The sequence below is a fragment of the Gambusia affinis genome, linkage group LG21 (assembly GCF_019740435.1).
Source record: "Gambusia affinis linkage group LG21, SWU_Gaff_1.0, whole genome shotgun sequence".
Classification (NCBI taxonomy): domain Eukaryota; kingdom Metazoa; phylum Chordata; class Actinopteri; order Cyprinodontiformes; family Poeciliidae; genus Gambusia; species Gambusia affinis.
The window spans coordinates 20,047,305-20,119,393 of NC_057888.1; the positions used below are offsets into that span (position 1 = coordinate 20,047,305).

Here is a 72,089-nt window from a genome sequence, read left to right on the forward strand (position 1 = left end):
CGTAATCTGTTATTACTTATTATGTTGAACATATTTCTTTACGATGTTATTTTTTCAAAATAAAGTACATTTTGGGAAAACAAAAACTGAACGCTTCACGGTAGCAAACCAGTTCATCTCCAAAAGATGTGAATATTGAGCTGAAGTGTAAGATTTCTAGTCAGTCATCTCAGAAAGCGAATGTTAGACCAATCAAAAACAGATGTCACAAATGTCAGGCTTCTGAAATGTCTGCACACTCAATATTTAGTTGGGCTCCTTTTACATGGATTACAGCATCAATCCTCCATGCTGTCGCAGCATGTGACCTTCAGGCATTTAGAATTAATTAGCTGATTAAGATGTGGCACAATGAGTTTCCAATAATCACCTTTATCACATTATTAAAATTTTCTGACACTCCATTTTGGGTTTTCATGATAATCATCAAAATTAAAAGAAGCAAAGACTTATATATATATAATATGAGCTTCATATTTTGAGAAGACTGGCAAGAACTATTGCACTTTTACACAATCGGCTAAGTGACACATTACCTGGTATATAGGACGAGACTGATGACGTCACTGACATCCTGTGTTGTCGTGGCCGAGTGGTTAAGGCGATGGACTAGAAATCCATTGGGGTCTCCCCGCGCAGGTTCAAATCCTGCCGACAACGGAATGAATTTTTTTTTCTTTTACCAATTGTGTTCAACTTACACACCCGTATGACATCATCTTATCCGTTTTCTAATTTTAATCAATCAACAAATGTATTTTTCATGATATCATTGACAAACAATGTTAATATTTCAAAAGCTAAAAAAACATTTATGTCTAATTTAAATAAACCACCCTCTCTTCAGTCAACACGAGGGAAAATATGGAAACCCTAATAACATCTCCTAATACCTATGGTTATGGGTATCTTAGAGCTTAACTTTATTTATTTATAAAAATTCCAAATGAATAGTTTTGTCTCCACCTTACCACTTGTTGCATGGCAGCACTTTTCTCTTTTGGCAAAACAAAGAAGCTGTGTTTTTTCCAGCTTTCCTTAAGAAAAAAAAAGAAAATCAGATATTAGAATGAGATCACGTTTATACATTATTTTACCCACCAGCCGTCATTAAGAGACGTTTACAGCCAGGCTCCACTAGATGGAGCTGTAAGCAGCAGTAATTATTGCCAACTTTTCCAAGTATTTTGGGAGCAATGTGTCATGTGGCAAAGTGAAGCAAACCAAAAACACATAAATTAAACAACACATGGCTTTTTGTTAGAAATGTAAAACTTCATAAACCTTTTTAGCTTTGTGTTGTTTTTATTCATTTCTTTTTCTTTCTTTTTTTATGGGGCACCAGAGGTGTTCTAGTGGTCTAAACATGCCTTAAAGTGAACAGGAGCCAGCCCATACACAGGTTTGTGAACAATCAAAAAAATCCTACAACTCTAAAGGCCAATTCTTAGCAAGTGTGTTTAAGAAACTCGTGTTCATGTTTTCACACTCGGCTATGATTAGTGTTTCATACCAAATTCAATAGCAAAGACCCAAAATGAATCTGTGTCGTTTTTCAGTCAACTTGACGAAAATTCTTTTAAGCTAAATTACAAGGTCCATCTTAATCCATAATGGCTGTAATGAAGTACTTTAACAAAAGTATCATATTTTTAATGAAAAATACTTTTGATATCATCTAAATAGCAATGAAAAATACATCTTGGATAGAACATGCAAAGAATTCCAAAAAGAAATGATAAAAAAATGTTTTTTTGTAGTGTCACAAACTGGGCTGCTGTTGATAATGCCGTGCCGTGACCTTAAACTAGCAGTTTGTGTTTGGAAACCTTCCAATTCATCCAAAACAAAACGATTCAGAAGAGGCGGTACTACTTCTTAGTGTGCTTTGTGTTCTGGATTATGAGTACAAAGCAGGAATCCAGCTCCAGTGTTTAGTAAAAATGTGTTGCATGTGGCTTTGAAACTATCACACTATTTATGTCTCTTGTCAACTCCCAAAATTTCCATCTTTCTACTTTAGTCTACAAAACACAATATTAGTACCTTGGCTTCCATTTGTGAGAAACACAAACATTGACTTTCCAGAAAGCCACCATGTGGGATTATCCTAAAAACCACAATCTGATGGATTAGGAATTAGTAGAAGTATTTCATACTGAGATTACACATTTAGCATATGTAATCTGCCATTACTGATAACCTTCATTCCCTCTGTGCATAATGTCACTATGCCATATGTCTAAATATTACTCTACCACAGAAATTTGATTGCGCTTAAATTTATAAAAATATTTATTGCGCACCATTTAGGTGTGGACGATACTGCCAAAAAAATTATATCACTATGTATATTTTTAAATACCACGATAACATATCACAGAAGATACTCCGCATTTTCTGCCTTTATCAAAAAAAAAACAAAAAAACAATTACATTTGGTCAAAAAATATGTAACATCGAAACCGTTTTTGTTTGTTTGTTTGCTTGTTTTTGTTTGTTTTGTTTTTTTACTTTCTTTTGCAAACAGTCCCCAGAATAAAAAAATATTTATATTAAACAGCAGGGACCAAAACAAAGCGCAGCAGCAACTTAAAATAAAAAAGGGGGTCTATTTTCTTCTGCAAAACAAAAACTAATACATTTCAAGACCAAAGCTACAGTCTTTTGTTGCGTAAATAGTCTATAAGACACTAATTTAAAGCTCCTAACCAACAACAGATTCAACAAAATGGAGCATTAACAGCATTGCTACAATACAGCTTCACGGAAAACTGAAATAAGACCGTGTAAAAACGGCTGTGGCACCTCGACAAAACAGTGACATTACATTAGCAACGTTATTACTTTAGCTTTTAAATGGAAAGTAAAACATCAATTATCGAAAATCCTTAATCTTACCTTCAGTGGGCGTAAACGCCGTCTTTCCCAAGCAGTCTCGGTACAAAACCGTCATTCTCTTCCGTTTCCCCAGGCCAGAGTGCGCTAAACAAGACATTTGTTTCGACTTTCCGTATTTTCAGACCTCTCTCTGTTACAACAGCATCACACGGTGGCAAAAACAAGGACTACAAAGAGCAAGTGAAATAAAAGCAAAAGAAGATTTACAAAATATATTTTACAAGTACAATTTTTCACCTGGTTACATATAGATATCGACAAAATGGCACAATACGCTTAATGCGTTAAAGAAATTAACGCACTAAGCGATAAATATACATAAATATAAACCAATTTTGGCCAAAAAAAATAAATAAATAAAAGAAAATCTGTCTGAAATCAGCTACGAAATGTAAATATAAATACTTAAATACACAAATGAAACAAACTGCTGTGGTTCAAAAGAACATTAGTGTTGCATGATAATAAGTGTTTCTCCCTCATCTTTTTTTAAGAACTCAAACCTTTTGTGCAAAATTAAGAATGTTTTAACATAAAAGGACATCTTACTTCTAAAAATTCTCAACACCAAAATATATGTCGTAAAAGCAACTTGAAAAAGGTAAAAGCCTGATCGGGAACTTTATTCATTTACATTTCTTCCATCTTTCTAAGTTTTGATTTGTAGGTTTCTCGTTCCCGCAACAGCACGACCCGCAGTTTGAAAGAAAACCGCTGCAAATGGCTTCCCATCGTCGAAAACGTTGAGTTCTCCTTGTCAGTCAAACCCACCGGTCCCCTTAAACAAGATTCAGCTTTCATGAAAACACCGCTGTGCTGACAGGAGCGGCTCTGCACAGCGGGAGAAACATTGTCAGGAAATCTGACGTTTTCTGGAGCCGCGAACGTATCATGATGAGATCAAGCGCCGCTGCGGCTTTATGCGTGGTGAGAAGTTGGAACCACGGCAGGGATTGGCTACTACAGGAAACGTCTGAACAGCTTTACAGAACTGCTCGGTAATTTGGAAACAGAAACATTTTACTATAAATGTCTAGGAGTCTAATTTTGCTACAAATCGAAACTTTCTTGTTACAAATAAACTATCGGAGTTCACGACTTCCTCCAGACGCACATTCCGTCTCATCCTGCATCCTCCCTCTGTCTTTCCCTCTACCGAAAAAAAAAGGGCTATTCCATCTTATTGACGCGGATTACTGGTTTTTGCATGCGATGGTGGTATAGTGGTGAGCATAGCTGCCTTCCAAGCAGTTGACCCGGGTTCGATTCCCGGCCATCGCAACTTGCTTTTTGCATCATTTTGTCCTTCTCCCCCTCTTCTTCTTTTTAATGTAATTACTATTGCGTCATATCCGTTTTTACAGTAGCCAGACTTCGATGCGGCTTTTGTCCTGATATTAGAAAATGTAACTTTTCAATCGATGAGCTCTTCTAAACAAGGTTGAAATACTCGTTGTCTCCAGCAGATGGCGCAAAGCAACAGAAAATATCAGAAGTAAACTTCCAATAACCTGCAATGACTTAGCAGAGTACTTGACGTTATCTAGCCTGATGCAATCTAGTGTGTGAGCAATAAAACACACGTTTGATTTGAGACAATACTATATTTCTTAAAATACTTTTTGAAAACATACCTATTTTAAAGCTTACAGAGTTGAGCACAGTGATTAGTATTGATTAGTCACAGCGCCAGAATGTGATTAATCTGAGAATTAAAAAAGAAAATCAAATTAATCAAACTAGACAGCACTAATTTAAGAAAATAAGTATACAGCAAAGTGAGTGCACATATTGCACTTATTCTGTAAGGGAAACACCTTTTTTAAAATTACAAGAGTCACGTGATCGACAACTGGCTTTTACTTCTGGCGGAAAAGACGGAGAAGACGATAGGAAGTGGTAGAAGGCGGTTTATTTTAATTACTTGTTGCTTGAACAAACTTATTCACGTGTGATTTTAACTCATATTCAATAAAAACATGGCAATTGCGAAATTGTGTATTTTCAATATTAGCGGAATATAGACGACGTTTTGCGCACAGTTGTTATGGAAATGAAGCGGCCAAGTTTGAAATGGAGAGAAAGGAGACTTTTAATAAATACATTTGGAACGACTCCTATAATATTTAATAGTGAATATTGGATCACCCTCCTGCTTGATCTACCGTGTAAGATTTAATCCCTCAGGTATGATGGAGAATGCCGCTTATAGGGGCAGCGGAGTCACGTTGAAACATTTCTCTGTTGCTTCAATCATGTGAAATAAAAGGCAATAAAGTTTTAACCTCCAAATAAAAGAATAAAACTAGACTACACTGCAATATTTTGATATACTGGGGATGAAAAACCCCCACAAAAAGCTGAAAAGCCAAATGTCATTTTTAAAAGCTCCTGTATTCAGTTTACTTGCCTCATGCATAAAAGTGCACAAAAGACGTAGCATTTAAAGACTGCTCCTTCCACATCAACAGCTTCATCAGAAATAATCTATCATGTGGCATATAGGCTGCAACGCTTTGATGTAAACGGAGAGGAATCAAAGCTCCACCTACATGTTTTCTGAAAGTGTTCAAAGCAATGATTCAGCTTTTTGATGCTCTTTTAAATGGGGCTGCAGCCAGTGGGGGAGGAGCGGCGCTGTCAGCCGTATTCTTAATTGGAATTTTATCATGTTTATGCTTCTTTTATCCCGTTTTTTGATTGAAACCAAACACACTCCAGGCTTCTGTGACGTGCACCATTCAAAGCTCGCTCTTTTTGTAATGCTCATATTTAGACGGTGTTGCTGTCAGCCTAGGTTTGTCTTATCTAACAGGCTTTTAGACTGTATTTATTAAGAAGACGTCTCACACCGTTGCAGTTTTCGCTTCTCTGCGCGGACGCAAGTGCATTTATTGGACATCAAAAAATGTTATGTTTTGTTACTTTTCAGACTTCATCTCTGCAAAATTTCACTAAGCTAACGCAGAAATCCAGTTCCATTGGAAGTCAGAACTCCGATCTTGATTTGACGTCCGAAATGTAGTCGGTGACGTCAAGTTTCTAACATGACGACCCCCATAGACATTGTTCTCAATACTACTTACGACCATTATTTTAAGCTTTACTTCTGAGAAACAAACACCACTTTGAATCCCTCTGATCTGCAGTACCGTCAAGAATATGCATAACAGTTTAAAATGGTTATTTTAAATGACCTTATTAGTATTTTGTGTTTCCTCGTGTAAATAAGGAGTATTTGTTGATACGACAGTCGATGCTTGTTAGTTTAATAAATACATGTTTTGTGAAACATAATTATAGCACATAAGGTAAAAGATTGATATGTTAAAGTAAAAAGTTAGAACAACACTGTTTGAGTTGCTAATGGTATTTTATTTGTATATTTTGTGGCTCTTACTGTGTGTTCACATACAAAGGCTGTTGAGCCATGTTGTGAACCATGATGTTGAGAGACCATCCTTTCAACCGGGACGATGTAATTATCTCTTATAACCTTTGGGCAGTTCAAGTCAATTTGAAAAGACACACATCAGCTCATTTGGCTCCTGTAGCTGCCCTAATGTTTAACATTATGTCCCTCGTTTGCGTGATCATGTGCGGTTGGTCGTATGCTGCCGTTTGGCCATGTCACCTTTGGAAGACGTCTTGATCTCCATTATGTTTTTTTAAAGGATACAAAAATACATTTGTGAGCAGAGTCAAAGTTGAGTCATGACGACCCCCCATGACTCAACTTTGATGTTCCATGATACCAAGGAACATGTTCTGCCATTGACTCTTGTCTGGTGACGGTCATTGGATCGGAAGATGAATTAGTGAGGTCACCAGAGTCCCATTCTTCAAACAGCACATTTCTTGCAAGTGAGACTGGCAGAACAGGTGCGCCCAAGGTGATGCTATGAGTCTTCAAAGAGGTTGAAGTCAGGAGTGCAGACAGCCAATTCCAGCATCTGCCCCCAAATACAGAACTAATCGCTGATAAACTTTGGTCTGTGCGGGAAGAGAACAGACAGCGCAGAGTAGAGAGTTTTCTCCCCAAGAGTGGAGATGCCCCTGACTTTAGAATCTCATCTGGACGTCTTTGATGCTGCATTGATGTTGCTTTTAAGTGCAGACAGCCAATTCCAGCATCTGCCCCCAAATACAGAACTAATCGCTGGTAAACTTTGGTCTGTGCAGGAAGAGAACAGACAGCGCAGAGTAGAGAGTTTTCTCCCCAAGAGTGGAGATAGTTCCCCTGACTTTAGAATCTCATCTGGACGTCTCTGATGCTGCATTGATGTTGCTTTTAATGACAGCAAAACCTGCCCTTCCAATTAGAGGTTGAGACCTTCACACTGCTTCCACCTAAGTTGTTTAAGGATTTGGCAACTCACATCCAACTCTGCTGCTCAACTAATAGATACATTTCCCTTACAAATATAAATGATCATACACAGACTTTGGTCAAAGAAATGACCAACTGAACCCATCTGTCCTTACCTTGTTTACTATTTATAAATATACTTTTGGTAGGGTTGCAACATTCTTTCAGAAGTCATTACACTAAGTTCTTCAAAAAAAGTGTGTCATTGTTAAAAAGTGTTTTTGAGAGTTCAAACTCTTAGTAAAAGACATGAAACATTAACACACTGACAAAACATTTCATGCAAAGACTTTTATTTATGAACAGTCTGTAGCACGGGTACAACAGCCCAGATTTGTCTCGATTTCTGATCAGCCTCAATAATCATACCAAGTACGGACAAATACTGTGCCTCCGAAAACACCTCTGTTTTCACAATAATCTAAAAATACCTTGTTCTGTTTTAAATATGTAGCTTAACATTTTGTAAAATAAAATATACATTGTATGAAATATAACAGTTGTTTATTGGATAGACTATATTGTACCAAATGCAATTATTATATTCAAATACACCTCCTCTGTGACTTGTTGCGTTGTTACATGCACCGAAACAAAAAGAAGGAGGGAGGGAGAGGGAGAGATGCGGCACTTACAAAAAAAAAAAGCTATACATACTTCTGTATGAAAATAGAAAATATCAAAGCAGGATGTGCACCAGTTGTCTAGATTATGTTACAAAGACGTCGCGGTACAAAAAGACCTACGGGGATGAACCGGATAACGCCTCACCTGGAGCACGGAGGTGCAGGAATACTGAGCTGGAGACCAGACCGGATCGGACCGGCACGGAACGGAACCCGGTGGTGAACCGTCGACAGAGCTGCTTACACGCAAGCCTCACGCCGGTCCAACCAGGTTTTACCACACAGTTTAATACAGCTGGATCACAGGGTGATATGGTTGCACAAGCAAAGTGGATAATAGCATTTTAGCCTTGAACTTTACTAGTTAAAAAATAAAATAAAATAAAATAAAAAATAATCCAATGCATAGCATAAAGTTCGGTTTGGCATGTTTGTCAATTTTTTTTTCTATTGCTAACCAACTGCCAGTTCTACCTGCAACTTTTACAATACTGATATGTCAGCATCAAGTTATGAAACACGCTCAGATACCGTCACTAGTATTCCAACAGCAAGATTCTGTACAGCATCGTTACTAAGCGTCTTTAGCTTAATACTATTATTGCCTAAACAACTTCACATGTCTTATCTGTTGAAATGAAATGGAGTTGCTGCTGTCCAAACTGGACAGGGGACACACAGACGAACATCTCTACTGAGACAGTGTGTACCAGGCACACTGCGATCTGTAGCGCCACATCTATGTCTTTCCGCAAAAAACAAACACAAACGCAACAAACCGGTGAGGAAATCTCAACAGTTCCAGTCGGACGTTTGCATAAACCCATCGCGGGCTTTGAATATCAGAGCACTTCTTGGGCATTTAATGATTTATTGTAGCCACTCTATGGAATATTTATGCAACATGCAGGTTCAAAATTTTTTAAAAATAAGAAAATAAGGTGCATAAGTTCCATGCCGTCTTTGTTTGGCAGCACTCAATGGAAAACCAATACTAAGAACAATGGAAACATCCAAGGGAACAACCAAGTATTGGAACGTTTTTAAGAGTCATTTCTACACAACTAAGGGTGCTGTGGTGGTGCAGTGGTTAAGCACAACCCACATATGGACCCCTTCCTCTTTGATGTGGCCGTTGCAGGTTCGATTCCTGGCCTGATGACCCTTGCCGCATTGTCTTCCCCTGTCTCTTGTTACCCACTTTCCTGTCAATTCACTATCAAATAAAGGCCACCAGAGCCAATGTAACCTCTAAAAAAATTGATTCCCAACTACACAACTGGTCATTCTAAGACCATTTGTTCAAACAAATATATTTAATTTGTGTGGAAGTTATTTGGATCTGACTCCAAATCAGTTTCCCGGGTCACTGTACCCCTTGGACCAAAGAAGACTGGTCAGGAACAACCCAGACACCAACAAAACTCAAATCTACTATAAACTGGATTTTGCTGTATTACCGGTGTAAATGTTCATAGTTGAAAGATTTTTACATTACCAGTGATTAAGAGGTTACCAACCAAGAAATATAACAGTCTGCATATTCAACACCTTCAAAACATTGCTGTTTTCCCCCCTGCTAGTTTCTCACATGAACAAATCAAATAAATTCTGGAGAATTTTAGGGTCAGACGAAACAAAAACTGAGCTGCGTTTCTATTGCAAATGTGGGCGAAACTTTGTCAATATCTCTAAATATTGCAAAATTGTGTTGCAAAGACACAATTTTTGAAATTGAAATGTTTTCCTTGACTATGTTTACTCACACAATATTCATAAAACATGTCACCCCATCATCCTCCTACCACTTCCTGTCGTTTTCTTCTTCATGGTTTGTGCCAGTGGCAACATCTGGTTGTTGATCATGTGACGCGAGAAAAGTCTTTCCATTGCAGTTTTGCTACTGCCAAATCAACACGATGCGGTCGCTCTGCTACCAGTGGTTCTGGTGTGTGAAGAAAGAGAGGTAGTTCCAAATTCTACAAATGTATCTCAAATAACAACTAGCCGATTGAAACTTGCTGACAGTTGCTTGATGCATCAACACTGATTTTGAAACGGAAGAAAGATGGCTACCAATAAACGCCTTTAATGTCCTAACCTCAATTAGAAAACAGCCATTGCTGATAAGAGGCCAAAGTTATGCCAAAAACGTGGTGTTGGGCATGACAAGTTTCTGCTTGAGGTAAATTTAACCAAAGATTAGTCAAAGTATGTGGAGATACATGAGCCTGCAATCGTATAATTTGACGCTTTTATTCAAACCCAGGCACCTAAATCCCTTTCTAAAGTTATTTGCTCTGGTGGAAAACCTGGTTGAAATAAATCATTAAAAGCCCAAAGTTAAGATGACCTGGATGTAAACTTCTCAGCGGAACTGCATGTACAGATCGCTTAATGCCACACATTACGCATGGAATGACTTTTTTTTTTAAATTGGGGAACAGTATGCGGTTTAACTAAAGACATTTCTAACACAGTGAGGCTGCTGATACTGAGAGCGAACAAAGGGGGATCGCTCTGAGCGTAATCTCCGAGTACGTGAGGAGATTACCAGGTGTTTGGGAATAACACGGAGCCAATAATCTCCGCAGTGCAAATCTAACACTTGTACCTAAAGGTAGAGCTTCAAAGCAAATGAGATTAGCTCCTTGAAATAGACTTTACTACTGGTATTATGCCCTGTATATGACAACTATATTGCTCTTGAGTGAAACTATTCAAGGACCACAGTGTTTCTCTTTGCAACCCAAACTCTTTTAGTACATTCTCGATCACACACGTTTAGGAGGGGGGAACAAAAACGGTTAGGAATTTCATTACTGCTCATACACGTAAGGATTACACTTTGAAAAACAAATCTAATCTCTCAACATACATAAGAAAATATACATTTCAATTTATTGTCTTAGATTGATTTTTTTCCTTTATAATCTTAATAAAATCTTATAACTCTTTTATTTACATTTGGTGTAGGTTAATACTGATTGTAATGCAATACTGTCACCTTGTGTGTGTGTGTGTGTTCTTTTTTCTGTTACATTTCTTTTGCTCACTCGATAAACAGACGCACTCTTACATTCAGGTTTCGACACGGAAGCTCCCAAGAAGTGCGGACGGGAATCAACGACACACATTCTTCTGAAACGGAAAGACGACTTCTGAGAGGAGGAAGTCCGCTTGCTTGAGTCCTTGCCTTGTGTTTTAGAGGCAAAGACGACGGGGTGACACGTCTGATACGACCTAAAGAAGCAGCACCCAGCTGTAGCTTTTCTTGGCTGTAAAAATGCTCTTTCAGCACCAGGACGGTCGGTTCTTGGAGATGTTGGAAGGAGGCGGGAGGGAGAGCCGACTGAGCTCCGAGGCGAGATGAAAGTCTTTGTTGGTGGTAAAAAAGCTGTTAATGGGAGAAAGACAGATTTCCACAGTGGTGAAGGCAGTGGTTGGAGGTCACACCCGTTCTACTCGACTGGGGTCGTATGAGTCTGATGAGAAAAGGAGAGGAAAGAAGACATGAGAGGGCATCCCTGAAAACGAGGGCAGACTTTCAGCAAAAGGGACCTGAAAGGATGAGTTCGACAGTGTTTGCTTTGTTACAGAGAGAAACAGAGAGAGAGAAAGAGAGAGAGAGAGAGAGACAGAGAGAGCTGGAGTCACAGGCTGGTCAGATTGGCTCCAAGAGTCATCTAAAAAGATCAGATTTGTTTTTATTTCATTTCATCTACAGAAAAGTGTTTCTGTTTCATGCCGAGGCTAACTCTGTAAAACGTCGGAGAAAAAATGAAACAGACACTGCCAACTATGATTCTCTCTTCATGGTAGCAAATATTAGCAGGATTCAGGGCCTGTCCACACTGACCGGGATATTATTACGCCACTTGCTTCTGGGTTTAGGTGTACACAGAAACAGAGGCTTTCCAAAGTAAACGTTTGCTATGATGACCTCAATGATGGAATGTCAAAGGGGCCAACATAGAACACGCCCACCAATTTTTCTGTTTACCCTCCCACATTTCCCTACTTTAGCCAAACAGTGGTTTAGCTAGGCTCAGCATCTTTGTTTGAATTTTAACATATGGTGAACCTCTGGTATTCACAATGACTAAGGACAACACCCACCTATGGACTCCCAAAATACTCGAGATTACCTCTAGAAACACTCTGAACTGCCTATTTTAGTCTTCCTCGTCTTTGCTCTTGGGGATACAACCAATCAGCATCAAGGAGAGTGAATGACGCTTTCAGATTGGCTGCTTTGCAAATGCCAGCCAGCAGACTGCCAATCTTTTAGTTACAGGTTCCCATAACTAAAAGATTAGTTTAATGCAAAATTAACCCACTTTTCAGACAAAAAAACATCACGCAAACAGTCAAATATGGTGGTGTTGTGTGATGCCCCAGGTGTTTTGCTGCTTTGAGACTTGGACGACTTGCTGTAATGAATGGAAGAATGAATTCTGCTCCCTTGCAAAAAACCCTGATAGGAGACAAATATGTATTTTTGGGTGTGGTCACTAGATGGGGCTGTGGTCTCCAGGATATGAGCCCAGGGGTGACAGGTAGTAGACAGGCGTTGAACCCGGAAGGGCATACAAGTTTTTGACCGCTCTGAATTGGCTCTTCCAAAAAACCCCTCTGGGATTGATTTTACATACTACACCAAGAACAACGTACGGTACGCACACTCAGTGTGTCATAACAAATCAGCAACGGATCAACACTTAACTAGTACAGCATTAAACTGGCTAGTACACCCGTAATTATCAAGCCACCATGCAGTAGGACAATATTCTGAAGCACACAAGCAAAAACACCTCTAAATAGCTTACCACAATGCAATGGGAAGGCTTTGGACTGGCCTAGTCAAAGGTTGGACTTGAATATGACTTAGAAGCTATGGGACAACTTCAATCAAATAAGTACATGCTTTACATTTTATTGAATAAAAACAATTCTGCAAAAATGAGTGGGCCACAGTGATATAAAAGGCTCCCTGTCAACCGTTTACTTTTTCACAAAGGGCCAAGTTGGGTTGGGATAGCACTTTTCTCTTAACATTTTTGCAGCACTGTATAACAGTGACTGCGTGCAAAAAACAAGCACATTTCCACAGCCACTAATAATACAAGACTGCATGTCAGACAAAGGAGTAGGACAGATGGCAGTCATTACCTCTGCAGGAAAGGCATTGAACCTTTGGACACTTTACTAACTCAATTAATCTAAAGTAGGTCTGGTGATGATGAAGCTATTTTTCAGGATGACAATGCATCCACCCAAGCTACTGAGCAAAGAGCATCAACATTATTCTTCACATATAATTTAAAGAGAATGGGTAATATCATATATATATATAAAGTAACAAACATGACATATTTACGTTTTATATAATGGATGATTCACTATGATGGGGACATGTATGTATAAAACATCATAATCCTTTAATGATTTTCACACCCACCTGAGACAGAGAGCATTTCCTCATCCTCCACATCGGAGGTGCCGCAAGTTCCGGTACTGAAGCTCAGTGGCAGAGTGATTTCTCTCTTGGGAACGCTGCGAGGTTTAGGAAGCAGAGGAGGCTTCTGGAGCTTGGTGCGCTGCTTTGGTATTGGTAACTTTCCTTCCTCTGCATGTTTGGTGGTCTCAGCTGTACAGACCAATGCTTCTGGTATGTTCTCAGAGGTGTTTTCAACATCTTCTACAATTCTCAATTCCATCATTCTTTCCTCTGCATCTGGTTTAAAATGCTCTTCATTTATCTTGCTGCTTGCCTTTTCTCCAGTTTCATCGGTCATGTCATGTACCTCCACTAAATGTCTTTGCTCTTTCCTACAGATTTCATCAGCCAATTCTTTTGGTTCTTCAAACTTCTTTAAGTTGACACATTCATTCTGGTTTTCCTCTTCTTGAGTTATTTTTCCATTCTCTTCCAGCTCCTCCTTGTCAACGCCGTGCTGCACAACATTCTCCCTTGTCTCGTTACAAACTTTCATTGTTAGATCTTCTACTACTTTAGATTCAGGCTCTGGGGTTTTCAGGCTAAGGCGTCTTATTCTAGACACAGAGTCCAGTTCTTTAAGACGGGCCATTCTGTCTGTAGTCAACCCAGTAGAAGCAGCAGCAGATGAAGCTGCGGAACAGTTCAGCTTATCTTGCAGAGATTCAATAAGTTTGCATGTTCCGCCTCTCCCTTTCTTCTCCCCACTACATATGCTCAGTGATAAGGTCTCGTCTGGTGTGACAGGTAGGGACAGAGGAAGCTTACTTGGTGGGAACTCGGGGATGTCTAGGACTGATGGAGTTTCTGTATCCTGGTTCTGCTGGCCATCACTGTGGTCATTTGTGTGCTTTAGTCTGTCTTCTTCCTCTTGCACCACTCTAGACCCTGTCTCCTTGATCTCCTCCATATCTGGTCCCTGGACTATCAGGGATTCCTCTTGGACTTGCACAATCGCTCTTGTTACTTGCTGTGTTTCTTCATTGGAACTTAGCTGTTTGTCAACCAAAGCAGAGTCCATTTCAGGCTCGTCGTCATCAGACTGTTTGTCTTCGACACATAAAGCCTCAACTGGAACAGCAATACCTAAGATCCTTGCAGCCCTCTCCTCTATAGACTCATTTTCAGGGATTCCTTTTGCAAATTTCACCTCATACAGGTTGCTGAGGTCTTCCGTAGGCAAAGTGTTAGCTTTTTCCTGAATAAGTAGGCTCTCTAAGTGCTTATCTGCTATTGTTGAGTCATTTTTATATGTTAGAGGTTCAGAGAGCGCATATCTTTCATCACTATCATCATCTCTAAATGCATAAGACACTTCCATTGTCCGTCTTGTAGTATGTAGCGAGTTGCCTTTTTCAGGCGATATGCAACTTTCCCTTTCTATTCCGCAGACCTTTGACTCACCACCGACTGGTGAGAGGTCTGATTTAGAGTGTCCTTTCAAGTTACGATCAAATTCTTCTCTTGAATTGTGCTCAAAGCTGCCGCTAGTTCTCACAAGAGCTGTCACGGACTGACTATGATCTTTATGATTGAGTGGAGATGGGACTGAAAGTGAGCGCTGCATTGGCTCTCCAGGACCACCAGGAGTTTCTGTGTAGACAGTAAGCCCCACATCCCTCAACAAGGACTCTTGAGGAACTGGGATGTCCTGCCTGTAGAGATGGTTTGAATCACTGCAAGGGGGGACAAAAGACAGGAGAAAATTGTTGCTTCGGCTTGGTTTGGGAAGAGGGGATTGCTTACTTGTTAGTGGGATGTTATTGGCCTGTGGCTTGGAGAAAGTTCCACTCATTTCCAATGATTCCAGATCAGCACTAGAGGCAAAAGACTTTGATCGCTTTTTTATATGATTGGGCCTTTCGATGTGCATTGGTGGGAGACTAATTGCTTCCCGGCCTGGTTCTGGACCACCAGTGAAATGTGCTCCTGATTTAAAACAAGCCAGTCTTTCATCCGCACTGTCATTTTTAAATCGACTCACATTTGGTCTTTTGCTAATTGTATCTTCCATCTCTTTGTTAATAGTCTCCAATTCACCAATTGCGTCACAGGGTCGTCGGTTCACTGGCTTCAAGAGAAATTGCCCAAAGACCAGTTGTTCTTCACTTTCAGGTGGACTGCTCTTCTTAAGAGAAGATAACTGATGTTCTCCCTGATTATGTGTCTTGGTAGGAGATGAGGAGTCCTGTTGTGTGTGCTGAAGTGATTCTGTTTGTGTTGGGCTTAAGCTAAGACGGGAGAAGGCGCTGTTACTGGAAAGATGAAGGTTCTTTTGACCTGTCATTGGGTATCCATAAGAGGAGGCACCATCAGTCCCAACATCAAGATCCATAGTTGTATCTGAGGCTGAATGAAGAGCCTCCTGTCTCTTGGTAGGGCTTTGGGTTTCTGGACTTTTAAAACCTGTCACAGGTGAGCCTGTTTGGGTTTCCTGGTTACGGTATTGGTTTCCAGGCCAAGATCCACCATAGCCTAACTCTTTGTCCTCATTTGCTTGAAGTACCCAGGCGTCTATGACCTCCTTTCTTAAAGGAGCTCTTTTGTAATTCCTCATTGAGGACGTGCTGGTAGTGTGGTAGTGAGAGTAGTGTGACTTGATAGGGATCTCGTTCACAGACTTGCTACGGATGTTGGGGCTTTCTTTGAGACCTACAGCAAAAGTGTCAGTGTTCGTAATGGTCAGGTTTGGCATTGCCTCATTATTGTTCTGATCAGCTGCTAAGCCTTTATTAATGTTTGTCGGCGTGTGAACGGGGACAGACACGAGGCAGAAAATAGTTTCACTCACTCTTCTTTTGGTGTTCCTTTGGATTTCTTGCCCTGACTCTGGAACAATTGTTTTTACTTGTGTGATGGTTTCTGCAAAGACCTGGTCTGAACTGGACCCCTGACGAGAAAAGGTCCTTGTTAATGGGAGCTGAAAAGCTGAAGAGGGGGAGGATGGCGATGGTAGAGTGTTGAGATGTCTGTTGTTGCAGTTTTGGTCAGGTGCTCGGAAGTTACTTATAGAGTCTTTGTGCAAATCACTTCGCCACCTTTTATTTTCATTGTCCACATTGCTAGAAGACGTCTGGTTATTTTCACCTGCCAGTTTGGCAGAGACAAAAGGCCCCAGTGGCGGGGGCAAAAAGGCACTGTCATCGGGTGCAGGCTCCGATACGGTGACGCTGGGAAGCTCATTACGGATGTGGCGGATTTTGTCAGCGTCCGTCAGAGAGTTACCACCCAGAGCTGAGGAAATGTGACGAATGCGAGGATCATCAAAGGAGATATACTGAACTCCTCCTCCTGAATGCTCCTGGGTTGAATACACAGGGTAAAGCTGCTTCTGGCTGGATGCACTTCTGTCTCTGTGGGGACCAGGCCAGGAACAAGCTGGATGCCTGATGAACCAATGAGATCCATCAGGAGCCACTTGTATCTGTGGATACATATCCCCTCTGTACCTAAAAGTTAAAGGAACAAAGAAAACATGAAAATCAATACAATGGTTTTATGAACAGATGCACTTGAATAAATGTGTAGCACTATTCTGCTGTATATTTAGACATATAAAGCACAAATAATGAAAGATTATTAATTAAAAAAAATGTCTGCCTCAAATACCTGATTGGACTACTGTATTTTTTTATCTTTATGCAATAAACCCACACCTTGTTACAGCTGACAATGTTTTCATCTGAATTAGTTGATTGGAATGACTGACAATTTGGCTCTTAAGATAGTTTAATGCAGTTTTCGTCAGTTGGACAAATAGAACAAGTTGCTTGCCTGCTTTTTAATCTTAGCATTTTGAAATTTTATTTGCTTATGTTTCAATTGTCTGATAATTCACTTACATCACCTTGATACATGCATGTATTATGAGGAATGCACTAGGAACTGGTCCAAAATGTTTCAAATCGGATGTGGATTTTCAAAACCAATTTGATGCTGCTGTAGCTGAAACCACAGTGTTAGCTAGCAGCACCTTTTGTTAACCAACACTATGGGTGCAGCAGATTACAAAATTACTTATAGCAGACTAACAACAGTCGATAGGATTTGCATTTCATGGGGACTCTCGTATCAATCTATAAAAGTATCCTGAATTGGACCATCTTAGGTTTACTTCAAGTTTTATATTGAGATCTTTTCCTTTTGTTCTTCTCTGGGAAGGCAATGAAGAACCCGCTGCACTGGTTAGGCTGTAGAGAAAACATCCTGTCTGTAAGTGAAAGACAGTGGCTAACACACATGAATGATGTTCATGTGTGTTAGACACAGACTGAGGCTTTAGGGGCAAGAACAACTGTTTGAAATGATTACTTAGCTAATTCAAATACCTTGACTGAGAAAAGAACTATGCTGAGATGTTATATGATAAAACTAAACTATAATCCTAGTTTCTGCTTAATAAATGAATTTTCATGAGAATGAGACCAAATTTAAATAAAACAGATGACAGACAATTAAGACAGCTCCTAAAGTTTTAACCAAATGCCTGACAAAAATATCATTTTAAACTGTCTGCTGTTATTTTTGTGATCATTTTCAGACATTTAAATCCAACAGTGGCTCTTTTAAACTTAGCTCTCCATGTTTAAGTTTCATAAGAGAATGCAAATGTCTTATGAAAAAAGGCAATAATAACCTGTACTCAAAAGGAACATCTCCATATCCTCGGAACGCCCCTCCCATTATTGGAGCTCTTTTATAAGACGGAGGAGGAATATACCCCGGAGGCCCAGAATCCTGTGCAAAATAGTCCAACTGAGGGTCGTTACTTCTCGATGTGGGGATGGGAGTTCTGTCCCTTGCCATGGGGGTCACTGACTCTCTGCCGGACAGAACCTCGCAGCTTCCCCTGATCTGCTGGTGCATCTCGTAAGAAGGGGGTCTGGGGGGTCGGGTGAAGCGGGCCTTTGGTGTGATTGAGAGTTGGTTGGCACTGGCCGGCCTCCCGTTTTCTGGCCAGCGAGGTGCTCGATAAAAGTCTTGGTGGGTCAGCGGGTGGCCGTTGACCCGCCTGAACATTTCCTTACCAGACAATGCTATGTCCACGTATTGCAGGCTCTCGGGTTGCAACACCCTGGGCAGAGACTGGGATTTAGCTTTGGTCCTGGGGTGGACTACCATGCCCTCCGGCGTTCTGGCATGGAGTCGCTGCTGCTCCTGTCCCCAACGCTCCGCCTCGCTCTGAGACATCTGGCGGCCGAAGCTCACAGCTGGGTGCCACTCCTCCGTCCCCAGGCTCTGGCATTTCCTCTCAGTTGCCATCCTCCATTGCTGGAGAGCGGCCTCCCTTTCTCTAGAGCGACCCTGTGTCTGGGCTAGGGCTTGAGCTTGGGCATGGGCTGCCCAGCGCTGCCTTTCCTGAGCTGCTCTCTGACGGTCCTCCACAGAGAGCTCTTGACCTCTGGCCTGCTGAGGCCCTTCTGGCCTGCTGTACCCTCCCTGTCCCTTTCCATGGGGTTCCCTGATGTCAGCGTAGTCCAGCAGCACGCTGAAATCCTGTCCTCTCCTCCTCCAGTATGAAACATCCTTGGATTGTGGCTGTGGGCCTCTGTTGCCATCGCAAAACCTTGAAGGAAAGCCAAATAAATGAAAATGTCAGAGTACCATCTGTGAACTGAACAAAAAGTGGACAAGATTCGAGAGTTTTTATACGCCAGTTATAGACACTCTATAAGATTTTTCAGTGAAAATCTTAAGTCAGTGCTAGTGTCTTTTTCTTCAAATGCTGTATACAGTGAACCCTCATTATAAAATAAATACCTAAAAATCAACAATAATGCAAAAGAAAAAATAAAGAACAACGCTATACCAAGGCTGGACAATAAATCAATAACAATTTGTATTGCAATAGATCAGTATCAATATTCTGATAGAATATTAATTCATTTTTACTGAACTCCGATCCAGAACCGCACAGCATTCTGGTAGATGTAGGAAAGGCTTAAACCACTCAACCTTCAATTTAATTCAAAAATAAAGTATTTTTCATTTAAACTTAACTTTATCTTCTCACAGCCAGCTAAGTAAGCTAACTCATTCACTCTTTGGTTACTTAGCAACAACCTGTTGAGTTACTTGCACAGCAGCAGAGTCGGGTTTCATCACCGTGCCTCATAACTGCTAAAACCCCCCCCCTAAAAAAAACAACAGTGTGGGACGAGAACTGCGACTAAAACAGGAAAGGTCAAATCAGTTTGGCATTTCAGATATTCAAAACAAAAGATGTATAAATAATTACTGATATTGATATGAAATGCTAGTATCGTGGTTAGTTTTTTCAGCCATATTTTCCAGCCCTAAGTCATACTGAACAAAATGTTATTCTACTTACTATATAGTACAAAATAATGGTTACTATCATGCAATCAAAGTCATACAGTGACCTAAAAAAAGAAGTAATAAATAATTTTTATCATCATGTTTGTCATTATCACAATAGAACCACAAAATATCTTGATCGAACTGTAAATCCAAATCGCCCACTCCTATTTGGACAGCTAATTTCCTTTAAAGGGGCAGCATTATGTACTTTCCTGGCATAAGGTGCCATTTTATAGCACAATTGCTTTCAGTTGTTAAACAAATGCTGTACACAGTGAACCCTCGTTGTTCGCGGGGGTTGCTTTCCGAAAAGAACCCATGATAGGCAAAATCCATGAAGTAGTTAACATTATTTTTTTACAATTATTATACAGAACATTTTTTTTTTTTTTACAAAAAGAACGCTTTCTTACAAATAACTACAGTAAAATAATCATTTTAATCATCAATACAAAGAACAGTAGGACAAACTGTGACTCGCGTATTTCACTGTTCCTCTGACTGTGACTCGGTGGCCTCACTCCGCTCTCTCCAGTGTCTTTTTCTTCTGAAGCCTGTGGTGCAGGTGAGTTTTTTCGGGAGAAGAACATAGTTATCGGTAGTTGTTCTCGCTCTGTTTTCTTCTGGGCAAAAATATTTGCCAAGCTGTATTATGTATATTTAAATACCGTAACGTTATATTCACACAGGTAGAGAAGAAGCGCGGAGACTGTTCAGCCAATCAGGACGCAGAACACAAAGCACTGTGGAAAAAAAAAAAAAACTGCACAAAAAAACACCACAAAGCAGGGAGGGCATGAAAGGTGATCTGCGTTATAGCGAGGGTTCACTGTATACCAAATAAGATTTTTCTATTCACTCAAGTTGACTGATATCAGATTTGTCTGATGACCTGAAACATTTAAATGTGACAAAAAAAAAAAGAAAGTCCATAAGAGAACAACACATTTTCACAGCTATCCAGGTACCATTATAATGACAAAATACTCAGAAACATAAACAGATGGGGGAAAAAACAAAAAGAAAAAAAACAAAAAACAGAAATCCCATCCCACTAGATGGAGACAGATGCCTATAAATAGTCATGTAATGTTAGGTAATTGAGCTTTCCTACAGGGGACAGTGAACACATTACACAATGACACACTGTGTCTGTTACTCCTACATCGCCGTCCTCAACACATCAGGGCTTCAGACGCCGTCTCACTGACAGCCTTCCTGTCGCAATTTCATTTTTTCGCTCCGCCTCAAACAGCGAGCCAAATTTCACTCCGGTGACGCTCGACCGCGGGCCGCATGGGCAACAACGAGACACAGTCGTTTCAGACCGTTCCTGGTGATGCAGACTGACTGGAAATGTAAACAAGACGCAAGCGCACATGTGCACATCCTCCAGAGGCCTCGGCTGCCGAGCGTCCTTGACATTTCCATCCGCGATCATTACCGGCCAGTGAATGTTTACTGGAAGAGATTGGGGAGGGAAGAGGAGGGTAGGGGCGGAATGGGGCCACAACAGTCTGGTAAATCTGAGGACATTTAACGATGAGTTGCCATCATCATCATCATCATCAGTCTAATTGGGTTAAACAGGACTGGTCTGGAGGGAGTGTAAAGATAGGCCTGGTCCTTATCTAAACCAAAGCTGCCAGGCTAAACGTGTTGGGGCCGAAGATGGATGAACAAACAACAGATTGAAATTGCGGAACATATGTCTGTAATTCCCACATTCCCAACAGCAACGGCATCCCAGCTACATGATACAACAAAACAGCTGAGAAAACGCACAACCACCGAGGCTAATTATGGGTTACGTGACACATTTCAGGAGTCTGCCTCGGTAGCTAAAACTGTTTGGAGAGGAAAAACTCAAATTTGCCCTAACAAAATATTTTAGGGGGGGAAATAAATCCAGCAGCCCGGACTAATTATCTAGACAAGAAAACATCTGTATTGACTTTAGTCTTATTTACAGTGAACTGATGCACATATACAAGATCAACAGCTTTGCTATAAAAGTCCCAGACTGGCTAAAGTGGGGCAACATCCCTGGAAAATATCCCACACTCCAGCGTCTCCCTATCTGAGAGGCTAAATATAGCCAATCCTCCATCTGCATGTTTAAATATTCCCTATATAAGTGCTGTTTAATTCATGACATATCCATTATGGAGGCAGGTGTATTACGTGTGAAACACCGGGAGTATTGGTTTATGCGAGTGGAAAACACGGAAGCGGAGAGGAATCCCGACAAACCTGGCAACCTGTGTAAACGTGGGGCGCGCTGAAACGGGGGGTTGAGGGGAGCAGTCCGGGTTTGCCCAAAAGCTGTGTTGATTACAATTCCAAGAGGTCCCACGAGGGAGATTAACACACGAGCATACATTATCCCTCTTCTGCTTAAAAAAAAGGGGCCTTAGAAGAAGAGGAGGGATGAGAAGAGAAATGTAATGAGAGGAGCTTACACACAAGGGCGAATTTTAGAAGTGAGCGACAGATCAAGCTGAGGTGTTAAGAAGTTTTGCATCATCATGTGAAGTACCCACACGCCTCTATTTTCTGTAACATTACAATCACCAGGCCAAACAGGAGGAATATTATCAATTATCAAAGTTTTTAAAGACATGTCCTCTTTACTCCGACACTCCTAAATACAATTCTGTCCAATCAATTCCCATAAGAAGCCACCTAATTAGTAAATGTCTTTCGCCTGCGTTGCGCAACACAAATAATCGTCCGACCATAGCACACAGTGCTAAGTAGTAAAACATACTTTAACAAAGCTTCGAGACAGATGATTTGCCTGGAGGAATTTTAATAATAGAGTCTGTCGAATCATTCAATGAATCGCTGCAGAACTGGTCTGATTAGTTGCAATGGGGTGGCTGTGAAGAAGCAGTGGACGGGTCCGTCAGTCAAACCTCTGTCACGGCAGAGCAACAGAGGATGGTGAGTGCTGCCATTATTACTTTATGTTCTGTCTCAGATTTGTTTCTCTTTTAGAAGTGTAGCTGTGGCGCAGTCAAAGACAAGGCCAACGGCTGAGCCATTGCTGCCAATCGCTTTATGCTCTCTTAGAAGTCTGAGGAACTCATCAATCAGGTCAGATACAGTTGTGGTGAAGTTTAAAAGCATGATTAAATTCGAAAATTATTTTCCAAGGTTTTAACATCCAACAGAGCCCTGCTCAATCCATCACTCGAAAATGGGAAAACCACAGTACATCTGCACCTGGCCTTCCATGTACACTGGCTGGCCAGGCAAAAACAGAACTAATTAGAGAAGCAGCCAAGGGGTCCAGGTTATTCTGGAGGAGGAGCAGATATCCACAGCTCAGCTGGGACAATCTGTAATTATTAGATGTGCACTCTGCTAATTTGGTTTTTATGTAAAAATTGGCGAGATGAAAGCATTTGTGGAAAGAAGGCCTTTACAATTTTTGCCACAAGCAATGGAATAAAGTGTTCTGGTTAGATGAGACCAAAATTAAACTTTCTGGCTACATATGGAGGAAAGCTGACAAAGCACATCACCTGAAACACAGCATCCCTACTGTGAAATCATCACCATGGAGTGGAGATGTGTGGGGTTTTTTTTAAATAACAGGTCCGAGTTAAACATGGAGCTAAAGTTACTCCTGTGGTGGAGGTTTACCTTCCACCAGGAGAGCAATCCAGAACATACAAAGCTACAGTGGAAAGGTTTAGATCAAAATGTATGCATGAGTCAATCTAAATCCACTTAAGAATCAGTACCAAGGATTTAAAATTGATATTCTGGCAGACTGCATCTTCTCGGACTGAGCTTGACCTATTTAGGAGGACGGAAGGGTAAAAAGTCTTCATAAGTGCGAAGCAAATACAGACTGCAGCAAAAGTGGTTCTAGAAAACAGAGTTGGGTCGATAAATGAATGCCAAAATTGTTAACTGTTAATAAAAAAAGTGAAATACTTTTGTAAAAGTCAAATAAAAGTTATGCCCTACTTTGTGTTGGTCTGTCATACAAAATTATTGTTCAATAATTAAAACTACACATGTAATTTTTAGAAACAATATTTTTTTTTCTAGATATATATAAAAACTGTCACTATGTCATGACATTTAATGTCAGACAGATCGTCTGGAAAACATCAAGCTCTGCCTCCTTCCTGTGGTCCTACAGTAATCTGCAGAAATACACAGCCAATCAGAGCTGGCTGGTTCTGAAACAGCCAATCGGAGCCAGCCATCATCCTCACACTTGAGCCTGTTACAACAATAGATTCTACAATCGATTCTTATTGTCCCAGTAACTATTGCAATAAATGTTGTCTGGAGATCATTTTCAAGTAACATGACGACAGACCTTCCAGCTAATGACAGCATTTCTTCAAGATCAATAATTAATTCTGTAACAAAAACTCTACATTGGACCTGGAAGGTTTTTTAAGCATCCAAAATAAAACACAACAAAGACAATAAGCAAAACACACACACAACCGAAACCATAAATAAAATAGATCAATTTTGTCTCGGTAAACATAACTACCCTTCATAAAATATAAATCGTCAGTATAGTAGTTATCACGCTCATTTTAATTTATTATGTGATTAATTGAATAATTGCTTATTATGAAACTCAGATCATACTCTCTGCCTTGCTTTCTGTTATGCTACAGTTCCCCATAATGTAGGAATGCTAAAGCTGGTTAGCTTGGCTGCCAAGGACAACGGTATAAAAAGTTTTCCTGGAACAATACGTTGTTTCTCCACGATTAGCACACTGAGCAACGCGTGCATGAGCTTGACTGACAGCGCTAAGACCCTCCTCTTGGCTATGATTGGCTGTTTCTATCCGAGTGGTGCATCCCTGCAGATGGCAATAGGATCACAGGGAGGAGGCAGAGGAGCTCTAATTTTTCACAGATATCCGTCTCATGTTGTACTGTCAGGATATGGTTGGCAGTTTTAACAAATATGTAAATAAAGAAAACCACACCGTTTATAAAAATCACATACAGAAATAAGTTTTTACGGTACAGGAAGCCATCGCAGCATCAGGTCTTACCCGCTGTCCGACGTCAGCGATTCCCCCAAGGAGTGGGTATCGGTTTGGCCCCGGTTCTCACCGTCTCGTTTCGGCTGGCTCCCCTCGCTGGGTTCATTGTTGTTGTTGGGGCAGCCGCCGACGTACACTTGGGGCTGCCTTGTTCCGCCGCTGTTCCCCATGGCCGACGCGGGCCCCCGCTCGTAGCCGTTCACTGTCCTGGGGCCGGACTTGTTCTCCAGGATTTCGTGGTGTTTGCTGTAGGACGGCGGCGAGGATGAGGGTGGTTGACGGGCGGATGACGATGCGGGGACTGGCGTAGGGGTGGAGGAGGCGGCATGTCTGGGCAGTTTGTATCCATGAGAGATGAGGAGGTCCTCCACGCTGTACATGGTGGCATTTGTTTCTGCTGGTGCTGGTGTTTCCTCCCACCCCCTCTCTGCCTTTAGGAAGGTCGCTTTTCAAGGCGTCTCCGCTTCTTCCCTTACACACACCGGCAGGATTACAGGCACAGCTGCACAGCGGAGGCCATCACTGGGAGAGAGGCAGACAGAAAAGAGGTTAGTGTGAATACACTTGAAGAGAGACGGAAGGGGGAAAAAAAGGTGAGGGTAAAACTATTATCCTCGCTATCCGTGTCCGAATGTTGTCAAGACCTTTATGGAAATTTGAGACAACGGGGGAAAAAAAGAAGGCGCCACGACATAAGTGAACCCCCGCCAGCTCCCCAACTGTTCCCTCGTCTCCTCCTGCACGGCATCATCAACAGCTGCAAGAGGAGTTTTAGAGCCTGTTCTGCTGCGTTAAAAAGCAGGGCCACTGTTTGCGTTTGGATTCCCACAGACTTCCAGCTGGTAGCAGCATTCCAAAGCCCATGTTTTGCATCACCAAAACTGCTGGAGGACAGTGTCCCTCTTGTGTTCACCTCAGCACCCTAAAGTGTATCCGCAAGCAAGAGACTGTGCCCAACTCCCGGGACAAAGTGGAGCTTGTTCAAAGCGCTGGTTGGACTCCGTCAGGGCTGCCCCCTTGTCCCTGATCCTGTTTGCAAGGTTCATGGGTGGAAAGTTAGTCGCAAAGAGGACGGGGGTCTGGTTTGAGACTTTAGGGGTTTCATTTTTGTCCTTTGCGGATGATATGGTTCTCTTGGTGCCTTCAAGATATGACCTTCAGCATCCTTCCACTGCAGCTGAGTGTGAAGGGTTGAGGTAGCATAAAATCATGGTTTTCAACCAGAAAAAAGAAAGGTTGACTGATCCGTAACTGATCAGTGTTTCCCCAACTGGAACTTTTCTCTATTTATTCGAGAACCAAATCTCGAATAAGTAGAAGAAAATGAATAGGTGGAGGATTTTCCAGACATGCACTCAGCCAATGGGCTTCCCAGCAGGATAAGTGTTTGGACAAAACTGAGAACTATTACAATAAGGGGTTCACACCTGATAGTCTGGTAGACTCGGTTCGATTGGGGACCCAAATTGCAAAATTTGTTACATTTTCAGCTGGTGTGGTTTGCTTTCACACAGCACTATGTCGAACCAACCAAACCCTTTGAACCTCCTCAGCTGTGGTGACGAAGCGCCAATAACTGCTAAAAGAAACGACACAAAAACAACAATATCGCCAACTCCAAAGTTTTGGTGCCCGACTTTCTGACCATACAGACACTGAGATTAGATGGAAAGTGAGCTGTTACCATGTCATGACAGTCATGAGACTGTCATACAGTAACAGAGGCTGGCTGCTGCATCACTATCGAGTGGATAGTATATCCACCTGGATATGAGTTATGACTACGTTTAATTTCTCTTTGGGATTGATTCAGTGAATTAAATTAAACTGACCTAAAATGAATAAAATGACTTTCAGTCTCACATCATTGGAGACATCTCTTAGGTCGGGTCCAGACTTTGACAAGATCGTTGCACCCAGTGATTGTTTATCAGTCTTTCCATTGTAGATTTGCTGCTGTGCTTGGGATCATCGATGTGAAGTTTGCTGCTGGTAGAAATTTCTTCACACACTTGGTGACGATCACTTACGTGAATAAATTAGCAGCACCTGAACTACTACTTTCCCTTACAAATTCTACAGAAAGAGCCAAGGACTATTTTGTATTTCCACAAATAGCTTTTTCCATTTTTGGTCAGGGAATAATAACTGTGTGGAATCTGGTGTGTCAAGCTACTGGACCAGATAATTATTTTTTTATTAAATATGTCCTCATATTTAAAACAGTAGAAATAAAGGGTGTGTTAGAAGAACATCTACTGGGACATTCATTCGCTAACAGCAAATGCTAAAACAATTGCCTTAATGAACAAGAGAAAGTTGAAAAGGATTCAACTAAAAAAAATCTCTTCCTACCCATTAAATAAAGCCAAACAGTAAATGTTTTACAAAGTAATAAATTATACATACTCCCTGTGCCCCTCAACCCCCCAAAAAATGACAATGACTCTTATCTTGAAGGACTAATGAATGATTGCATTAGGGATACCCAGTGTGCATCCTCTCATGATGTAATGCCCTTGATGAAGTCATGCTTGATGCCTTGTCAGAGGCAGAGATGCTGCTGCAGCCCACTCATTCATGCAAACAACCTGGCTGTCCTCAAAAAGAAACGGCATAAAAGAAAAGCGGCGTGTGACTCGTTGCCAGAATCAAACGCCGCGCAGACGGTTTTAAAGCCAATCACACTGGGATTGTTAAAAGGCAGAGCCAAATGGCTTGTTCCCCTCCTCCCCCCTCTTTTGAAAAAAACAGACGGCTGACGCAGCCTCGACAAAATGTATTCAGCTGCAAACTGATTAGCATTTGTTTTGCTCGTCTGTGTTTGTTTAGCCATCATAGTTCCATACAGGCAGAATGAAACGGAGCTATAAAAAGCCATCTGAGAGGGCAGCATGGCTTCCTCGTACCTGAACCCCGGGACAGCCCGCTAGGTGATTAGGTGATTAACGGGATCCGGCACCGTGAAAACGCAGCTCCCTTTGTGCGTCTGGCTCTTTAATACGATTATCTCTTCTTTTTTTTTTCCATTTAAAACCTTAAACCTGTTAGTTTTGGAGGATTGACTCTTGGCGCTTAGCCAGTTAATACTTTTGTTGAGTTTAACTCTTCCCGTTTGTGATTTGAGTAATCCCCTCAGGAAGAGGCCGGTTCGGAGTTTCCAAGGACCTTCCCGTTGAAGCAATGTCAATGCTAAAGAAACAAAGGGGAGGGGCTGCAATTAATTTGCTTACGGATGAGTGCGCAGACATAGGATGCACAGCATTTTACTCATCATTATTTCCTGAACTTCAGCTGAACTTGTGTTGGGCAAAAAAAACAAAAAAACAAAAAAAAAAAACAATATTGTCATGATGCCATTGATCTGACATTATCTCATGGAAACGCTACAAATGGCAGTAAAAGATCATAAAAGATAATTATAGTGGGAAAAATAAACACTGAACTTGACACTTTTTCCTTGTCTATGTATAAAATTAAATACTAACTGATGGCCTATAATCAAAGATATCCCAAAAGAAGCATCTCATGACTAGTCAAAGCAAATATTTCTAAACTTCTGAGACTGGATACAGAGACTAATCACACCTTAAACCGGCCATGACCAGGTTCTTCTCACAAGAATGTTGACAGAGGAGCCAAAAGAATGATTAGAAGAGCCAATGACAACTTCCAGTGAGCTTTAAAAACATCTGCAATTAGCAGGGACAGTTTCTCAACCCAATCACTGCACAAAGCTCTACTGCTGAAGGAAAACTGGGGAGAACTTGGTTTCAAGATTGCTTTAGAACATGTGAATAAGCAAATGAGATACTAAAACTAGTTATGTCACATATGTCAGACCAATTTGAACTCTTTTGCACATGTTTGGAGGATGAAGCATCATCCCCAAAACACCATAGCAACAGTTAAGGTTGGAGGTGGAGAAAAATATCATGGTGTGGGCTGTTTTCCCAAAATGGAAAGTAGAAGAAACCAAATCTGGTTTGGTGAAATGAAATAAAGCTAATGGCCCTGTTAATCTCCCAACTAAATCACAACTCAAAATGTTCAAAAGACTCGAAGGTCAGCAGGTCTTTTGCTGATCTTCATTTCAGCAAAAGACCTGAAGGTTCAATTGTGTGCATTCAGGTCTCCTGTCACTGCACACAATTTTAAAGTGCATTCACAGGAGCACCAGAATCATTTAGATTTAAATGACTGTTTGTGTGGAAGAAAGGGTCAAAATGACACAGTAGTATTTCATCCAACGAGTCTCTCCGAACATGAAATGTAGTGAGGTTCTCATGGCCAAAGAAGCCTTTGACTAAGTATTGAATACATTTCAGTAAGTATGTTCAATACTTGCACCATTCCACTGTTATTGCACATTGGACTAAATTCAGTTGATTTCTTATATCATTCTGTCTTTGACTGAGCCATATAGCACAGTTTGGGTTGCTACTTAAATCTGATGTGACTTTCACATCAACAGTCCCATTAGGATCATATTTCCTGAAAAAGGTTGACGTATTCAATATGTGTTTTCCTATCCCTGGTTGTTGGAAACTTTCTTCAGTTGAAATTTAATTTCAGAACAATCCGCAGGTTTGCTAGCAGTAGATGAGGACTATCATTCCATACAGACAACAGCTTAATAAAGAGAGTTGTAGGTCACTTGTCCTTAATGTTACCAGATATCCGCCTGCTATAACCAAGGTCAAACAAAAGGTCACAACAAAATAAATCTAATCTACAATAAAAACTATTATAACACTGGTTCTAGCTCACCGCCCCTGGGCTTCCCTCTAGCTGAAACCCAAATCTGAGCCACTTACCCCCGGAGTCATCACTAAATGAGGATTATCTCCAATATTGGTGAAAAGTTGCGCATGTCTTCCTCTAAAAGTTGAGCTGTTGTCGTACGTCCCATCCACCTTCTCTCTTCCTTTCCTCCTCCCCCCTCTGCCAGAGCACCGTTAATGCCGTTACACAATGGAATTACCCGTTTCATATCAAATAAAAACCGTGATTCATGCAACAGTCCGCAACAATGGCCAGCTTTCATTCCCCAAAACACAACAACATTGTGTTCCTCTACAATGCCCACTTGTGTGAAAAGACACCACAGCCATCCGGATTTGGCATCGGGGAGACAAAAAAATAAAAATAAAAAAAGAGGGGGAGATGGATCGGCTGTGTCTTTAATGATATAGCTCAGTCAAAGACAGACTGATATAAGCATATGGATAACACATGCAGCTATGTAAACTAAAAATACATCTAACCATATGTGGGGCAGCAGCGTCCTTACAGGATTCAGTAGGAATGGGTCAAACGAAGGGCTGTCAGGGGTTGTTAGGCTGATAAATAAAACCAGGGAGGCGGCGAGGTTTTGGCTGAACGTTTGAAATGTTTTGCCCAGGCTGCAGGGGTATGACAGGTTGCAGGTTGACAGTTTGGTGTCAGCTCCTTATTCCTGGCCCGGGAAGAGACGAGGGGCATGGTGAGGAGCCTGAGGGGCGCGAGGAGCAGCCTGGGTAGGACAATGCAGCGCAGATTGCCTAAATCAGGCCCTTGGGGGAGGAGCAAACTACAGAGCAGAGTCCGAGTGTGTGAGCAAACATCCGAGAATAGACTGATAGCGCACATAATGTGGCGAAGGATGGCCGAATGATTTAACTCACTGACGCTTATGTTGTCATACTGCATAAACTACACAAAAAGAGTCAAGAAATCCTGACTGAAGCTGAAGGAGACCGAGCAATGGATCTCAAAGGAATCTCATGTAATAGACCAACACAGAGTTAAGTGAGAAATCGAAGGAGAATGATGCATAGTTTGAATAGCTTCAATTAGCAATCAGGAGTAGAAGGCATAAATTTGTATTATCTAGGAAGAGTCTGGCAAAACTCTTTCCAGAAAGGGAAGGGGGAGTATATGAAAAAACTCTCAACTTAACAGGAAACTCTCAACAGGAAAACTGTTGATTGTACATATCCATCTTTTATAGGAGAGTGGCAAGAATAGCAGCGATGTTTGAAGAAAGTATTTCTGAAACGATTAATCGGATTAATTATGAGGAACCAATTGTTGAAATAATCGTCAACTAATTTCATAGATTAATTGGTAACTAGAGTATAGAGACTAAAAAGCCAATTTCTACAAGTATTGTTGTAATTAAGCCAAAACTCTCCAAAATATATGCATTCTGATTTAAGATAAATCTTTTTTTTTTTTCTTTTTGTAAATAAGGTCTATCCAGAACTTCTCAAGTGGCACAGATTTAGTTAAAAAAAAAATAAAAAAAAATCTATTAAGCACCGTTTGCTGTCCAGTTATTACTCATTTAGTCCAAAAAATAACCAACAGATCAGCCCTACGCTGTATTGATGTTCAGTAAAACCGATAGAGCCTAGATTTTCACATGTTGATGTTGGCGGTATTTTTAATCAGCAGATGAATTCTTTGCTACACTACAAGAATTCAATGTTATTGCTAGTAGGAAGTTTTATTTTAGTGAACCGTTTTCTCACTTTCTTTTCTTAAAAGGACATACTTTAAAACATTTCTAAAATTGCATAAAAGAAGCTTAAGTGGTTCAATGACATCTGCAATTTTTTTGCTAGAATAATCAGTAAAATAATAATAGCAGTGCCTATTATTATTATTTAAAAAGTCATTGATTGCAACTGAGAGTGTCACGGTACAACTTTTTCACTTCCGATACGATACCAATATTGCAATTTTGAGCACTGGCCATTATCAATGTTGACCCAATGCAATATTATTGCAAATCATACATACTTTTGTCACCTATTTTGTACTGTGGAATGTCACAAAAGGCTTGGTCCAGTGATATTCAAAGAGAGAACAATAGTCAACAGCAGATAATTTTTTTTGTCATGATAAGCGTTTTGATTTATCGTTGACACACTAATTTCCAAATAACGCTTCAAACCTCCCAAAACCGTCTATATTGTTAGTTATACTATTTCTTGAAAAAACAAAACAATTATGTGCTTAAACACTGCTGCCTGGAACCAAAAAAAGAGACAAGCCCTCGTTCTAAAATAACCTCAGAGAGCCGCGCCTCTTCAGCACATTGTTCCCGGTCTCCTTGGATCTCTAAGCGACCCGAATGGGTGTGCACTTGGCAGGACTCTTGTGCTGCATCTGCTCAGAGTGTGCAGGCGTTTCTGAGGCATGACAAGCCCTTCGCACTCTGCGAGCAGCGCCGCTTGGAAGACTGTTTATCTACGTGACATCACTGTGTCCAGCGGATGGGCCGCCTCGCTTCCTGAGGAAGCGCGTCTGTTTTCAACTGGAGGGTTGTCGCAAGTGTTTTCAATCAGGGTCTTGTTTGTCCCGAGGGGAAGAGGTCGGAGGCATGTTTTCTTTTCTGTTTTCTGACGAATAAAGCGCCTGAAGTGGTTCAAGTCATATTTTACTCAGAGTGACCCTGCATTTTTTTTCCCCCCTCTACAGGTACGGCAGTGACTCAGCAGCAAAACGTGTGGTTTACCCAAAGATTCATGCGCCCTCTGGACACTTGCCATCCATCAAGAGAGTCCTATTGATCTCGGCAGACATTACAGTTTGGCACAGATACAGCATGACCTACTGAAGCAATGAAAATTTACCATCACATCAATCCAAGAGAAGTTAAATATAAAGCAGAGCTCACCACCACGTTGCAACCCCATGTGCTTTCTCAATAAGGCACGCCCTCCTAGACAGAGCAGAACTAACGGCACCATGAGCTAATGAACAAAGATTTAGCCAAAAAAAAAAAAAAAAAAGAGACACACCCACTGGCATAATTTTGCTAAACATACTCCGTGGTACCAGTTGTTTTGCTTTCATGAACGGCAGACAATAGTGTGTGGGCCGCTGAGATATTCCCTCTGCATCGTTACGGTCCAAAACTTATTACAGTCAGACTCTACTGGCACAGAAATCAAAGGCAAGATGGGTTAGAGAAGAAAAAAAGGGGGGGTTGGAGTCGGGGTGTGTTTTAGCGAGGCGGTGGGTGGGGTAGATTTATCCCACCATATTCCAAAAGATCACAAGTCTGCAAGATTCATTTTAGGCTTTGGAGAAGCAGCCCAGTCTTGGATTTGTCTTCCAGGCTCAAGGCAGAGTAAAAAACAGAAGGATACTGATGATGTGACGGGAACTGTGTCAGTGGAATTCTCTTCCATTGTGCAACGAGGCTTAGCTCGGTCCAGCTCTTACGTAGTGATTTGACGTCAAGAGATTTTCTCCATCTCTGCGCATCCTAAAGGGGTGTGAAAGGCATACTGCATCTTAAAAGCGTGCAGCTCATGGTATGAAAGGCACTTTTTCCTACCCTTACTGTGAAATCTAGCTTGCATAAAAATAACAAAGAAAAAAAAAAAACAACAATCTAAGGGAAACAGAACAGAACAAAAAAGCTGCCATAACCTAGCTCAATTAGTATATACACCCTTAAACTAATGCACCTCTTCAGGTGATTTGAGCATTAGATTTTCTTTAGCACAAAATTATCAGCATACATAGTTGCTAATAAAGGTTCTCCAAATCAAATAGATTTTGAGGACATCTCTTGTCCACAGCTAACCCCGTTGACTTGCTTCAAGATTTAGTTCTGGACTCGACTACAACATTCCAAAACTTTAAACGTTCTCTGACGTTATTATTTTTTTTTATTTGGTTGTATGATTCAACTCAAACTGGTGCTAAAGAATCCTTCTTAATCTTTGGCTTTCTGGTAGACACCTGAAGGTTTTGTATCTAAAGTGACTGATATTCAGAACAGCTCATAATTTCATTGACCTATAAAAGTATTAAAAGATGGGGAATTATTTATTTTCCAGTCACATAGGGCCAGTTTATACTACAATCAAGTAGTGTGAATATTACCTTCAGTTGTTATGAAAATACTATCAAAAGAAACTCAAAAGAAATTTCACTTTGCATCTGATGCCTTAAAATTGGCTTCTGTCTCTTTAAGAACCTTCCAACACTCCTGCTTTTACCACGGCATCACAATAACGCTTCTCCACGCCATCCAATGATGTTTTCTGCCGTTTTTAGGAGTGTGGTAGTTTGCATTAGCTCAGCAGACGTGCAGTTCATCTAGGTGTGTGTTGATTGCTGCTGCTAGTTTAGAGGAGCTGTATGAGAGAGGCCTGACAAAGGGGTGCTCTGTGGGGCAGAAGAGTGGCTGTGAACTGAAGTTCCATATAGGCAGTGCATTGTAGGAACAAGCGCTAAGGCTGCCACGGAAGATTCAAGAATTCCTCAAACATACATGAATGAGTGAAAGTGGTCCTCTGAGTATGTGGTTGATTCTGTAGCCACTGTACACCCCCATGATTTACAGTGGGAATGGAATGTCTAAAGTTAAAGGAAGAAGCCCTACTTCCTCGGATTTCATCTGACCACAACACAACAGCCCAAAAGGTTTTGGGGGGTTTAAGGCAGATCTGGGTATTTTCTTTGAATGAAAGGCCTGTTTTGGACTCCAAAGAGCAAAAGATTGCCGTCACCCGTAGAACAGGCTTGTGCAGTTTTGATGTCTTGGATGCTCCCCGTGGATTATATGCTGTGGAATTGTTTTGTGTTCTTCTCCTGACTGGGACATTTGTACAATGAGATCATTTCAATGCTTTGTAAGCTCTCTGGAAACAATGGTTGAGGGACATCTTTCACAGGAAAACCAGTGAAAGTTCTAAAATAACTTTGGGTTAAATAAGAAAAACATGCTTTTTTTCAGCATAATTTTTTTGAGAGCTGCTTTAACTCTTAAGTACAGATTATTAAGCATGCTAATCTCCACCACCACATATGGCCCGTAGGCCCCACCTGCCCTGAACTACTCCAAGCCCTGTGCCTGTTCCAGAGCCTGCCAAATGGGCTTCATGGTAATTAGTGTCTGTCAAGGTCTGGGGCTTTGCTGGAGATGACAGTGGCATGGTTTATCAGCCAGAAACAGTGTGATCAAAGGGGCAGCACGCTCTGCCTTTCTGCTAATCAGATGTGGACTCGGCATGCCTCCTGCTCAGCACCACGAAGGGGAAAGCAGCAAACAATCCGGCAAAATATGTCCTCCCCAACACAGAATTACGCTCATGCCTCATGAGCAGCGACTTTCACAAATCGAGAGCCGACATGCTGCAAAAATCAAGCATGTTTCACCTGAGGAAACGAGGAAAAAAAGGCCACATGAGCGCATAATAACAAACAGGCTGGACCATGTCGTGGAACACTGTTCCAACGTTGGAACGGAACGGACGAACAGGAATCAGAAACAAACACCGCCTTGGTCCCCCCCTTCAACCAGCAGCCAGGATCCTACAGAATTTACGCTGAGCGGTAATTTCATGCCACTGATTCTGCCTCCTCCCAGAGCCAAACGTCAGGAGCTTTCACACGTTTCTGGCTGGCTTCATCCGCCAGCGTCCTCCTTTCCGGCTGCGTCACCTCTGCTCTGACATCACCATGCGACATCAGGCAAGACCTCGGAGGGGGGATTCCTGTAGCCGGGCAAAACATTGCATGACTTTCAAAGGCTACGGCAACCCGGTGGCAGACATGCTTGTTCTACCGAAGTGACACTAGGGATGGGAAAAGAAAGGACAAAGCTGTTTGCTGCTGTAGAAACCATGCACACTTATCATTAAAGAACTTATCTGGCTGCTAGGAGCATTAGTGAAAACTGAACCCATGCCATTCATTTCATAGTCATGGAGGGCCCCTCCAGTTTTTGCTGACCAGGCCTTTTCCTCTCACTGCTGGAAGGAATTAATGAGCTTCTTCCTCTCCTAATACGCTCCCCATCCCAGCAGGCTTCACACCCTTCTTCCTCAGGGCAACTCGCAGGGTCTCTTGTTCCCTACAAGATTCCAGGTTTAAGAGATGTGCAAAACATCCCTCCAACAGCACCTCTGTACAAGCCCATACTTCAATCACAATTTAATATTCAAGACGCCAACCCAGGAGTGCTGACGTGGGCTACATTTCTGTACCGGTTCGGCTATTTCACTCCCCACCTTCTACAGCGCACTTTGGAGATCAGAAAATATTGTCTGTACTGACATTTTCTAACAGCTTTTGATGTTGGCTCTCTGAGCTGTGAAAAGTCCTTGTGAGCAGTAACAGATCACTTCTGGCCGATGTTAAGAGTCATACTGTAAGTACAGAACCAAAAAGCCTCCTGTAAGTACCGTGTCTTTTGTGAAAGCACATGTACGAGTGATCAAGTGAGAGGATGTGAGGAATGTTCCCAGTTACAGGAGCAGTACTGGAATAACCAAGTAATGGAACAGACTGAAATTGTGAAAATCTGGCCTCTAGAGGTCCCAAAGGTTCCTACACACCTTCCATTTGAAAATGTCACACTTTTCCAGATTTAAATTGACAAGACGCCGCAATCACCTTTAGGTCCACTTAGAAAGTGTACGCTAAAAACAAAACAAAACAAAAAGGTTTGTTAAAACCTTTAGTTCATCAGGCATTCATTGTGAAACCACAGGCTAAGGATAGAAGGATGGATAGATGGATAAACAGTTATAAACAGTTTAATGGCCAGATAGATGAATGAAAGGATGGACAGACGGATGGATGAAATAATCAATTTTGATGATAGATGAACAGATGGATAAACAGACAATTGGATGGTGGAAGGACTGATGGATGAATGGGTGGTTGGATGGAGAGATGGATATAAACAGTTTGATGGGTGGACAGATGAACGGATGATTGTATGAATGAGCTGACACTTGAATGGATGGATAGACGGATTGATAGATAAATCGATGAAAAGATATACAGATATAAGGAAGGCTGAATGGATAGATTGATGGATATATGAACAGATGGAGAGATGCAGATGGTTGAATGGATGGATGTATAGGAGAAACAGAAAGGTCACATTGACAGATACACATATGGATAGATATGACACTTCCAAGAATTCATGCGACGCCCGTTATCAACTGTTCTTCTAATCTTCAGAGGTGCTTGAGCGTATAAAGGTGAGTTTTCAGTAACAACCTTAGAAACTGAGGAGGCTTTACCTAATACTCAAGACCTAATGTTGTAGATATAGATAGAAGCTAACATTACACTCATTGACAACACAAGGATCAAAGTCTAAAAATAAAGACACTTTTCCATGCTCCATTTTTTCTTCTTCTACCCTTCTCCCCACCTGAAAAATATCTGAATCACATTCCAAGTTTTAATTGACTTCTTCAACGCCTGGCTCCTGAATTACTGAGCCATTGTAAACACAGATAGACACAGAAGGAAGATCAGAGCCAAGTGTTTTAGGTCATCCACCCTTGAGTGATATTTAAATCAGCAGCTAAATTCAGGGCCGAATTCCGGAGAACCAATCACATCTTTTAGCCGTTTCTCCACACTTGACAGCAGGGCGGCTGCTTTAACTCACCCCGCATGCAAGCGGGTGCATGTGGAGGAAAGAGAGAAGAGGTCAAGCATCATTATCACGCAAACATGCTGCAGGTGTGACAAAGTGACAACATGCAAACATCAAAGCAGCCTAAACTTGGCACACCGTTTGCCAGAGGCGGCTATTCAGCAGCTCATTTCCATCGCCATTTGGTCGCTCCCCCGCATCCGGCCAGAACCGCACGCGCAGCCGGGGCCGAAGGGGGTTGTCGCCGCGTCATTAAGGGAATGATTGATGGGTTCGGGAGAGATGCTAACCTCGCGCTCTGGTTCCGTGGCAGGTCGGTATCTGACTGCGGGCCCCCCCGAAGAAGCGCGCTGTGAGCAGATGTGGAGAGATGGCGAAAGTCCCTCTGAATATCCGTCTGAATAATGTTTCACCGAGTAAACGACATCCCGATCAGATCGACCAAAGTCATGAGTGCATCAGCGTATCGGAGAGGGTCCCTGGTTGAATTCGGCGTGTTGGTCCTCCAGCACACATGCAGTGTTTTGATGACAGCGGATTTTTTTTTAGAACTCTGCCTCCATCACAGAAACACTGACGAGAGAGCAGGATACAAGGCAGAGCAGTTCCACAAGTTAAACCTGGATATCACTAACTGTTGTTTGGAGTAATTAAACATCAAACACAATAAAGTAGCGTTTTAATTCCACTCCCCAATCAGTGTTCAGTTTGATTTAAGTCTTTAAGCGTGAGCAGGGGAAAATAAAACCGCGTAAATTTTGAAGAAATTAAATGTTTCTCCCACATATTCGGGCTAAGGCTAGCCCGGTTAGCTCCATCGGCAATCTTTAACCTTCAGCTGATGGGAGCGCGTCCGCAAACAGCAGCTGCAAGTTTCAGCTGAGAGAGAGAGAGTGAGTGAGTGAGAGAGAGAGAGAGAGAGAGACGGGATGGGGGGGAGAACAGACCGCCATCCTCTCCAGCTGGCGTCGCCTCCTGACGCCGCGTCTGTCCGGGGTTAGAGACACGGTTTCATTCTCCGGAGGACCAGGAGAGGACAGCGAGCCAGGGCACACGCTCATTTCGAGGCAGCTGGCTTTAACTTGTGGGAAAACCTCTGGAAGATTGTTGAAAGCAGAGCGACTATGTGCTTCCCCACAGCAGAAGCAGCAGCAGCTTCCCTCTTCAGTCGCTGCATGTGTCGTGACACGAGGGGGGAAAAAAACATAACACATACACGCGCGCGTGCAAACCCCCCCACAAATAAATGTCAGAATATAGAGCGTAGCTCGACTTGAAGCCACTTTTACCTGTGAAATGCGTCGCTGCGTCGCCGCCTAGTCCCCAGCTTTCAACCCAGCCGCTGGTCTGGACGGACTGAGCTGAGCTGGGATCTGCTGAGGGAACAGCCCCTCTTTACTACAGCACAGCTCTGTGGAAACATCCCTCTTCTCTAAACCGGTAGGCAGCTGGATTCTGCCCAGCAATAAGGTCGATTTACTTCCCGCACTTCAGGACAAAACCTTAAATGTATTTCAACGCACGCGCAGCGCGGAAAATCAAATTTTGCACAATTTGCATACCTGACATGACATTGATTGATGTTGGCCCATACTGAAGTCGGAATTGCTTGATTCACGTAACAAATACATTCAGTGAAGTCACCTTCACTGAATGTTTATCATCAGGGCCGATCCAAGATTGTGTGGGACCTGGGAGAATTTTACTAGAGGCCACCTTTAGTTAATGGTGCTGCATTTTCTGAAGTCAGAATTAGAAAGGTAAAAATAAAAAGGTAGGTTGTAACATGCGAAATAAGAAGGTTTATGACACTTGAAAACATGAATTTAGAGACTTTTAAAATGTTTTAATATGTTATTAAAAATCCTAAGAAGGCTCCTAAATTTCAACTTCTGTCATAGCAACAAGCCAAATGTTAAAATCATCTGATATTCCGTTGCCAATTTTGGTTGTATTGTGGCACCACAAGAGTATTAATGGGCCCCCACATGGCCCACTATTGCAAAATTTTCTGGAAGCCCAACCAACATCCAGTTGCATTTTGTAAATATTCTGATTAACTAACTAAGAAACCTCAAGTCATTGTATGATAAGCAATTCATTTGTCACATCTTACACAATTTAATGTTTAGTTTAGTTGTCTGTTGGAGACTTGACATTGATTGGGCCACAGTTCCAAAGGAACATCCTACTTGGCGAACCATGTGCCTTTGTGGTACAGAATATGCGCAGACCAAAATTACATGACTTACTCCTGCCATAGGAAACATTCCATCATGTGGAAGGTTCATTTAATCAAATTATGTTAAGTCTTGAAACCCTAATTTATGTTTCTGGTTGATAATTTAATTACTTTTGACAAGTAGCTGTATATTTGTCTCTTTACAGATTTCTTCTATCGTTGTTTTTTGTCACACTTAAATGTTTCACATAGTCAAACAAATTTCATTACTAAAGTCAGGGTGATTACAAAGAAAAAAAACCTCTCCAAATAATTTCTTTTATTAGGGAAAATCTTATTTAAACCAATTGTTTTCCTCTTCATTTGATTTCTGCAGCCTTGTAGAATAGATAATAATTTCTTTGACATACAAAGAAACCTGGAATGGAGTAGTGGAACGGAGTGGCAATGTAATCACAATGCCCTGTAAGCTATATAATGTGTTTTGAGGCAGTTGACTAAAATCCCGGACGATTTTGAAATTCCCCCCGGACATTTTTTTAGGTCTGAAAAGTAGGACATGTCCGGGAAAAAGAGGACGTCTGGTCACTCTAAACAAACCCCTCCCTCCCCCAAAAAAAACAAGACAGCTGCTGTTTGTTTAATTTTCACTCCTATCTTACTATTACTTAAGCAATTAACTAATGCTAATTAGCTAATTGCTAAACTGTTTAAGCACTTTAGCAATGTAGCTAAAAAGTTAAATCACATAGCATAGTTTGTGCTATGCTTAAACTAGCATAGTTTAAGCACCGTTTGAGCATAGGAGTGCTTAAACAATTGTTAGCTAACAAACTAACAATTAGCTTACTTAGTAATAGCTTAATTTAGCAGCAATCTGGTGTTTTTAATTTTTCAGTGGGGTTTTTAATTTTTTTCAATTTTCAAATCTCATTACTACTGATTATTAGCTATTGTTTTACCGATTCAAAAAAAAATCATGAGTTCTAACATTACCTTGTGGCCTTTTCATAATAAGCAACAAGTGTTCGTGTGCTCTACTGTTATTACAAAAAGTTATTTGCGACAGTTAATCAACCCTTTCTTATTTTTTGGTTCTCCGCACAACTTTGCCAAAACCTACTTCACGCCCATCTGGCTCCAAGCTCTTCAGAGCTGGAGACCCAGAGGACCTGTAACCCCCCCTATAATATTGACACAGGTGCTCCATATCACTGAATTCCTCCAAATGTAGGAGGGTGGGCTTCAGTCGTCCCCATCTGACCGCTGGGGTTTGCTTTGACCTCCCGTTTGGACTGATCACAGCTGTTACTGGGCTTGTTCTTAACAATAAGAGTCGTGTTTACATAAACGGTGGTTCGCTTTGAATCGCCTGCTACTTGATTATATCGCTTCCTGTAAAGCGAGCCATTGTTGCAGTTGTCCTGCAATAGAGGAAGAAAAACATCCATAATTACCTCATAGAAACAAAGAGCAGCACATTGGTAATTTCTTAAAATAGAAACTCTAATTGCTTTATTAGCGATGTTTTGGAAAGGGGTTTTTATTGGAGTCAGTCGCAGGGGTGCGTTTCTCTGCGCTTGTTCGTATAGTAGAGGCCTTTCCTGCTACGCCGCCCGGCACCCGACGCCCCAACACCACAAGCCATGTCTGTTTTCTATTGTGCCATACATATGCAGCTCATGTGCTGTGCAGAGAGAAACGTGGTGCAGAGATGCTGATGTCATCTCTCTTTTAGCCAGCTGTGGCTTTTGAGGTTGAGCATTTCTGGGCTCCGGGAGCAACTTTGCCCACAGCGGGCTGTTGCCTCTCCCCAGGTTCCTGGAACCCCCGGTCTAACATCTTGACTCCATGGATGTGGGAGGAGCTTAAATAGATATCACCCTACTCCTCCAGTCAAATGAGTTTATGAATTTATGTAGCTGCGTTTACATTAGTAATGTGTGCAAATCTCTGCAGATATTCTGCTGATGTTGAAAAAATACAATTTCATAATTCTGGTATTTCCATTGAATATGAAATAAAATGAAAATCACAAGCGGCTTATTGTTCACGGAATAAGCCATTAAAAATCAAGGTGGTGATGGATGTAAAGAGAGATATTTTCATAATTCAAGTAAAGCACTAGCGCCCAAACATTATTCAAGCATTGGAGCGACAAGCCCTGCCTAGTTGGGAGTGGGAGGGGTTCTTATGCGGCGTTTTGTGGAAATTGCAGTCTGTGATTTTACAGAAGGGTTATGGATCCCATGCGGTCAAATAACACGCAACGTTTTATGAACCACACGATGACATGAGAGCTCTGGTGGAACCAGCTACACATTGTAAAAAGCAAAAACAAACATCATCCTCCTGCTACTTCCTGTCGTCATCTTCTTTGTCATTTTCGCCAGTAGTAACATCCGACTGTTTCCTTTTCAGTTTTGCAAAATGTACCCATTTCAATAAAATCGAAGAACCTCCTCATTCTAGCGTCAAAACATTTTATAAAAAATTTTTTTTTGTTTTTGTTTTTTCAAAATTGCCATGTTTTCATTAAGCAAATTTATTTTTGAGATGTCAAATTGTGCAGTTATTTGGTCAATGGAAACACAGCTACTGTTGCAGTAGGAAAACTTAACAAAATTGGCATTGTGTCCTTTCCCAGGAATCATCTCAAGTCCTCGAGGGTTTACAACTTTAGATTTTTGTCTGCTCCAACAAACCTGAATCAGTTCATTAGATCCGTAGACTCTGAAGAACTGGACTACATGCTGAAGCCATGTGATTCAAAGGTTTTGGACCCTGGAGTTGCAGGATGTCGGTATAGGAGCACTGCAGCTTGACACCCAACACCAATCTCTTTTACAGCAGAGATGGAAAGGCCAAACTTATTGAAGAATAGCTATATGGCTGACTGCGTCTGTCGTGGGTTTACGAATCAGAGGTTTTCCGACTTCTTCTCTTTGGGCATAACCGACCACTAAAATCAAAGAAAGCATTTCACGGAGCTGAGGCTGGAGAGCTGATGCTGCTGCTTCACAGTTGGCTGCAAATCACAGCGAGGCACGCTGCGCCGCTTTGTCCTGTCTGCTTTTTATTGTCCGTGTTGTGCAACGGAGACGCTAGTGCAAACATATTAACATTCTTTGAAATTTATTACAGTTTATTTCATTACATCCACAAGCTTCAATATATTTTATTCTGTTTGTATGTGATAGACCAACTCAAACTAGTGCAAATTGTGAAGTGGGAGGAAAAGGATAGCTGGTTTTCCTGGAGTTGTGAAAACGAAAATCTGGCAAGGTTGGTATGTATTTGTAACTCACCTAACTTGCAAATGTCTTCATGTGTGCATGAACATGAACAGCATCAGACCAGCTGCTCTGGGAAGGTCTCTGAGGCTTGTTGGAGAACATTGTTGAGCAAACGGTGTCAAGAACACCAAGGAACACATCAAACAGGTCAGGGAGAAACTTGCGGAGGAGTTTGAAGTAGGGTTGGGCCACAGAACAACATGTCAAGTTTTGAATTTCTCCCAGTTCAAGTCATCTTGTCAAAACGAGAAGAGCATGGTAAAAATCTGATGGTTGAATAACCTAAATAGCAGATTAAAAACCAATAAATATATTGATTTTGAGCTCATATGTCTATTTATTCAGTGATTTAGCTGCAAAAAGGGTTTCTAAATAGAAAATGTTGCTTAGTTTGTTCATATAGGTTTTGATTAAAAAACTAACTTGATTAAAAATGGTCTCCTACCACACGTTAAAAGCATGTTCATGTTTTAGAACGGCACAGTCAAAGTCCAGACCCCACTTTAATTGACAATATGTGCTGACCCTGATTATCAAAAATTATGACTGAAGAAACAGTCATCAGTTCCTCCTCATGCTGAGACCTGTGTGTTGAATGAATATAAATGCATGCCACACTTTTCAGGTTTTTGTTGGTTCGTCACTATTATGTACAGTCAACCTTTTTTGAGCTTCACATTATGTTACAATGTTTTTTCCTCATCAAAAACATGCCCTAGAGTGTTGCCTTCATTCTTTCATGCATGTGTGAGAAATCCTTTAATCTCCACGGCAACTATATACCATAGGTGTGCAAAACATCTGGGTAGACTTAGTGCCTCCTTTAAGATGCCGCTCCTCTTTGGATCCTTCCAAACTACCATCTCACAAAGTATCCCTTCCCTGTAACTCCCTCACTCAGCTCCTTCAGACTAGCCAGCAGCAATTAGCAAACACCCAGAGGAACCCTGAATCTGCTGAGTTCATTATAGGAGCTGCTCCTCAGTGAAAAGCTGGTGAAAACGTTGAAGGGTTATTAGAGGAGCCATGTTGTGATGACTTTCTGAAGGTGGAGTTTCAAAATTAATAGGCGTTTCTAAAGAGAAAAAGGCCCAATTTCAAGGTGTTAAATTACAAAGTCAGATTTCTTTTAAGTAATATTTGATTTATATCACATTTTTAGAACAACTTAAGGCAACACAGTTTCTTGATTGTGCTATGAAATGACCCTCTGTGCCTGGAAAACACATAATACTGTCCCTTTAAATTCCACTGATATACTTTTGCAGTACATACTGTGGAATTTAGTTAAGAAACATGGGATGTCATGCCCATAATTTCAGTCTGAATGTCCCTGTTATTATCTCCAATCAGTGAGCGGGGGTCACTGTGTTAGTCAGCTGCGCTCATATCAAAGGCAGCATGTGGAGCAAGGCTTTAAATAGCTCTGCAGGTAATGAGGTTTAGAAAGCTGCAACAGTAGCAGTCCCAAAGTCAGGAGTCCAGCTACGTTTAAAAAGCTGAACGCAAGCCAGACTGATTACTGTCATGGGGGTTACCATGCCACCTGGCAAACACCGAGGCTCTCTTTTGATCAGTTTAGTTTACAACCAGAGCTGTCGTCTGTCTCTCCATTTGTTCTGAGTCCTGTCAAATACCTGATGCTTCACAGACTTGATCGCCGGCGGCACCAAAATAGCTCTGCTGGGCCGCCGAAAGCAGTAGTGCAAGAAACAACTTTCTTTTTAACCTCACCATGATGGTTCTCTATGAACGCGAAGGCCAAACAATGAGTTCCCGCCGCTGCAGGCCTGCGCAGAATTTATAAGCCGTTAATTTTTTTCATGCAGAAAGAATGCGCTAAACTTGGCCGAGCCGTAATAACTGCGCGTTTGTGAGGGCCTCTTGGACCAAAATTGTCCATTTCCCATCAGAATCCGTCAGCAGACCTATAATTAGGATTATTTTAGGAACGTCGGCATACGGAGCGGTCACTCCGCCCGCTGAATGGAACTGGCACAACCACAGGAGCTGACCTGTGAACCCAAACAATTGGGCCACAAACACAAAACTGATTCCGTGTTACATTCCTCAATCCGTCCACTGCCAACCAGGATGAATCATGAGCACAAAAAAAAACAAAAACAAAAAAAAAACGTTTGCAAAGTTTTGGACTGTGGCTGTTGATTATGAGCATGTGTTCCACGTTTGCGTCCCTGTAACACTGTTGCCCTTTGTCTGCTGGGAGAACGTCTAAATCCAAACGCACCAGTGACCCGTCATAAGATGCGTCTTTGTGTTGGGCGGAATGGCAACAAGTGAGCTCACTGCGTTTGCAACCCCTAAGCCGGTTATCTAATCTATTCAGCGTCTTCCTCCGGAGAGCTTTTATTTTTCTGGGCTGCCAGCCCACAGTCTGCAACTGTTCAGCTACCAGCTAAAACTGTGGAAAGCTGTTCGGGGACAAAACAGTGATATCCGAGCAGGAGTAACCACGGGTACACGCAGAATCCGAACCTGGAGGCCTCCACCTGCTGAACACGGCGGCCAGCAAAGAGAATCCCCCAAGCAGCTGGGCTCTGACGGGGTCAAGTGCCTACCGTAACTCGGGCCAGATGTGAGGAGGACCTCGCCGTATGAGGTCTGAACCCTGGTACCGCACCGCCCAGAGGGGGTTCTGCTCTGCAGATCTGAGGAGGCTTGTCTGCATAATGTGTGCCTCGGTCCGGCGGTGGGTTCTGGTTATTGTTGTAAGGTTGGAGATCAGCAGGCGAGAGGGCACTCTGGCCACATTCAACACATGAGGATCATGTAAAGCCCTCCTCACCTCTGAACCACCGGTGTGAACAGCTGGACGGTGTTGATGCAGAGATTCGCTTTGATCCACCTGGATCTGGATCCGGGCAGACATCTGAGCCCGTACGGTGCAGGAGAGACGCTCTGGGAGAAGGCCAAGCTGTTCGCCGAACCTGTTTTTATTACCTTCAAGTGGATGTGAAGTACTCTCCCACCAGGACTGGCTTAACCTGCTGATAGGCCCACGGAACAATAAGTTAACAAAGGGGCCGCCTCCTGATCTCACTGGCTGCCATTGGCCACAAGCTTTATTAAATAATCTTTAAGGAGTCTGGGTTTTATCCCGTAGAAATGTCTTCAGATGTGGGAACAAGTATTGTCCAGTGTACTGTACTGCATGATACATTACAGTCCTGAAGCGCTTCATGAAAGACAGATTAGGGCAATCAAAATCAAGTTATTTGTTACGGCGAAGGAAGAAAATAACAACAGATTGACTCACAATCGTCTCAATATCAGGATGCGCAGTATCGCAGTTGCACTGGGCCAATTGGACTCAATGATTAAATGTATATCATATTTCAAGTGCTGACATTCATGCCCTGTCCGTCAATCATATTATTTGGCATTTTGGATTCACACCAACTGCCCTGGATGCACAGACCTTTACAAGTTTTTACATGTCATTGCACAATGTAAAGACAGGTTGGCTGGACAACCTTGGCTACTCATGGACTCCGTCATTGGCATTTTTTTATTTGAAAGGCCGTATCAGGATTCATATTCATATTATTATGATAATAATATTATTAAATAAATTTAATAATAATAATTATATTATTAAATAATATTATTATTCATATTTGATGGCCAATAGAAACATTGTCTTCGTTGTCAGAACATGTTTTTGCTTTCGGTGCCGAGAAGGTCCCAGCTGAACTTTTAAACAAATCACTTCAGCTTTCTGCTCTATCTTCTTGGAACCAGTTTTTGATCTCAATGGGAAATAAAAGAAAAATAAACAACAATAACAACAACAACAACAACAAAAATCCATCTCATATATGTTGGTATGTATGGTTGAGATGCTAAAGTTCATGGGAATCAGTGGGGATGATTTGGTAATTTGCTACTAACCATGTCAACAACTTCAACAAATAAAGTGACAAGTCATGAATAAAGGATCCAAAATTTTGGACACTTTAATTAGGATGATATAACTGAAGTTCAAAAACTGTACATTGAAAACTGAAACTGTATTTCATATATATATATATATATATATATATATATATACATATATATATATATATATATATATATAGTTTTTTATAGTTGGGCTCAAGTAAGTAACACATAATTACCTTGTCATATTTTTCAAATTTCCTGTCATCTTTAAACATTTTCTTTACTCAAAATCATGAGTAAAGAAAACTACCACCAAACTTATCAACAGTAAGGTCTAGTGGGAACCCTGGACTCAAATGCGTACAGTGGCAATTGTCAATTAAGCTAAATATCTTGCCATTTCTAATTGCTGTGAAGCTTCCTGACACTTGACTTTTTCTAGCAGAGCAGTTGTCAGTTATTGCTGGGGGGAAAAAAAATGGGATGTCGAGTTTCAGCTGCAGTGAAGTCGTTTCTACTTTCTGGGGGTGTTTGTGCCTGGAATGTGTTGCATGACGGATATAATGTTAGATTGCGTTGCCAGGATCAGTTCGCTTCCTGTTGACGAAAATGTGTGTTTTGTGAAACACTTCCGTCCATCAGCTCTCAGTCGACAAGGACATTAAAGAGCTGCGGGGAGGGAGAAGGCCGCAGAGCACCGGGGAAGGAGTCGGCATCAATAAAATCCTTGTAGTTAATTGCTTCTTTCAGTGGATCTCAGATATTTAGCCAAGGACTGCAAAACAGTGAGCCATCTGGCTGTGGACCTCATCAGCTTTTCTCCCTTGCTTTTGCTAAGATTTCATTTAATCTGTTTTAATCTGCTTGTTTAAAACTGGTCGCAATAATTGGTGGAAGTGGAGCCAATGGAGTAATGATACAACAAATCCACTCCTCCGCCTTCTTAAGGAGGCTGTGAGGTCAGAGGACACTCTTGGTTTAAACTTCTTCATATTATGTCATCATCAACACGATCCAGAACTCCTGGACTCCTCACCAACTCGGAGTCTTTGCTCTGAGGATCTGACACATCGGATGAGCCTTGCAACACTCAGTGAACTGATAAAGCAAAGGGTAATTGTCCGCTGTTCACTCCGGCCTCCTATACGTTGGGGGAAGATACGCTTGGCGAACGCCGGACCGAAGACCCCGCGGGCGAGATGTGTGACCTCTGTTTGCTCGTGAGTCAAGCTGATAAGTGCTTTCATGCAGAGATTGTGGCTAATTTAGTATGTCCACACTGAGACTCCTCATACCAGAAGTGACATTGTGACATTTCACCAGGGGTTGGTCGTTGGTCGTCCAGCTGAGCGAATGAATCCGGCCTTATTTTAGTCCAAAAATAAAAAATAAAAAAAAGGGAAAAGGATCACGAGGATGAAAAAGTGACATGCGTTTTTTTTTTTTTTTTCATATTTTTCTTGTTTTATTTTTGGGGGAATCTGAATGAGTAGTAAAAACAGTGCTATTAAGCTGCAGTGTGTAACTTACTTTTGACATGTTTGTTAAAACTGTCACCCTGTCGTAACAGTTTATGAGACAAATAATTTGTGAAAAATCGGTCTCCTAATCCCTGAGTTACTATTGCCATCTGAATAAATGCTCCTCTCCCGACCAAAAACAACCAATCAGAGTGAGGAGGAGGGTCTTAGTGCTGTCAAACAAACTCATGTACTCGCTGCTCAACATCACAGGAAAACCATTTATCTGCAGTCATCGGTGCCTATGCTAACTAGCTTGAGCATTCACAAGGCTATGATAGCTGTAGCATAGCAGAGCGCAAGGGAGGATGAAGACAGTTGGGAGAGTGATTGACAGCACTAAGACCCTCCTCTTGGCTCTGATTGGTTGTTGCTTGTTAGCACTGGGAGCACTGGGAGAAGGCAGAGTTGTTAAATTTTTTTCACAGATTATCTGTCTCATGTCAAACTCTCAGGGCATGGTGACAGTTTTAACAGATATATTTTTTAAAATTACTGAAAAGTTACATACTGCATCTTTAATAATGGCCTTTTTCGCCACATACATGCAGTCATATTTCATTAAATTAGCAAATATGATGCAGTGAGGCTCATTTCATGTGATAGAGTCTTATTTAATTCATGGCTGTTGCATTTTGCCGGTTGAAAGACAAACCACCCAGCAATTCCTAACTTGGGATTCAGTTCACTGCACATATTTGGATTCGGATTTGGTCGAGGCTGGTGACTCCAAAAACTCCCTCATTGAGAAAATGCTTGAACAGTCTTGGTAGAAAATGCAATGAAATGTTGTGTGTTTTTCCATCCCAGTGGCTTGTTTGTCCTGTCAGTATTGGTAGACTGTTATATGGCAAAACACACAGTCCCAGAAACTCAAACACGTGGTCAGGGTAATATAGCCTGTCTCCTTTTACTCATGGGAGCAGACTGGAGCGCAGACAGCTCCAGACAGGCAGAGTAGAGAGGAAAGGAGGATAGTAATAAGCCTGAAGAAAAATACAGTCCTATTGTTTAGACAGGTCAGGGTTTCCAGTCAGCAGGAAGTTTTATACATTTGCAGTACTGTGTAATTACACCACAGCATGCCTAATTACCAGGGTGATTATGTAGAGAAAGTGCATTATTGCGGGGCCACGTTGTGGAGGTTGTGAGGGTAACAAGCAGAGAGCTGCAGAAAGGAGAGTTTCTTCATTTAGGAAAAGGCGCATGTGTTTAATGGTGAATCAGATCCAGCCAAACGTAAAATTATGTAACTATATCAAGGAAACTGAATTGTAAGAAACAGTCATTTAAATGCAAGTTCATAAGTGGTCCGTAAGATTGTGGATAATTAACCAGTAGAGTGATTTTGTAAGGTTATTTTTTTATTTTTTTACGTGATTGCAAAGAGAATATTTTCTTTTTTTTTTGGGGGGGGGGCTCCTTTATTAATCTATGGACCAGGATAGAAAACACAGGCAGAGAAGACATGTAGCAAAAACCCAGCTGGGGCTCAAGACCAACTCGACTGAATATCTTCAGAGCCCTTGCTCAATCAACAAGACATATTGTACCTAATGGCATAATCAGTAATTATTATATAGTGTCATGTGGTGTAAGTTTAGCCAAAGTTGGCCAAAGTAGCACAAAAACAATTGGACTTCAGAAAATATTGTAACTGAGTGTTAAGGAGTGCAGTGTGAACATTGCCTTAAACAAGTGAGAGTTACATGTCACATATTCCTTTTCACCAAACACTTTCAGTCTTTTTGACATCTTAGCATGTTTTCTGAAAGGCGGGGTGGGTTGAAGTCAACCTTCTTTTCTCTTCTGTTAGCCACCAAGCAAGGAGCAACAGCCCTGTGACTGATGATGTCAACACTTCAGGAGCAACATCTCTACATGTGACAAAGCTACTAATCAAGACAACACTTCTCAACTTCAATCGAATGTAGAACCTCAGATTAAACCTCAGTTATGTGAGAGTTTCTTTTCCTCCCTTCCTGTTCAGTAAGAAAGTCGTGGTTTATTTAACCAAGAGGCGAGAATTGAACCCAGACATTCAACCAACAATTGGAGGACAATGAAATGTTTGTGTATTTCCTACCAAAACCAGCAGAACAATTCAAAATGGCTGAAAGGTGACGATGTTGTGTTTGTCAAACAAACAAACAAACAAAAAAAACAGCAATCACGAGGGTATCAGAGGCGTTTTCACAGATGGATTAGACATCCAAAAGTTAGGATTCATTCTCTTGTGTATTCCTTACAGTCTCCATTATCGCTCAGAGAAACTACACAAGAGCACAAGCACACATAATGACATCCATCGTTCCCTGAGGAGGCATTAGGGATATGATTTGCTCCAGAGGGGCCAACAGGCATGAAAGATGAATGAGAGACAGGGCTTGATGGAGAGTGCATGCACACAGGTACACACACGCATACACCCAAGCACACACACATTCACTCACAGAAACACAAGATGAGCAGAGGTGGTTGAGATTCCTCAGCAGGTGCTCTCCCTTCTTGACATGTTTGTTCTTTCCCCCAGCCTGAGTGCTCACTGTTTGTTTTTTTGATTTTTACATTGTCATCTCATAACTGACACTGATTTTTAAAAAAATAACCACAATAATTATCTGTTCTTTTTTTTTTAAGCACTTTTGATAATCATTTTAAAATATCTGCAATATGTTTATTTTTAACTCAGTGTTTTTCAAATTTTTACCCATGCACATCACATTCACTCAGCTTTGTAATTTCATTATATTAAAGACATTGTTCTTTACACCAATGACTGATCCTGTTAAATGAATGTATGTCAACAAATCTGCTGAAAATAATTGTTTTATTCAAGTTTGACTAAAATTTTTATGTTTATGGTAAAATATTCTTTATGCTAAAAATGTAAACTTTAATTTACAGTAAAACTGATATTATGTTGTGAAACAAGTTTACAGTAGACCAGTTTTACTAAAAAAATACATTTACAGTTTTATGCTATAAACTATTTACAGTAAAGCAGTTATAACTGCAAAGCACACTCACAGTAAAAATTAACTGTGAAATATCATAACAGTAAAGGTACTGTGGAATGGTAATTACAGTAACCTACTGGCAACACTGTTGCCAGTAGGTTCCTGTAGAATGTCAATTACAGTAACTTACAGGCAACACTGTTGCCAGTAAGTTGCCAGTAAGTTTACTGTACATCATAGTAACTTACTGCAACACTGTTGCCAGTAAGTTACTGTAGAATATAATACAGTAACTTACTGGCAACACTGTTGCCAGTGTTACTGTAGAATGAGATTATAGTACTACTGGCAACACTGTTGCCAGTAAGGTACTGTAGAATGGTAATTACAGTAACTTACTGGCAACAGTGTTGCCAGTAAGGTACTGTAAAATTACAATAAAAAGTCTAACAGTGTATCTTGTAGATTATAAATTTCTTCTGTTTTTTTTTTTTTCCCCCCTAAGCTTTACACAAATCAACAAACTTTAAAATCAGGCAAAGATACCAAATTGTAGTTTTCAAGTCATTATTTCATTTCTGAAGGGACAAACAGCCAAACCATCCTGGTCCAATGTAAGAAAAAATGAACAAAAAACCAGGTTGTTGGAGAATTAACTTTGGCTCACTTTTCTTTGCAGAGTCCCTTCATTTCAGACACTTTTGAGACTTTTCCGGCACGACTGGTATGGTTAAGATTATGCCAAGGCATTTCAAGCAGCTTCATGTTCAGACTTTGACTAGGCCACTCCAGTCATACATTTGCTTGTTGCCTTCTTAGCTTTAGAGAGGTGGACTTGATCATAATCGTGTTGCACAAAAACGCGTCTGAATTTCAGATCAATAACCTGACAACATTCCCCCTCGGGGTTTTCTGGTTGATATCAGAATTGATGGTTTTGTTAATTGCCACCAATCATTCAGATCCTGAAGCAGCAAAGCAACCCCAGGTCATCCCACCACCTCAACCTCCACTAGACAGCAAATACAGGAAAACTGTATTGGTTTAATGGTAGATGTAGATGGATGTGAAACTTTCACCTTTGTCTCTTCAGTTTGCAGAACATTTTCCTTAAAAGTCTCAGTGATCCTGAAGACGATTCTGCCAACTGTTTTTCCGGGTCTTTGTTTTCTTATTTGGGGGATGATTGTGGCCTTAAATTCTCCTGTGTGTCTTTGCTTGTACTATTAACAAGTTTACTGTAAAAAAGTACACTGTTAGACTTTTTATTGTAATTTTACAGTAACTTACTGGCAACACTGTTGCCAGTAAGTTACTGTAATTGCCATTCTACAGTACCTTGCTGGCAACAGTGTTGCCAGTAAGTTATCAGAAGTTGTTATTCTACAGTAACTTACTGGCAACAGTGTTGCCAGTAAGTTACTGTAATTGCCATTCTACAGTACCTTGCTGGCAACAGTGTTGCCAGTAAGTTACTGTAGTTGCCATTCTACAGTAACTTACTGGCAACAGTGTTGCCAGTAAGTTACTGTAATTGCCATTCTACAGGACCTTGCTGGCAACAGTGTTGCCAGTAAGTTACTGTATACATTCTACAGTACCTTGTTATAATAGTGTTGCCAGTAAGTTATCAGTAGTTGTTATTCTACAGTAACTTGGCAACAGTGTTGCCAGTAAGTTACTGTAATTGCTATTCTACAGTAACTTACTGGCAACAGTGTTGCCTGTAAGGTACTGTAATTACCATTCTATGGTACCTTTACTGTCATCATATTTCACAGTTAATTTTTACTGAGTGTGATTTACAGTTATGACTGCTTTACTGTAAATGTAGTTTATAGCATAAAACTCTAAATGTATTTTATAGTAAAGCTGGTCTACTGTAAACTTGTTTCACAACATAATGTCAGTTTTACTGTAAGTTAAAGTTTACATTTTTTAATACAAGAATATTTTACCATAAACCGAAAAATTTCATAAAAGAAATTTTAGTCCAAGTACTGTGAATAAAAAACAGGTATTTATTTTCAGCAGATTTGTTGAAAGAAAATCCATTTATATATTCACAATGTCATAAAGAACAATGTCACAATACAATATAATGTGCTATAAAACAACAAAACCATAGAACACACTACAGGTCATGTCAATATTTTTTATGGCACATGTATGTAGCAACATGAACGTGTGCATCAAGTACCAGCCATAAACTATTAAAGACTGACTTTTAAAAAATATATAGAATATATTTAACTTCATTTGAATATGAACTGTATTTCATTCAATATGGACACTTGAATGCATCTGGATCCAATAACAGTAACAATCTTTACATAACCTTTTCTATTTGTTGCACACTGTACAACAAAAGAACAACTAAAAAAATTGGGCACTACAAATTTTATGTACCACATCAGGTATGCACCAACATGAACACGATATCATTCAAATGGTGAACAGTCAAAAACCAGCAGAGGCTGCATTGTCAGAAAGCAGTTAAAATGTGCACTGTTACACAATACATCACAAAAACAGTGCAAGTGTGATAATGTACTGTATGGTAGGCATTCATATCAATAAATATTGTTATATCAGATGCATTTCCTACATCAGAAGAACTTTTATTCCATTCACAAACAAAATCAGTGAGATCCATCTTGTGGAAGCTGAACTGTAAAGAATAAGACGATGGGAGGTCATGAGATGGTCAGGAAGTTATCTACATTTTCAAATCGACAGGAAGGCTGACAAATTAAGCTGAAGTGACAATGTCCAAATGCATAAAACCATTGGCATAAAGCAGCATTAAGTTGATAATTTGTCTAAATAAAAAATCAATTGCACTGAGGTGATAATAGAAGCTGCATAAAGAATGAGCAGGACTGGCTTCACTTCAGGTTTTTGGAGTGTTGATGGCAAACGCAGTCAGTCAGTCGTCACTAATTCAAACGATTATGCATTGTATTGAGACCTGCAAGTGTCCCCAAGGAGACGATGAAATACAACATGTCATAACAATCTTTTTAGTCATTTTGTTGGTGGACAATAAAGACAATAAAATAATAAACATTTGGTAAAATGCTTACCTAGTTGGAAGTCCTCTATTCAAATTCAGCGAGTCGTTGAAGGAAGGTGTTGATCCGGGAGTTGACACCGACTACTTTCCTCTTGACAAGACTTCCCGTCTTGCGGCTTGTACTGACTGGCTGTGCATTTGGTACCAACATCTGGATTGATCCTCACAAAGAATCTTTTAACAGAAATAAAATATATTAATTGTATTTTTTAAAATGAAGACATACAATACAGCAATCAGCTATGGTTCTTCATCATCAGTCAAACTGTCATTAAATTTAATTCATAAATGGCTTGGTGTAGAGTACTTACCGTTGTATCATCTCCAGCGTGGTGGATGCTGACTCCTGATACTCCAGATTGAAGTCATAATATGACCCAAAAAAGACAGCAAGGACGCTGGCAAAGTCATGTAGTTGCTCAGGCTTGAAAAATACCTTCTCCTCCATACTGACCATCCACCGGGTTGCAGACATCAAGCTATTTCCTAAAATAGACAAACCCTTGTCAGGCTAACGCTAGTGAGTAAAAATACAGACTACCATAACTATTACATAGATTGCTACAAAAAAATTATAGTGATAGAAAATATTCCTCTTACCAAGCATGATTACCCTTGGTGTTGTAGGTAAGGTCATTTCCATCTCAACAGACATCTTGGTGGAAGATACCTTTGAAACATAAAAGGAAAACTCTTAAATATGAATTACTGGTAGTAATTTATATTTAAAGGGCCAGTTCACCCAGATTACAACAGGTTTTTGAGAACCTCCCACCGGAGACTAGACTAGACTTTACCCCTACATCCTGCTACCACTCAGAAACAACGGATGTGAATGACAGTTTGTGAGGCTAAATGAATTTTTGAAAGCATTACATTCCACAAATACAGTATCTGAATGGCTAAGTACAATATGGGTTAATGAAATGAAATGTTTGTGATTTGGGTGAATTGATACCTTTAACAAATTAATTGAACAATTCTGATTTAAGATGTGTGTTTTAAGTTAAGAGTCGATATAAAATTACATCAACCAAGATGAAGATTGAGTCCTCTTTTTCTTCGAAATGTTTTCTTTTTCTCTGACGGAAGTAGGACATTGCTCTATTCCACAAAAAAAACTGATAATTAGCTGTGTGTTGATGTTTCTTCACATGACTACAAAATTCTCTAAATTATGAAGTACAAATACTGCAGAATTTACACCTGTACATAATTGCACCTGTTAGTACTGACTTAACTTTAAATTTGCAAGAGCATGGTTTAAACAGGTGAACAGTCCTTATATGTAACCAGGCTTGGAAATTAACTTTTTTGTCCACCTGCCACTGTGGCTGAACCAACTCAAAAAATAACAGAAACCACTTGAATGTTTTCCACCTTTGTCCTCATTTACAGACTCTTATACACTATGTTGGAGATGTAATGCTACTTTAGCAGGCTAACTAGCTGTAGCAAGCTCAAAGTTATAGATTAGGTTAGCTGCTCCTCTACATTTCCAGACTATTTTGTGGCTTCAAATATGTTTGAAGAGCTGTCTTTTTACCTGTTGTCTTGTCTTTTCAAGAGTTGAAACTATGTTAGCACTCAGCAGGACAGAACTGCACAGCCACTTGGAGGGAAAAAGCTTGGGAGTTAAAAAAAAAGTCATCTGACAAAAAGAAAAAAAAAGAACAAGTTAGAATTCATCCTTGTTGACCTAGCTAATCTGCACTCTTAACATTTGCAAGGTCATGGTTTAAACAAATGAACAGTTATTAGATGTATTTAAAAAAGGGGGGGGATCAATTATCAGTTAACGTTATATTGTTCGACAAAGGATGTAACAACAATGCTAACAGACACTCAGCACTGAGCTGATACCCAAAGCTAGTCGCTCGAGGAAGATTTAGCGGCAAAAGTCAAGCTAAAACCTTCGGTAAAATTAGCACCTTAGCTAACGTTAATAGCTCAAAAAATAACACCATCATATTTTTCTATCTTTCACCTCATGCTAAGTTATAGCATTACAGCATGATGCTATAAGTTACGTTAGCTCCATCTAAAATATACATTTCCAGATTAGGTTTTGGCTTCAAACAGTTTTCTAAGAAGTGTTGTTTTACCTGTATTGCGAAGAGCTGAAGCAGTGTGAGCCCACAGCACGGCGACAGAGCTGCACTTGCACTTGGACGGAAAAAGCTTCGGAGTTTAAAACAAACGTCATCAGAAAAACGTTGGAAGCGAAGCCACCCTTGATGACGTAGCTAGATAAACTGCATATTAATGTTAGCTATGATGTGAAAAAAACAAAAGTACATGCTCTCTTTCTGCCTTAAAAATATGTTAACCACTAAAAGAGTAAAAATACAGAAATAGGGAACCACGATGAAACATCTATGATGACCGTTGGAAATCAAATAGAATTCTTACATGGCCAGCGCAAAGACATTGTAAGTGCGGTATCACTACTGCAATGTGTAAACAGTAAATTACGGCAACTTCAAAACATACAGTAAGTTAATGTAATACTATGTACTACACCCATAATGCAATGCAAATTACAGTAACTAATTGTAAAGATGTTTTATGTTAGTTTTACTGGGCATTTTGCGGTATTTAGCTGTAAAAAATACAGTAAAGGCTAACAGTGCAAGATATTATAAATACAGTACCACTACTGCAATGTGTAAACAGTAAAATACTGCAACTTCAAAACATTCAGTAAGTTACTGTAATACTATGTCCTTTACCCATAATGCAATGCAAATTACAGTAACTAATTGTAAAGATGTTTTATGTTAGTTTTACTGGGCATTTTGCGGTATTTAGCTGTAGAAAATACAGCAAAGGCTAACAGTGTAGCTTTATCACAAAGGACTTCTTGGGTAAACATCTTTTGAAGACATGGAAAACGGGCCATTTTTTAAAATCAGTCTGTGTTTCTAATTGACTTAAAACGAGCCTCTACATCTTGCCGAAAAGTAACTTGTAAGTTAGTTTTGTCTTATTTCAGGTGTAATAAGATATTTTCATGAGAAACTATGAAAAGATTCTTAATAAGGTTTTGTATTTTTGCAGAATATCTGAACTACGCTCTCAAATGTTCCAAAAGCGCCCCATCCTGCCCCTCCAAGCAGCGACTCAAACCCCCTTTCACTTCAACATTAGCGACAGAATCAGACCTGGCAGGATGAAAAGCACTTCCCATAATGCAACACAAGGCCCACTCCTCCTAAAGTCTACCTTTCATGTTTGTCTTCCTATAAAGAGAAAGAGAGGAATCGAGAGAACGACAAGTGCCAGGAAAAAAGAAACCCACCAAAAGCGAGAGATTTCTGAGCACATATCTCTCTGGAGTAAGAGAAATATATTGTGATGTATTCCTGAAGAGCTCCAGAGAACCCCGGGGAGGTAAAAATGAATGGAAGAAGCTGAGTGGAGAGGACTTAAAAGCATTTGTTGGGTTATAGAATGTGATCCTGAGAGGAATTTAACCTCTGTGTTAACCTCATCGATGCAGCACAGCACCGGAGCATTAAATATTAAGCAAAAGGTTAAGTTTGCAACCTGGCCCGTTCCTGAATCATTGTTGGCTCTCTAACCCGGGAGCAGGAGAGGCTATCGTCTGAGTCAGACTGTACCATCTCTCCATCTGCCTGCTAGCGCCTAGCGGGGTTTGTCTACATGTTAAGAGGCCGATGCAGATGGGACAGCACAGCGGGGAGCTCCGCCGCTGTATCTGGATGCTCCATTTTGGTTTTGGATTTTGCCCAGAGCCCAACCCGGTTTAGTCTGTTTTCAAATCTGCAGCATGTCGGCGGACCTTCCGCAACGGCGCTCAACACATTCGCAGCGACTCGTCCGTTAGCGTCGCCAGGGGTCAGACATGGCGCAACACCGCTGAATCATCCATCCAGCCATTACTCAGAGAGACACGACCGAGGCTGTGGAACACAGAAGTGTTGGAACAATGCAGCATGTCTGCTCTTAACCCCAGTAGTAATCCCTTCAGTTCTCTACCACTAAAGTGTTCACACATCTTGAATTTTTGCACATTTGATCACGTGGCAACCATGAACTTGGATGAACCTAGATCAACACCAAGTGCTCCGTTTGAGGTATGTATGTGTAACAGCTTCCTTTTTACCGGTCCTGTCATACAGACTCGCGTGGACAGTGGGTTGGATTGTAAGTGGTTTATTTTACAACCTGCAATGAGTGGTCGACAAAAACATCCCGTCAGCCTCCCCTACTAGTCCACCTGTTCTCTGTGCACACATAAGAGTGCAAAACCGTCTGTGACAAATGATTATTACAATGAAGTTTATCAACATATTTTCTCTATAACATGCGATCGTATAGTGATTATACTTAATAATACATCTTTAATATAAATCCCATACAATTTCATCTTTCTTCTATAAACAAAACAATCTAGAAAAACAAACACAGATAGCAATCAAAATTAATCATTAAATTACTAAATAGCACCCTCTAGTGCTTAACAGAAAATAACGGCCATGTTGTCATGAAAACAGCTAATAAACAAACTAACAAATAGGCAAACATAACTGACAAACAGGCTAATACAACTGACAAACTGACAAACATAACTGACAAACATAACTGACAAACTGACAAACATAACTGACACATCAAATTATTTACACTTTTACCTGCAATGAGTGGTCGACAAAAACATCCCGTCAGCCTCCCCTACTAGTCCACCTGTTCTCTGTGTACTGCAACAACACTCCAATTTAGTCCCCGAACAAAATCACAAAAACAAGTCAGAGGAGAACCAGACCTGATGACTTACCACATAAGAGTGCAAAACCGTCTGTGTGGAATTTCCGGTTTCCCCTCTTATTTATAGGCAACCAGTAGGGGGCGCCAAACACCACTCATCCCAAGGCAGTTATAAAATATATACAAAGATGTTTACCAAACACATTTTAGCAAGAATTTCAACTTTTGTATCTAATATCCGTTACATACACCCCCCTGAAATTCTGCTAAATATGAAAAGTAATATTTCGGATCGAACAAAACAAACACAAAAGAGGTCGCAAACCTGTCAAAAGGAAAGGTCATGTGAAGTTATAATATATATATAATATCTAATATCCGTTACATATGTATGTCACACTTCTCACATTTTTACATATATATATATATAAAACATTGATGTTTACAATTGTCTGCTATTTGTGTTGGCCTCTCACATGAAATTCCCATAAAATATATGACAGTATGTTAAGTTCTGGTAAGAATATTCCTGCAAGGAACTGTTTGCATTTGCAAACTGGTAGACGTACCGTTTGTAGAGAATAATTATACACTTACTCAACTCTAGAACATATCTGCTGCTTACCTGAAATTACTCCGATGTATCAAACACCAGCTGTTATGTCAGAGGTTATTATTCTACAAAATTAAAGCAATAATTACCTCAAGTCCAAGTCATAATTCACTTGACCGCCGCTAATGCAAATGAATTTTGCTGCTTGATGAGGAAACGCTGCTCTTTAGTATGGAAATTAATGCAGTAGGTGATTATTATGCAATCAGATCATCTGCCCAGTAGGGACAGCTTCTAGTGGTAGGCCTATTGTAACTCACACAACAAGCACAAAATGTTTCCACTCTTTATTCGTTGAGTTTAATCCTGTGATTGAAGCCAGATGCTCTGGCTTCATCCCGGAGCTACACATGTAATAGATATGATCTGATCTTCATACATCTATAGAACACATTCTAGCTTTTGTGCCTCGAAGTCAACATGCCGAGTCGTCCATTCCTGGGAAGATTGGGAACTCTCTTTTTTTTTCTGATCATGAATATTCTTGGTCATTGTAGAACGATAGACTTCCTATTGTTTAGAAGAAGCTTTATAACCCTTAACAGAATGTGAGGCAACAGCAGTTGCTTTTCTTCGATCTTCTGGCTGATGCGTTTCCTGCCTCGGATTGTTTGGACTGTCGGTCACTTTCCTGACGACCAGTCTGTCTCTCTGGCAGTTGACTGTTGTGTGTCTTCAGAAACATTTTAATATAAAGCTGGTGATTTAAATGAGCATACCAAGGTGACATCAATAAAAAATATCTGGAGGTTACTCACACTTTGGTCGTCTCAGGAGACATAAAAGACGTTTTAAAAAAGAAACATAAAATGAATTTAGAAGTCATAATAACATCCCAGCAAGTAATAACTACAAAAAGATTGCTGGTGTGATAAAGATTAATGTTTTATATCTGATACATCTAAGTAATATAAAGTAAATAGTCGTAATATGTAATGGTGGAAGTACAATGTGGAATAGTTTGTTTACAGGTAGAAAATGAAAGTAGGAAGAGTCAAAATGGTGACGTGTGTGAGAACTGACCTGATTACAGGTTTGGAATTAAATATTATTAAGTGAACTTTTATGCTATTTTATGCTATTTGTCTATTAAATATTACTTATCTGGCTTTAGGTTGTCGTATTGCCTTCTTTTAATTCCTCACTTTCAAAAAGATAATTTTCCTGATCTGTTTGTCATAAGGTCACACAGTTATACTGCACCATATAAAATTTACCACACAGTTCACTTTGCTGCAAGTTTTTAGCTCATTTTTCCAACAGCTGAGGTCTCCTAATCAAGTCTTTATGTCTTTTACTGCTGATGTGGCAGCTGTGGATGCAGTGGGACACAGGTTGGGGGAAAACGGGTGTTGGGTGAAGGACAGTTTGGGTTTGTTAGTGAGGAGTCTGTTAGAATCATCTTTGGCTTGACTCAACTCACCCGCAGCTACTCTGAAGTAGTACAGTAACCAAAAAAAAGGCATCCATCATAATTACGACGCAGGCTTTCAAGTTTCACACCCACATGCCGATTGTTTATAAAGCAAAGGCATTCCATTTGTCATGTGAGTTGAACAAGCTACCATGTAGGTCGGAGGAGGGAGCATGTTGCTTCTTGGCTGTTGCCGTAATCACCTTTCTTGGAATAAACGTACGCTCATTACTCACACAGAGACTGGTTTCAGGAGCTTATGCTGAGTGCCAAGTCCGAGTTGGCAAAAGTTTGACAGGAAAACAAACACAAAAAATATATTTCCATAAACAATGTATTAGAGCCGCCGTCGCTTTCTCCCCCCGACCCCTCTTTTTTTAATCTGGAAAACTGAATCTACTGCAATCTGCTGCTCTTGTAGGGTATGAAACCGCAGACAGTTTGTTGTCCCAGAGGTGGGGAGGACATTATACTAATAAACTCCTCTGGGACAAACAAAGGGGAGTCAAGTCTGAAAGGCAGCATGCTGGAATAAACGCTAAAGTTCATCTCGTGGTAGCAATCTGAACCGCAGTGTTTGGTCTAACCATAACGTGAAACCCACGCCGCCCTGAATGTGGCTCTGGCCAACATGCAGTCAGGAAGTCTATAATCTAACCAGGGCTCTGTTATGTCTCTGAGAGGGCTGAGTGGAGGTTAGATGTTTAGTGAAGGTAGAGGTCAGGGGTTACTCTCAGAGGGCAGGGTGTCCACGTTTGGAGGTTAATGCAAACAGCCTTTTTTTTGTTTTTGCCTTAGGGGTTGCAGCATTTAAGGATCCAAAGGGTTCAGAAAACTCCTTTCAACCATTTCTCTGCTTTTGACAAATGACAGAAAGCTACACCTTCAGCTGAAAACTCTGGCGAAGAAACCTCTGAGGATCATGCGTAGGAGGCCAGAGGCAGAGAGGATATCATTACGGCTTAATTACAGCAAACGAGCAGGTACGGGAACCCTTCTTCATCCTGCAGACAACAAAAGGGCATCTGCAACCTCAAGCACCCACACCTTCTACACACTAGTCTGACTCTACAGATTGTTCACACATGTTCCTGGCTGACCGCCACACGCCAACTCACTAACTCTCAGAAGGCCAGCAGGAGCGGCGAGCGTCACGGAGGACGTATAGGCCGAACCGAACTGGAGTCGACCGTAGAAGCGCACAGTGTGTAACTCTGGCCTCCAAAAACAACAAAGACAGACTGCTCCACATCGGTAGGAGGAGAGAACAGCCTCCACAGAGAACGGCAAACGTTTAACTGAAAGACACGGAATGACGACTTTGCCTTCCGTCTGCACTCTGGTGGGGTGGGAGGGGGAGGTTAAAAGACTGAAATCAAGCTGCAATCTTTGGATCTAAGGAAGAATGATCTACAGTCAGAAACCAGCGATCAGGCCCAAAATTTGAGTGTGGTGATGGATTCAGACTGGAACGTCCAGAGACACATAAAGACAGTTATCAAGTTGGTCTTCTATCACCTGAAGAACAAGTCCTTCCACTGAGAGGATATACTTTAAAATACTGTTGTTAGTTTATAAATCACCACAATACGATACAGTAAAGACCTGCTGTTGTTGTATCAACCTTCCAGACCTCTCAGGTCTTCTGGTTCTGGTTAAGTTCTGCATCCTCAGAATCAGAACCAAACATGGAGAAGCAGCATTCACCTTCTATCCACCATAAATCTGGAACAAACTTCCAGAAAACTGCAAAACAGCCAAAACACTGAGTTCCTTTAAATTAAGACTACACACCCACCTGTTTAGCGTTGCCTTTAATTTGTAGCAAGTGGAACATTCATTGCTCAACATATTTGGTGTGTATTAATAATTTTGATGGTGGCATTTGACAAAATGTAATGTTTGTTGCATGCTTGTCAATTGGTGACTTTGAACTGCCTTCCTGCTGAAGTGTGCAACAAATATATAATACACTATAGTAATAAGTAAATCGACTTGACTTTTAAACTGGGAGGTGAGAAGTTGCGTACAAGAATTCATCTGTTTTTGTCATAATGTGGTTAAAAACTTTTCACAGCTGATCAAATAAGCCAACCAGGCTTAAGTTGAACAGGAGAAAGACAAGGACATCAACTGGCTGAGCTGAAATAACCAGAAAAAAGAGAAGTACATCCATGTAGATTTTATTTCAGTCTGGGGACGTTCAAACAGGATGGTTTCCACATGGCTCAGTGAATATTGAGATACAGAGAGCTGGAGCTTTGGATTTGGGAAATATTTGGTTTAAAAAAAGCCAAGAGATATTTGAGAGTTAAAATCCTTCTCTTCCCAAACCGCATCCTTCTGCTAATACTGGTATTTCTTGTAACACTCACTGCATACATTCATTCCAGTTTGAATAAACTCTTGGCTGGGTTGACATTTCTTTCTAACAGACATGGAGTAACCGCTCATACCATAGTCATATGCTAGAGAAGAATTGGTCTTTTCTGTGTACTTAAAGAAAACATGGCTTAGTATATTCATTAGATAAAATGTGCTCATGAAGAGAATTGTTCTGTACAAAACCATAACCGAAGATATACCTCGACTTATCTTGTGATCTTTTTGTTAATATCACCAACATGGTAATCCAGAGAAACCTTCCACAGAAATGTTCGGACCTATTTACCCAGTGTCATTCATTTATAATGTTCTTGCTTTGACTTTTTGATGACAGTTTGTCAGCTTTGATGCATTTGCTCCTTTGTGAAAAGAACTTGCTCTGAGGGATGTCAGGAAGACTTTTTTATGGATGATAATGTCAACAACACTACTATTCATTGTTGACAGCCTCTTCAGACAATGACAGTGACATCATTTCTGAATTCAAACACAACAAGTCAGCACTCGTAAAAAATACTCTGATATTAATAGCTAATGACCTGATTATTTAGGCGTTGCCAGGCCTATTAATATGCTGAAGACTGGACTTTTACAGGCATACAAATATTCCACTCAATCATTTTTAACAAAATCGTCTGTCGTTAATTTTACAGAAGAGCAACGGATTCAACACTTTGGAGTGACATAACTTTTTATTAACTGTGTGAGCTCCTGGTCCAAAAAAAAACAAAAGCAAATCATCATCCTGCTGCTACTTCCTGTTGTCTTCTTCAGTATTTCCACCGGTAGTAAATTCTGATCACGTGACTCGTGTGATGCAAAAAAATAAAGTTTCTGTTGCAGTTGTGCAAAATTTAAATACAGAAGAAGAACCACCTCATCCTAGCACAAGAACCTTTTACCAAAAAACTTTATTTTTTTTTTTTTTATTAACATGTTTCCATGAAGCAAATTTATTTTCATACTCTCAATTTGCACAATTTTATGTTTTTTTGGCTAGCCAGCATTAACTTTACCCACAGCCTCTGCTTTGGTGAGACAATGCCAAGTCAAGATATGCACTAGTTGTATTTCCATTGACCTTAAAATTGCACAAATGGGAATCACAAAAATAAATTTGTTTAATGGAAACAAGCAAATGAAGAAAAAAGCATGTTATTCAATAAAAGGTTTTCGTGGTGGGATGAGGTGGTTCTTTGGCTGTATTTTGCAAAACTGCAATGGAAACAATTTTTTCGCATCACACAAGTCACATGATAGACAACTGAACATTAGAAGATTAGAAGACAATAAGGATGATGCTGTGGTATGATTTTGTTATCAACTTTATCTTGTGAAAAAGTAATTTTTGTTGTGTGATTTTAATTGCGTTTCTCATTTAATGGAAACACTCCAACCATCCATCCATTTTCTTCCGCTTATTGGGGTCGGGTCGCGGGGGTAGCAGCTTCAGAAGAGAGTTTCCAGACTTCCCTCTCCCCAGCCACTTGTCCCAGCTCCTCCAAGGGAATCCCGAGGCATTCCCTGCGGCCTGGGACCTGCCCGGAAAACCTCACCAGGGAGGTGTCCAGGAGGCATCCTGACCAGATGCCGAGCCACCTCAACTGGCCCCTCTCAATGTGAAGGAGCAGCGGCTCTACTCTGAGTCCCTCCCAGATGACTGAGCTTCTCACAATACGGAGAAAACCCATTTCAGCCGCTAGTATCCGCGATCTCGTTCTTTCGGTCATGACCCAAAGCTCATGACCATGGGAACATAGATCGACCGATAAATCGAGAGCTTCGCTTTTTGGCTCAGCTCTCTCTTCACCACAACAGACCGGCACGGCGTCTGCCGTTAAGCAGGCACTGCGCCAGTCCGCCTGTCGATCTCCCACTCCCTTCTTCCCTCATTCATGAGCAAGATCCCGAGATACTTGAACTCCCCCACTTGGGGCAGGACACATGGATTATTGGAAGGTCATCTACTGTCACAAAACCTGTCTTTGGCAAACTTGGTACAGCAGGAGCAACATTAAAATTAAGTCAGTCAAGTCATGTTTCTATGTATCTAATGCATTTTCTTATTAAATTGACTCTGATCTAATCAATAATTTAAAAACCACCAATATATAAAATTAGAACAAACAGTTGGCAGACAGCAGACCATGTTCTAGCTTCTTTTAGCTAATTATTCTGGTCTACAGTCCTTCAGCTTTATTGGTTCTGTTTGCCGTTCCCTATAGGCAATAAACCAAGAGCTGAGAGCCACTGTACAGCACTTATGGAGCATCAATATTGAATGCACCTCCTGCAGCAACGACGCAGTGAGAAAGTAAAACAAATGTGTAATATTTTTAAAAAATGGCAGCACAGAGTTTTGTGTTTTGAATCGTCGTTATTACGCAGTGAATATCTTACCTATAGAAGATAATGCAGTCAGCGTCTTCACCTTAATGAAACAGTGATTAGTCCTGGGCTTCATATGGAGCTGTCAGATTGGGAGTGAAGCCTGGAGCGGGATGGGTGCAGAAGGAAAAAAATGGTGTAATCAGTGCTTTGTGGTTGACTTTAACAGACTGACATACCGCTGTTAAAGTGCAGAACTTTATTTGCTCTCAGAGCTTGGCAGCCTTCCAGGGATGCCTCCTGGTCCAACACTGTTAATAAAGAACTGAGCTGCCACACATGCGGACGACACCGTTCTTAAATATTGATTTGTAAATGAAGTGATTTGTGGATTCCTGATAGAATTTACCTTTGATGCTGACAGAGAGGAAACTCACCCTAAATCAACGCGTCCCACGTAAAATTCTAGAGCAGCATCACTGATTCGTACGGAGAGTGACCCTACAAAGACTGCGAGTGTCTGCAGAGCAATCAGAAACTCGGAGAGAACTCTCTGAGTGAAACGAGCAGCAGTAATGGAAACGTGTCAAATTCTTGGAGTGCAGGAACTTTCCTTATTTAGAGTGAGATTAATGTAGGCAAAGCAAGAGAGTGAGAAATAGAGTCTCACACCAAACGAGTGAGTTAGCAACGCAGGCTAACAGCTAGTTAGGATTTTCTACAACTAGTAAGAAAAGTTAAGTTTGGTCAGGAGGAGTAACCTGACACTTTGGAACATCCATAGTTTATGCCTATACATTATACTTACAACATAGCGCTGAGTTAAATGGCATTACCGGTTGTTATTGCAATATGCATTTTTTTCACCAGTGTCAAAAAAAAATTCAGGTACTAACGTAAATGAGACGATATAGCACCAAAACAAACGCTCGAATCTGTATCGCTAGCAGGAGAAATGATCTTTTACCAAGGACAAAAGAGAAATTTTACGACTGCTAAAATTTGATGTCACTCTATTTTCTCTACAGGGACTTGCGCTCAGTGTCTTCTTCAGAGGTCTTTGTGTAATTTCTCAGTTATTCTTGGTGCCACGCCGCCACAGGTGAGAAAGTGAACTGGCTGTCAAAGGGTTTGTTTTGTTTGACAGTGCAGTGTGACAGCGAACAGCAGCAGCTGAAAATGGAACAAATGTTGCAACTTTGGTCTCTAATCGAACCAAGTCTACAGGACTATCAGGTGTGAGAACACCCTTAAAATGTGAAAAAAGAGCAAAGTGTGTAAATACTTCCAGGTGACTGTAGCAGAAAGGGCAGATTTTGTAAGGTAAGATATTTTCTGTTCACAACTTCTTAACAGATCTCCCCTTAATTATTCCTTTTACCAACTAAAATGTCAGGTATAATGCCATCTTAAATAAAACAGACTTCCAACATCCAGAGGAACCAGCGGCATTCGGGGAGATGCTAAATATGCTGCCGTCAGCTGTTTGCTGACAGTGATGTATGAAAATGCGACACCATGTATATTTAATCAGCTTCAGCTTGACAAAAGCTGTAATTCAGGTGAAGATTCAAGGTCACATCCAGCATGTTTCTCTGGGTTTTTCTAACGTCTCTCAAACACAAAGTCTCTCTGCATCGTGAAATGTGTTTTATTTAGCAGGTTAATTTCATTGTTCACACATGAATGGTATCTAAGTGATATTTTCTACCAGCTTTAGAAGATATCTAATGAGGGAAAATAACCCGTCAGTGACAGAAGGACTATTTTTGCTTTGGTGGTGTATTTATAGAGGGCCCCAGCCTTTAGCAATAAACTTCCTGCTTTATCAATTGTTAAGAATAGAAAGAAGAGCAAAACGGCTGCCCCTCCCACAAACACCAACCACTCCCTCCCTCTTCCATCGCTTACTTCTGATGCGGTTATTGATATCGGCTGTTGTGAGACGAAGAGTTGTGTCACCTGCCTGAGTTTAAGAGGACAGAGACTCTGGGCTGAGTCGACAGCCGGACCCGACGGCCCTTAAGCGCCACCGCTCGCCGGGTCTCTCCCTTAACTCATCCAGGGACTGACCTCCGTTTCATCCCTCGCCATCCATCTTGCACTTTGTCAGAACTGGCCTATCGACATTGCTCTATGAGCCTCCTTTTTTTTTTCTTTTTTTTGTGCTCAACAACCAGCATGAAAGATTTCAATTTCTTCCTCCCTTTCCTTTAACTTTGGACCACATCCTTGTTTTCATTTGCAGCACAGGGTGGGGAGAGGGAGTCGGTCAAACAGCAGGGGTGGGTTTCATGTAACAGAAAGGGCCACAAAAGGGTAAGAGTCGCTCTTTCTTCACTTCCTGTGAGCACATCATTGAGGCACTGCCTTGGATTTTCCGAAACATAGATGGCAGAGGAAATGTCTACGACGGTGTATTAGTTCCACTGTAGGTAGCAAGAAGGAAAAAGGAAGAGTACATTTCTGCCAAAATAACAAATTTTCTGAGTTCACAAAGTCTGACAGTTTTGACTTTCAAACGTTGAACATTTTCGACTTTTGGATTTCTGATTGGATTTTATAATTGAAAGAGGTTGAAAACATGCAACACAATTTTCAGAATTGATTTATTTGCACTTTTCTCGCTCCGTTTGTCTGTCGCATAAAATCTGAACAAAAACCATTGAAGTTGACAAAAATGTGACAAACTTTCAAGAAACGAGAGCCCCTTTGCAATGCCCTGTACATCAAGAGCTTTTCGGAGATTAAATCCTGAATGAATCTATGCTCGTTATTGGAGTGAAGCCTCTATGCCTTGGTTTATGGCGTTGTGCCATCAGTGGAGTGGAAAAAAGAAGAAGAAGAAGCTGGTCAGTAGGCTCAATATCAATTAGTGCTTCATGTTGGGATTTGCGAGGGAAAGGGGGGAAGAAAAGCTCCTCAGAAGTCACTTTGGAATAAAGCTTTTTCCGTGCGTCAGTGCGGTTATTATCCAAGAGATTTCTTTTCCTCTCTGTTCCTGCACTGAGAATAGGAGACTCGAACGCGCTCTCCCAGTATCCAAAATATCAAAGCGTTAGCATAATTACTATTTCAAGCAGAAGAGACCCAACTGTCTCCCCTCTCCTCTCTGCCGTTTGCCGGAGAAAACTTCAAAGGCCTTTTATTCAGGGTCCCTTTAATAACCCATCTTTTTCTCTGGTTAGACAAAGGCAGGCAGATGCCAAGCCGAGGACGTGGAGCACAAAAACAGGCCGAGTGGTCAAATACGTGTGGAGCGCGACTGTAAGATCCATCGCACGCCAAGTGGTCAGGTTACGGGAGACCCCAGAACAGAGCCGCTGAAACGGAAGAGCTCGTTGTTTTTTTTTTTGTTTTTGTTTTTTTTTGGCAAGGGAAGCAGAATATGTTGTCCTTTTTGGTGTTTTTACGTAACAGCCGTCATATTTCTCTGTTGGGGGCTGAAAGCCCATTAAAAGCCGTGACTCAGCTGAGATTCGTCTCATAATGTCAGGGGTAATGGGCGAGCGTTTTCTGAATGTGTGTTTGGGAGTGGGTGGGTGGGGAGGATGACGAGCAGGGGTCATTCAGGTCAACATAAATATTCTTCTTCTCCTCCTTTCTGCCGGCCGGATTCATCCCTCTGTCACCTCTCACCTCCGACTCGTTATCTCGCCCTCCCCAGTCTCGATGCTACGCCACAAACAAAGGCTTTGAGCAAACAGCAGCGGGTTTTGCGTTGCTTTTTTCGTTCCCACTAGCCCCTCCGCCCGCCGATAGCAAACCCTGCATCTTCTTTGGTCTAACGTCGGAGGCGAGGGTGGAAAATTCCACAACCGTGAGACAGCTTCGCTTCTGAACAGCCTCATTCCAAATGAAAGGCATGTGTGGAATTTCATACCAAATGGGAAAGAAGTAGGTGATGAGGAAGAGGAGGAATGTGAACATCTGAGTGAATAATGTCAAGGAGTTTCAGAAAGAAGCAATCCATAGGCACTTCTTCTTCTTGATTCTCTCTCACCTCTTCCTTACTCACACCCCCTCTCCCTCTGTCAGTTTTTTGGAGAATAAAGGCATTATAGAGAGGTGGGCTGGGCTGCACATGCCCCAAATGCCTATTTAATCAAAAGAAAATAAACCCGGGCCAGATCCACATTTGGTGTCGGCTTAAGATGACCTGCCTCGCTAACGGAGAAATGAAAACCTGCTGTTGGAGTGTGGAGCGTTTTGGCCCGTGCCTCTACCCCCGCGCCTGCTACCTAAGCACAGCCGAGGGAGGCACGCCCTGCAGTCACAGCATAAAAAATGAAAACTATTACTTTAGTTTTTACCTTCTTACTTGTTGTCCTCATGCACGCATGGAAGGATTGGGAAATGGATCTGCTTTGCGTCGTACATGACGAGCAAATCCAAAGAGTAGTCTCTTTCCGGAGTCCCCTGTCTGCATCCTCATCAGCTGGATCTGCATTCACCGGCAGCTTTCTGAGGAAAAGTCCTCCGTCCATAAGAAGAGCATCAACACCATGCTGATACCCTGTCTTTGCCTGCATGGCCTCTTCCTCCCACATCCCAAACAGTAATATCCTGTTACCATAATGATTCCCCTTGGAGGAAAGGCCAGTCTCTCTTGGTTCCCCCCAGTAAGGTTTCTGTCTTTAAAATGCTTTCATTCTCTCGACTTTCTTTCTGACCTACTTGCCATCCATTGCTGCCCAAAGGGCAAAGTAATGAACTCCACTCTGTCAGTAGGAGAAACACACAGTACAATGCCAACACTGGCCTATATGAAACTCCCAGTTGGATGTTGGGATGCTCTGATGTAAAGGGATCCTGATTAGCTAATATAGGCCCCAAACCCCAGAGTATCAACTTGATGAATAACCTTCAGATTTTGTTTGCTATTGCAAGGTTTCATCTCTCTCCAGAAGCAGTTAGAGATGATACAGTTTCATAAAGTGGGGTTCTATTGAGTATAGTTTTCATACTCCAATCCAATTCTTGCGTTTCAATGGGTGGCATACAAAGATATGATGTTTTTGTGCATCGGCTGAACTTATCATAGGAACTAATTCTCAGTCCAACGCTGGTAAGAATGGGGTTAAAAAGCTTTATGGAGAAGATGTTGTTGTGATGACGTACTGAAGGCGGAGTGTCGGAAAGAGTAGAAGCTTCTTAAAGAGACAGAGGCCCAAATCTTAATGTGTTAAATTGTGAGGTCAAATTTCTTTTTTAGTCTTGTTTGATATATATGGCATTTTTATAACAAGTGAAGATAACAGTTTCGTGGTTCCGTCTAGGGCTGGACAATATGGCTGAAAAACTTATCACGATATAAGTGTTTCATATCAGTCGATATCGATAATTATTTGTATCAATAATTATTGATTTAAATATCTGAAATACTGCCAAGGTAGTGTTGTGATCTTTCCTGTTTTTTTCCAGTTTATACTTCATGTCATTGTTTGTTATTGTGAAGCAGTCATGAGGTACAGTGGTGAAACCTGAAACTGCTGCTGCTCAAGCTACTCAATAGGTGGTTGCTAGGTAACTAAAGAGTGAGTGAGTGAGTTAGTTGATGTCACCAACCATGCTCAGCTTGATGTGAGAGGTTGAGCAGCTAAAGCTCTTTCATCTGCCTACATCTCCCATAATGCTGTGCAATTCTAAATCAAGAGATCAGTGACTATACTATATGTTGAGTATGGAATATTCCATCAGGTAGTCTATTGCGATATATATTGTTATTGATTCATCGTCTAGCCATAGTTTCTTCCTCTTTCTTTTAGGAGAAAGTCTGCCTCTGTTTGCATAATATGTCAGAGTAGGAAAGACACAAACAATAAATAAATCTGAAAGGGAAAAGAAAGAGAGGAAATGGGGGAAAAAAAAACAGATTTGGTTGTGCTGTGGTTCTGGAGTGGGATGTCAGGCTGATAAGGCCATTAGTATGACCCGACCCTAAACAAGGCGCGGGATGACGGAGCGAATAAGCACAAAAACGAAACAAACGAACGGACGAGTAGGTCAATCACAGTGGTCAGCCAGGCAGCCAGGACATCATCCAATCAGCCGACTGGGCTCCAGATGATCTCTAATGAGCTGGCAGCAGCCTGGGATCCATGGGGGCCCCGCCGCATTCCCCTGGCTCTAATAAGACCCCCATCCTGCTCTGGGAGCTGATAGCGGCTTCATTAACCACACAGTGAACCTGCACAGGAAGCCGATACGGGGCTTTAGAGGGACTTTATTATGCAACAGGAAGCAGATCCAGTTTAATGGGAGCACACGGGGAAGGTGGGAGACGGTGAGACGCGACGGGGTGGAGGGGGAAGTGGGGAGCAGATGAAGCAGTTTGCATTTGATCTCTCTCCTTTTTTCCCCCCTCTGTTCGCCACACTGTGGAGGTGGAGGAAGAGATTACTAGGAATGTGTGGTAGGAGCAGGGCAAAACTCCCGTGGATGTGTTTACGTTTGCTCTCTATTTCTCTGATCCGTACGCCGTGGCTGTAACCTCCTTTCTGTTGTGTGGAGGGCGTCT

General features: G+C 41.1%; 1 protein-coding gene and 2 non-coding genes across 10 annotated transcripts; 2 read left to right on the plus strand and 1 right to left on the minus strand.

The window, feature by feature from the left end:
* The first annotated feature begins 578 nt into the window (after positions 1–578).
* trnas-aga lies at positions 579–660 on the plus strand. The gene has a single exon. It is a non-coding gene; the product is annotated as a tRNA-Ser (tRNA).
* A 3,450-nt stretch (positions 661–4,110) lies between these two features.
* On the plus strand, positions 4,111–4,182 carry trnag-ucc. The gene has a single exon. It is a non-coding gene; the product is annotated as a tRNA-Gly (tRNA).
* A 3,364-nt stretch (positions 4,183–7,546) lies between these two features.
* Positions 7,547–59,128, minus strand: jcada (junctional cadherin 5 associated a). 8 transcript variants are annotated; one of them, XM_044104419.1, is made up of 6 exons: positions 58,900–59,128; positions 58,290–58,822; positions 24,762–25,274; positions 18,033–18,962; positions 13,358–16,845; positions 7,547–11,381 (listed from the first exon to the last, which is right to left on the minus strand). In XM_044104419.1, the coding sequence occupies exons 3-6, from the start codon at positions 25,130–25,132 to the stop codon at positions 11,347–11,349; spliced, it is 4,824 nt and encodes a 1,607-aa protein (XP_043960354.1). In that variant the 5' UTR covers positions 25,133–25,274; positions 58,290–58,822; positions 58,900–59,128; the 3' UTR covers positions 7,547–11,346. The 8 variants fall into 8 exon arrangements, with proteins under 8 accessions (XP_043960354.1, XP_043960353.1, XP_043960352.1 ...); XM_044104418.1 differs by having other exon boundaries at positions 58,290–58,341; positions 58,809–59,128; XM_044104417.1 differs by having other exon boundaries at positions 58,290–58,348; positions 58,757–59,128.
* Positions 59,129–72,089: the final 12,961 nt, after the last annotated feature.

Excerpts from the sequence above, each read along its gene's own strand:
- jcada (XM_044104419.1), bottom strand. The coding sequence starts at position 25,132 with ATGTACAGCGTGGAGGACCTCCTCATCTCTCATGGATACAAACTGCCC. Across the intron at positions 18,963-24,761 it reads TCGCTGACGTCGGACAGCGG|GTTTTGCGATGGCAACAGAG; the intron begins GTAAGACCTGAT and ends CTTTCCTTCAAG. Across the intron at positions 11,382-13,357 it reads GGAAATGCTCTCTGTCTCAG|ACTCATACGACCCCAGTCGA; the intron begins GTGGGTGTGAAA and ends TTTTCTCATCAG.